This window comes from Microtus oregoni, unplaced genomic scaffold, assembly GCF_018167655.1.
Source record: "Microtus oregoni isolate MIOR12 unplaced genomic scaffold, Mior012 000051F_ref0000332, whole genome shotgun sequence".
Taxonomy (NCBI): Eukaryota; Metazoa; Chordata; class Mammalia; order Rodentia; family Cricetidae; genus Microtus; species Microtus oregoni.
Window position 1 is genome coordinate 11,594,022 of NW_024543811.1, and position 65,760 is coordinate 11,659,781.

Below are 65,760 nucleotides of genomic sequence, written 5' to 3' on the forward strand. Positions count from 1 at the left end.
TGCTCAGTGCTCAGGGTGCTGGGTGTTCAGTACTCAGGGTGCTGGGTGCTCATTACACAGGTTGCTGGGTGCTCAGTGCTCAGGGTGCTGGGTGCTCAGTACTCTGGGTGTTGGGTGCTCAGTACTCAGGGTGCAGGGTGCTCAGTGCTCAGGGTGCTGGGTGCTCAGTGCTCAGGGTGCTGGGTGCTCAGTGCTCAGGGTGCTGGGTGCTCAGTACTCAGGGTGCTGGGTGCTTAGTGCTCGAGGTGCTGGGTGCTCAGTGCTCAGGGTGCTGGGTGCTCAGTCCTCGGGGTGCTCCATGCTCAGGGTGCTGGGTGCTCAGTGCTCAGGGTGCTGGGTGCTCAGTGCTCAGTGCTCAGGGTGCTGGGTGTTCAGTACTCAGGGTGCTGGGTGCTCAGTACTCAGGGTGCTGGGTGCTCAGTGCTCAGGGTGCTGGGTGCTGAGTGCTCAGTGTGCTGGGTGCTCAGTACTCAGGGTGCTGGGTGCTCAGTACTCAGCGTGCTGGGTGCTCAGTGCTCAGGGTGCTGGCTGCTCAGTACTCAGGGTGCTGGGTGCTCAGTGCTCGGGGTGCTGGGTGCTCAGTGCTCAGGGTGATCAGTGCTCAGTACTCAGGGTGCTGGGTGCTCAGTGCTCAGGGTGCTTGGTACTCAGTCCTCAGGGTGCTGGGTGCTCAGTGCTCAGTACTCAGGGTGCTCAGTACTCAGGGTGCCGGGTGCTCAGTGCTCGGGCTGCTGGGTGCTCAGTACTCAGGGTGCTGGGTGCTCAGTGCTCGGGGTGCTGGGTGCTCAGTGCTCAGGGTGATCGGTGCTCACTGCTCAGGGTGCTCAGTGCTCAGGGTGCTGGGTGCTCAGGGTGCTGGGTGCTCAGTGCTCGGGGTGCTGGTTGCTCAGTGCTCAGGGTGCTGGGTGCTCAGTGCTCAGTGCTCAGGGTGCTGGGTGCTCAGTGCTCAGTGCTCAGGGTGCTGGGTGTTCAGTACTCAGGGTGCTGGGTGCTCAGTACTCAGGGTGCTGGGTGCTCAGTGCTCAGGGTGCTGGGTGCTCAGTGCTCAGGGTGCTGTGTGCTCAGTACTCAGGGTGCTGGGTGCTCAGTACTCAGGGTGCTCGGTGCTCAGTACTCAGGGTGCTGGGTGCTCAGTGCCCAGGGTGCTGGGTGCTCAGTGCTCAGGGTGCTGGGTGCTCAGTACTCAGGGTGCTGGGTGCTCAGTGCTCAGGGTGCTGGCTGCTCAGTTCTCAGGGTGCTGGGTGCTCAGTTCTCGGGGTGCTGGGTGCTCAGTGCTCAGGGTGATCAGTGCTCAGTACTCAGGGTGCTGGGTGCTCAGTGCTCAGGGTGCTGGGTACTCAGTCCTCAGGGTGCTGGGTGCTCAGTGCTCAGTACTCAGGGTGCTCAGTACTCAGTGTGCCGGGTGCTCAGTGCTCGGTGTGCTGGGTGCTCAGTACTCAGGGTGCTGTGTGCTCAGTACTCGGGGTGCTGGGTGCTCAGTACTCAGGGTGCTGGGTGCACAGTGCTCGGGGTGCTGGGTGCTCATTGCTCAGGGTGATCGGTGTTCAGTGCTCAGGGTGCTGGGTGCTCAGTCCTCAGGGTGCTCAGTGCTCAGGGTGCTGGGTGCTCAGTGCTCGGGGTGCTCGGTGCTCAGTACTCAGGGTGCTGAGTGCTCAGTTCTCACGGTGCTGGGTGCTCAATACTCAGGGTGCTGGGTGCTCAGTGCTCAGGGTGCTGGGTGCTCAGTGCTCAGGGTGCTGGGTGCTCAGTGCTCGGGGTGCTGGGTGCTCAGTGCTCGGGGTGCTGGGTGCTCAGTGCTCAGTGCTCAGGGTGCTGGGTGCTCAGTGCTCAGGGTGCTGGTTGCTCAGTACTCAGGGTGCTGGGTGCTCAGTACTCAGGGTGCTGGGTGCTCAGTGATCAGGGTGCTGGGTGCTCAGTACTCAGGGTGCTGGGTGCTCAGTACTCAGGGTGCTGGGTGCTCAGTACTCAGGGTGCTGGGTGCTCAGTGCTCGGGGTGCTGCGTGCTCAGTGCTCAGGGTGCTGGGTGCTCAATACTCAGGGTGCTGGGTGCTCAGTGCTCGGGGTGCTCGGTGCTCAGTACTCAAGGTGCTGGGTGCTCAGTGCTCAGGGTGCTGGGTGCTCTGTACCTCGGGGTGCTCCGTGCTCAGTGATCAGGGTGCTGGGTGCTCAGTACTCAGGGTGCTCGGTGCTCAGTACTCAGGGTGCTGGGTGCTCAGTCCTTGGGGTGCTGGGTTCTCAGTGCTGAGTACTCAGGGTGCTGGGTGCTCAGTGCTCAGGGTGCTGGGTGCTCAGTATTCAGGGTGCTCAGTGCTCAGTACTCGGGCTGCTTGGTGCTCAGTACTCAAGGTGCTCAGTGCTAAGTACTCGGGGTGCTGGGTGCTCAGTGCTCAGGGTGCTCAGTGCTCAGTGCTCGGGGTGCTGGGTGCTCAGTGCTCGGGGCGCTGGGTGCTCAGTGCTCGGGGTGCTGGGTGCTCAGTACTCGGGGTGCTGGGTGCTCAGTGCTCAGGGTGCTTAGTGCTCAGTACTCAGTGCTCAGGGTGCTCAGTGCTCAGTGCTCAGGGTGCTGGGTGTTCAGTACTCAGGGTGCTGGGTGCTCAGTACTCAGGTTGCTGGGTGCTCAGTGCTCAGGGTGCTGGGTGCTCAGTACTCTGGGTGTTGGGTGCTCAGTACTCAGGGTGCTGGGTGCTCAGTGCTTGGGGTACTGAGTGCTCAGTGCTCAGGGTGCTGGGTGCTCAGTGCTCAGGGTGCTGGGTGCTCAGTACTCAGGATGCTGGGTGCTTAGTGCTCGAGTTGCTCGGTGCTCAGTACTCAAGGTGCTGGGTGCTCAGTCCTCGGGGTGCTCCGTGCTCACGGTGCTGGTTGCTCAGTGCTCGGGGTGCTGGGTGATCAGTACTCAGCGTGCTGGGTGCTCAGTACTCAGGGTGCTGGGTGCTCAGTGCTCAGGGTGCTGGGTGCTCAGTGCTCAGGGTGCAGGGTGCTCAGTGATCAGGGTGCTGGGTGCTCAGTACTCAGGGTGCTCAGTGCTCGAGGTGCACGGTGCTCAGTACTCAAGGTGCTGGGTGCTCAGTGCTCAGGGTGCTGGGTGCTCAGTCCTCGGGGTGCTCGGTGCTCAGTACTCAGGGTGCTTGGTGCTCAGTGCCCAGGGTGCTGGGTGCTCAGTACTCAGGGTGCTGGGTGCTCAGTACTCAGGGTGCTGGGTGCTCAGTGCTCAGGGTGCTGGATGCTCAGTACTCAGGGTGCTGGGTGCTCAGTGCTCGGGGTGCTGGGTGCTCAGTGCTCAGGGTGATCAGTGCTCAGTACTCAGGGTGCTGGGTGCTCAGTGCTCAGGGTGCTGGGTACTCTGTCCTCAGGGTGCTGGGTGCTCAGGGTGCTGGGTGCTCAGTGCTCGGGGTGCTCGGTGCTCAGTACTCAGGGTGCTGAGTGCTCAGTGCTCACGGTGCTGGGTGCTCAGTACTCAGGGTGCTGGGTGCTCAGTACTCAGGGTGCTGGGTGCACAGTGCTCAGGGTGCTGGGTGCTCAGTGCTCAGGGTGCTGGGTGCTCAGTGCTCGGGGTGCTGGGTGCTCAGTGCTCGGGGTGCTGGGTGCTCAGTGCTCAGTGCTCAGGGTGCTGGGTGCTCAGTGCTCAGGGTGCTGGTTGCTCAGTACTCAGGGTGCTGGGTGCTCAGTACTCAGGGTGCTAGGTGCTCAGTGCTCAGGGTGCTGGGTGCTCAGTACTCAGGGTGCTGGGTGCTCAGTACTCAGGGTGCTGGGTGCTCATTACTCTGGGTGCTGGGTGCTCAGTGCTCAGGGTGCTGCGTGCTCAGTGCTCAGGGTGCTAGGTGCTCAGTGATCAGGGTGCTGGGTGTTCAGTGTTCGGGGTGCTCGGTGCTCTGTACTCAAGGTGCTGGGTGCTCAGTGCTCAGGGTGCTGGGTGCTCAGTCCGCGGGGTGCTCCGTGCTCAGTGATCAGGGTGCTTGGTGCTCAGTACTCAGGGTGCTGGGTGCTAAGTGCTCGGGGTGCTGGGTTCTCAGTGCTCAGGGTGCTCAGTGTTCAGTGCTCGGGGTGCTGGGTGCTCAGTGCTCAGGGTGCTCAGTGCTCAGTACTCAGTGCTCAGGGTGCTCAGTGCTCAGTGCTCAGGGTGCTGGGTGTTCAGTACTCAGGGTGCTGGGTGCTCATTACACAGGTTGCTGGGTGCTCAGTGCTCAGGGTGCTGGGTGCTCAGTACTCTGGGTGTTGGGTGCTCAGTACTCAGGGTGCAGGGTGCTCAGTGCTCAGGGTGCTGGGTGCTCAGTGCTCAGGGTGCTGGGTGCTCAGTGCTCAGGGTGCTGGGTGCTCAGTACTCAGGGTGCTGGGTGCTTAGTGCTCGAGGTGCTGGGTGCTCAGTGCTCAGGGTGCTGGGTGCTCAGTCCTCGGGGTGCTCCATGCTCAGGGTGCTGGGTGCTCAGTGCTCAGGGTGCTGGGTGCTCAGTGCTCAGTGCTCAGGGTGCTGGGTGTTCAGTACTCAGGGTGCTGGGTGCTCAGTACTCAGGGTGCTGGGTGCTCAGTGCTCAGGGTGCTGGGTGCTGAGTGCTCAGTGTGCTGGGTGCTCAGTACTCAGGGTGCTGGGTGCTCAGTACTCAGCGTGCTGGGTGCTCAGTGCTCAGGGTGCTGGCTGCTCAGTACTCAGGGTGCTGGGTGCTCAGTGCTCGGGGTGCTGGGTGCTCAGTGCTCAGGGTGATCAGTGCTCAGTACTCAGGGTGCTGGGTGCTCAGTGCTCAGGGTGCTTGGTACTCAGTCCTCAGGGTGCTGGGTGCTCAGTGCTCAGTACTCAGGGTGCTCAGTACTCAGGGTGCCGGGTGCTCAGTGCTCGGGCTGCTGGGTGCTCAGTACTCAGGGTGCTGGGTGCTCAGTGCTCGGGGTGCTGGGTGCTCAGTGCTCAGGGTGATCGGTGCTCACTGCTCAGGGTGCTCAGTGCTCAGGGTGCTGGGTGCTCAGGGTGCTGGGTGCTCAGTGCTCGGGGTGCTGGTTGCTCAGTGCTCAGGGTGCTGGGTGCTCAGTGCTCAGTGCTCAGGGTGCTGGGTGCTCAGTGCTCAGTGCTCAGGGTGCTGGGTGTTCAGTACTCAGGGTGCTGGGTGCTCAGTACTCAGGGTGCTGGGTGCTCAGTGCTCAGGGTGCTGGGTGCTCAGTGCTCAGGGTGCTGTGTGCTCAGTACTCAGGGTGCTGGGTGCTCAGTACTCAGGGTGCTCGGTGCTCAGTACTCAGGGTGCTGGGTGCTCAGTGCCCAGGGTGCTGGGTGCTCAGTGCTCAGGGTGCTGGGTGCTCAGTACTCAGGGTGCTGGGTGCTCAGTGCTCAGGGTGCTGGCTGCTCAGTTCTCAGGGTGCTGGGTGCTCAGTTCTCGGGGTGCTGGGTGCTCAGTGCTCAGGGTGATCAGTGCTCAGTACTCAGGGTGCTGGGTGCTCAGTGCTCAGGGTGCTGGGTACTCAGTCCTCAGGGTGCTGGGTGCTCAGTGCTCAGTACTCAGGGTGCTCAGTACTCAGTGTGCCGGGTGCTCAGTGCTCGGTGTGCTGGGTGCTCAGTACTCAGGGTGCTGTGTGCTCAGTACTCGGGGTGCTGGGTGCTCAGTACTCAGGGTGCTGGGTGCACAGTGCTCGGGGTGCTGGGTGCTCATTGCTCAGGGTGATCGGTGTTCAGTGCTCAGGGTGCTGGGTGCTCAGTCCTCAGGGTGCTCAGTGCTCAGGGTGCTGGGTGCTCAGTGCTCGGGGTGCTCGGTGCTCAGTACTCAGGGTGCTGAGTGCTCAGTTCTCACGGTGCTGGGTGCTCAATACTCAGGGTGCTGGGTGCTCAGTGCTCAGGGTGCTGGGTGCTCAGTGCTCAGGGTGCTGGGTGCTCAGTGCTCGGGGTGCTGGGTGCTCAGTGCTCGGGGTGCTGGGTGCTCAGTGCTCAGTGCTCAGGGTGCTGGGTGCTCAGTGCTCAGGGTGCTGGTTGCTCAGTACTCAGGGTGCTGGGTGCTCAGTACTCAGGGTGCTGGGTGCTCAGTGATCAGGGTGCTGGGTGCTCAGTACTCAGGGTGCTGGGTGCTCAGTACTCAGGGTGCTGGGTGCTCAGTACTCAGGGTGCTGGGTGCTCAGTGCTCGGGGTGCTGCGTGCTCAGTGCTCAGGGTGCTGGGTGCTCAATACTCAGGGTGCTGGGTGCTCAGTGCTCGGGGTGCTCGGTGCTCAGTACTCAAGGTGCTGGGTGCTCAGTGCTCAGGGTGCTGGGTGCTCAGTACCTCGGGGTGCTCCGTGCTCAGTGATCAGGGTGCTGGGTGCTCAGTACTCAGGGTGCTCGGTGCTCAGTACTCAGGGTGCTGGGTGCTCAGTCCTTGGGGTGCTGGGTTCTCAGTGCTGAGTACTCAGGGTGCTGGGTGCTCAGTGCTCAGGGTGCTGGGTGCTCAGTATTCAGGGTGCTCAGTGCTCAGTACTCGGGCTGCTTGGTGCTCAGTACTCAAGGTGCTCAGTGCTAAGTACTCGGGGTGCTGGGTGCTCAGTGCTCAGGGTGCTCAGTGCTCAGTGCTCGGGGTGCTGGGTGCTCAGTGCTCGGGGCGCTGGGTGCTCAGTGCTCGGGGTGCTGGGTGCTCAGTACTCGGGGTGCTGGGTGCTCAGTGCTCAGGGTGCTTAGTGCTCAGTACTCAGTGCTCAGGGTGCTCAGTGCTCAGTGCTCAGGGTGCTGGGTGTTCAGTACTCAGGGTGCTGGGTGCTCAGTACTCAGGTTGCTGGGTGCTCAGTGCTCAGGGTGCTGGGTGCTCAGTACTCTGGGTGTTGGGTGCTCAGTACTCAGGGTGCTGGGTGCTCAGTGCTTGGGGTACTGAGTGCTCAGTGCTCAGGGTGCTGGGTGCTCAGTGCTCAGGGTGCTGGGTGCTCAGTACTCAGGATGCTGGGTGCTTAGTGCTCGAGTTGCTCGGTGCTCAGTACTCAAGGTGCTGGGTGCTCAGTCCTCGGGGTGCTCCGTGCTCACGGTGCTGGTTGCTCAGTGCTCGGGGTGCTGGGTGATCAGTACTCAGCGTGCTGGGTGCTCAGTACTCAGGGTGCTGGGTGCTCAGTGCTCAGGGTGCTGGGTGCTCAGTGCTCAGGGTGCAGGGTGCTCAGTGATCAGGGTGCTGGGTGCTCAGTACTCAGGGTGCTCAGTGCTCGAGGTGCACGGTGCTCAGTACTCAAGGTGCTGGGTGCTCAGTGCTCAGGGTGCTGGGTGCTCAGTCCTCGGGGTGCTCGGTGCTCAGTACTCAGGGTGCTTGGTGCTCAGTGCCCAGGGTGCTGGGTGCTCAGTACTCAGGGTGCTGGGTGCTCAGTACTCAGGGTGCTGGGTGCTCAGTGCTCAGGGTGCTGGATGCTCAGTACTCAGGGTGCTGGGTGCTCAGTGCTCGGGGTGCTGGGTGCTCAGTGCTCAGGGTGATCAGTGCTCAGTACTCAGGGTGCTGGGTGCTCAGTGCTCAGGGTGCTGGGTACTCTGTCCTCAGGGTGCTGGGTGCTCAGTGCTCAGTACTCATGGTGCTCAGTACTCAGGGTGCCGGGTGCTCAGTGCTCGGGGTGCTGGGTGCTCAGTACTCAGGGTGCGGGGTGCTCAGTACTCGGGGTGCTGGGTGCTCAGTACTCAGGGTGCTGGGTGCTCAGTGCTCGGGGTGCTGGGTGCTCAGTGCTCAGGGTGATCGGTGCTCAGTGCTCAGGGTGCTGGGTGCTCAGTCCTCAGGGTGCTCAGTGCTCAGGGTGCTGGCTGCTCAGTGCTCGGGGTGCTCGGTGCTCAGTACTCAGGGTGCTGAGTGCTCAGTTCTCACGGTGCTGGGTGCTCAGTACTCAGGGTGCTGGGTGCTCAGTACTCAGGGTGCTGGATGCTCAGTGCACAGGGTGCTGGGTGCTCAGTGCTCGGAGTGCTGGGTGTTCAGTGCTCAGTACTCAGGGTGCTGGGTGCTCAGTGCTCGGGGTGCTGGGTGCTCAGTACTCAGCGTGCTGGGTGCTCAGTACTCAGGGTGCTGGGTGCTCAGTGCTCAGGGTGCTGGGTGCTCAGTGCTCAGTGTGCTGGGTGCTCAGTGCTCGGGGAGCTCGGTGCTCAGTACTCAGGGTGCTGGGTGCTCTGTACTCAGTGCTTGGGGTCCTGGGTGCTCCGTGCTCGGGGTGCTGGTTGCTCAGTGCTCAGTACTCAGGGTGCTGGGTGCTCAGTGCTCGGGGTGCTGGGTGCTCAGTACTCAGCGTGCTGGGTGCTCAGTACTCAGGGTGCTGGGTGCTCAGTACTCAGGGGGCTGGGTGCTCAGTACTCAGGGTGCTGGGTGCTCAGTGCACAGGGGGCTGGGGGCTCAGTGCTCAGGGTGCTGGGTGCTCAGTGCTCGGGGTGCTGGGTGCTCAGTGCTCGGGGTGCTGGGTGCTCAGCGCTCAGTGCTCAGGGTGCTGGGTGCTCAGTGCTCAGGGTGCTGGTTGCTCAGTACTCAGGGTGCTGGGTGCTCAGTATTCAGGGTGCTGGGTGCTCAGTGCTCAGGGTGCTGGGTGCTCAGTACTCAGGGTGCTGGGTGCTCAGTACTCAGGGTGCTGGGTGCTCAGTACTCAGGGTGCTGGGTGCTCAGTGCTCGGGGTGCTGGGTGCTCAGTGATCGGGGTGCTGGTTGCTCAGTACTCAGGGTGCTGGGTGCTCAGTACTCAGGGTGCTGGGTGCTCAGTGCTCGGGGTGCTGGGTGCTCAGTGCTCGGGGCGCTGGGTACTCAGTGCTCGGGGTGCTGGGTGCTCAGTACTCAGGGTGCTGGGTGCTCAGTACTCAGGGTGCTGGGTGCTCAATACTCAGGGTGCTGGGTGTTCAGTGCTCGGGGTGCTCGGTGCTCTGTACTCAAGGTGCTGGGTGCTCAGTGCTCAGGGTGCTGGGTGCTCAGTGCTCAGGGTGCTGGGTGCTCAGTACTCAGGGTGCTGGGTGCTCAGTACTCAGGGTGCTCGGTGCTCAGTGCTCAGGGTGCTGGGTGCTCAGTGCTCAGGGTGCTGGGTGCTCAGTACTCAGGATGCTGGGTGCTCAGTGCTCAGTACTCATGGTGCTCAGTACTCAGGGTGCCGGGTGCTCAGTGCTCGGGGTGCTGGGTGCTCAGTACTCAGGGTGCTGGGTGCTCAGTACTCGGGGTGCTGGGTGCTCAGTGCTCAGGGTGCTGGGTGCTCAGTGCTCAGGGTGCTGGGTGCTCAGTGCTCAGTGCTCAGGGTGCTGGGTGCTCAGTACTCAGGGTGTTGGGTGCTCAGTGCTCAGGGTGCTGGGCGCTCAGTGCTCAGGGTGCCGCGTGCTCAGTACTCAGGGTGCTGGGTGCTCAGTGCTCGGGGTGCTGGGTGCTCAGTGCTCAGGGTGATCGGTGCTCAGTGCTCAGGGTGCTGGGTGCTCAGTCCTCAGGGTGCTCAGTGCTCAGGGTGCTGGGTGCTCAGTGCTCGGGGTGCTCGGTGCTCAGTGCTCGGGGTGCTCGGTGCTCAGTACTCAGGGTGCTGAGTGCTCAGTTCTCACGGTGCTGGGTGCTCAGTACTCAGGGTGCTGGGTGCTCAGTACTCAGGGTGCTGGATGCTCAGTGCACAGGGTGCTGGGTGCTCAGTGCTCGGGGTGCTCCGCGCTCAGTGCTCAGGGTGCTGGGTGCTCAGTACCCAGGGTGCTGGGTGCTCAGTACTCAGGGTGCTCGGTGCTCAGTACTCAGGGTGCTGGGTGCTCAGCGCCCAGGGTGCTGGGTGCTCAGTGCTCAGGGTGCTGGGTGCTCAGTACTCAGGGTGCTGGGTGCTCAGTACTCAGGGTGCTGGGTGCTCAGTGCTCGGGGTGCTCCGTGCTCAGTGCTCAAGGTGCTGGGTGCTCAATACTCAGGGTGCTGGGTGCTCAGTGCTCGGGGTGCTCGGTGCTCAGTACTCAAGGTGCTGGGTGCTCAGTGCTCAGGGTGCTGGGTGCTCAGTACCTCGGGGTGCTCCGTGCTCAGTGATCAGGGTGCTGGGTGCTCAGTACTCAGGGTGCTCGGTGCTCAGTACTCAGGGTGCTGGGTGCTCAGTCCTCGGGGTGCTGGGTTCTCAGTGCTGAGTACTCAGGGTGCTGGGTGCTCAGTGCTCAGGGTGCTGGGTGCTCAGTATTCAGGGTGCTCAGTGCTCAGTACTCGGGGTGCTTGGTGCTCAGTACTCAAGGTGCTCAGTGCTCAGTACTCGGGGTGCTGGGTGCTCAGTGCTCAGGGTGCTCAGTGCTCAGTGCTCGGGGTGCTGGGTGCTCAGTGCTCGGGGCGCTGGGTGCTCAGTGCTCAGGGTGCTCAGTGCTCAGTACTCAGTGCTCAGGGTGCTCAGTGCTCAGTGCTCAGGGTGCTGGGTGCTCAGTACTCAGGGTGCTGGGTGCTTTGTGCTCGAGGTGCTCGGTGCTCAGTACTCAAGGTGCTGGGTGCTCAGTCCTCGGGGTGCTCCGTGCTCACGGTGCTGGTTGCTCAGTGCTCGGGGTGCTGGGTGCTCAGTACTCAGCGTGCTGGGTGCTCAGTACTCAGGGTGCTGGGTGCTCAGTGCTCAGGGTGCTGGGTGCTCAGTGCTCAGGGTGCAGGGTGCTCAGTGATCGGGGTGCTGGGTGCTCAGTACTCAGGGTGCTCAGTGCTCGAGGTGCACGGTGCTCAGTACTCAAGGTGCTGGGTGCTCAGTGCTCAGGGTGCTGGGTGCTCAGTCCTCGGGGTGCTCCGTGCTCAGGGTGCTGGGTGCTCAGTGCTCAGGGTGCTGGGTGCTCAGTGCTCAGTGCTCAAGGTGCTGGGTGTTCAGTACTCAGGGTGCTGGGTGCTCAGTACTCAGGGTGCTGGGTGCTCAGTGCTCAGGGTGCTGGGTGCTCAGTGCTCAGGGTGCTGGGTGCTCAGTACTCAGGGTGCTGGGTGCTCAGTACTCAGGGTGCTCGGTGCTCAGTACTCAGGGTGCTGGGTGCTCAGTTCCCAGGGTGCTGGGTGCTCAGTACTCAGGGTGCTGGGTGCTCAGTGCTCGGGGTGCTGGGTGCTCAGTGCTCAGGGTGATCAGTGCTCAGTACTCAGGGTGCTGGGTGCTCAGTGCTCAGGGTGCTGGGTACTCTGTCCTCAGGGTGCTGGGTGCTCAGTGCTCAGTACTCATGGTGCTCAGTACTCAGGGTGCCGGGTGCTCAGTGCTCGGGGTGCTGGGTGCTCAGTACTCAGGGTGCTGGGTGCTCAGTACTCGGGGTGCTGGGTGCTCAGTACTCAGGGTGCTGGGTGCTCAGTGCTCGGGGTGCTGGGTGCTCAGTGCTCAGGGTGATCGGTGCTCAGTGCTCAGGGTGCTGGGTGCTCAGTCCTCAGGGTGCTCAGTGCTCAGGGTGCTGGGTGCTCAGTGCTCGGGGTGCTCGGTGCTCAGTACTCAGGGTGCTGAGTGCTCAGTTTTCACGGTGCTGGGTGCTCAGTACTCAGGGTGCTGGGTGCTCAGTACTCAGGGTGCTGGATGCTCAGTGCACAGGGTGCTGGGTGCTCAGTGCTCGGGGTGCTGGGTGCTCAGTGCTCAGGGTGCTGGGTGCTCAGTACCCAGGGTGCTGGGTGCTCAGTACTCAGGGTGCTCGGTGCTCAGTACTCAGGGTGCTGGGTGCTCAGTGCCCAGGGTGCTGGGTGCTCAGTACTCAGGGTGCTGGGTGCTCAGTACTCAGGGTGCTGGGTGCTCAGTGCTCAGGGTTCTAGCTGCTCAGTACTCAGGGTGCTGGGTGCTCAGTGCTCAGGGTGATCAGAACTCAGTGCTCAGGGTGCTGGGTACTCTGTCCTCAGGGTGCTGGGTGCTCAGTGCTCAGTACACATGGTGCTCAGTACTCAGGGTGCCGGGTGCTCAGTGCTCGGGGTGCTGGGTGCTCAGTACTCAGGGTGCTGGGTGCTCAGTACTCGGGGTGCTGGGTGCTCAGTACTCAGGGTGCTGGGTGCTCAGTGCTCGGGGTGCTGGGTGCTCAGTGCTCAGGGTGATCGGTGCTCAGTGCTCAGGGTGCTGGGTGCTCAGTCCTCATGGTGCTCAGTGCTCAGGGTGCTGGGTGCTCAGTGCTCGGGGTGCTCGGTGCTCAGTACTCAGGGTGCTGAGTGCTCAGTTCTCACGGTGCTGGGTGCTCAGTACTCAGGGTGCTGGGTGCTCAGTACTCAGGGTGCTGGGTGCTCAGTGCACAGGGTGCTGGGTGCTCAGTGCTCGGGGTGCTGGGTGCTCAGTGCTCAGTACTCAGGGTGCTGGGTGCTCAGTGCTCGGGGTGCTGGGTGCTCAGTACTCAGGGTGCTGTGTGCTCAGTACTCTGGGTGCTGGGTGCTCAGTGCTCAGGGTGCTGGGTGCTCAGTGCTCAGTGTGCTGGGTGCTCAGTGCTCGGGGAGCTGGGTTCTCAGTGCTGAGTACTCAGGGTGCTGGGTGCTCAGTGCTCAGGGTGCTGGGTGCTCAGTATTCAGGGTGCTCAGTGCTCAGTACTCGGGCTGCTTGGTGCTCAGTACTCAAGGTGCTCAGTGCTAAGTACTCGGGGTGCTGGGTGCTCAGTGCTCAGGGTGCTCAGTGCTCAGTGCTCGGGGTGCTGGGTGCTCAGTGCTCGGGGCGCTGGGTGCTCAGTGCTCGGGGTGCTGGGTGCTCAGTACTCGGGGTGCTGGGTGCTCAGTGCTCAGGGTGCTTAGTGCTCAGTACTCAGTGCTCAGGGTGCTCAGTGCTCAGTGCTCAGGGTGCTGGGTGTTCAGTACTCAGGGTGCTGGGTGCTCAGTACTCAGGTTGCTGGGTGCTCAGTGCTCAGGGTGCTGGGTGCTCAGTACTCTGGGTGTTGGGTGCTCAGTACTCAGGGTGCTGGGTGCTCAGTGCTTGGGGTACTGAGTGCTCAGTGCTCAGGGTGCTGGGTGCTCAGTGCTCAGGGTGCTGGGTGCTCAGTACTCAGGATGCTGGGTGCTTAGTGCTCGAGTTGCTCGGTGCTCAGTACTCAAGGTGCTGGGTGCTCAGTCCTCGGGGTGCTCCGTGCTCACGGTGCTGGTTGCTCAGTGCTCGGGGTGCTGGGTGATCAGTACTCAGCGTGCTGGGTGCTCAGTACTCAGGGTGCTGGGTGCTCAGTGCTCAGGGTGCTGGGTGCTCAGTGCTCAGGGTGCAGGGTGCTCAGTGATCAGGGTGCTGGGTGCTCAGTACTCAGGGTGCTCAGTGCTCGAGGTGCACGGTGCTCAGTACTCAAGGTGCTGGGTGCTCAGTGCTCAGGGTGCTGGGTGCTCAGTCCTCGGGGTGCTCGGTGCTCAGTACTCAGGGTGCTTGGTGCTCAGTGCCCAGGGTGCTGGGTGCTCAGTACTCAGGGTGCTGGGTGCTCAGTACTCAGGGTGCTGGGTGCTCAGTGCTCAGGGTGCTGGATGCTCAGTACTCAGGGTGCTGGGTGCTCAGTGCTCGGGGTGCTGGGTGCTCAGTGCTCAGGGTGATCAGTGCTCAGTACTCAGGGTGCTGGGTGCTCAGTGCTCAGGGTGCTGGGTACTCTGTCCTCAGGGTGCTGGGTGCTCAGTGCTCAGTACTCATGGTGCTCAGTACTCAGGGTGCCGGGTGCTCAGTGCTCGGGGTGCTGGGTGCTCAGTACTCAGGGTGCGGGGTGCTCAGTACTCGGGGTGCTGGGTGCTCAGTACTCAGGGTGCTGGGTGCTCAGTGCTCGGGGTGCTGGGTGCTCAGTGCTCAGGGTGATCGGTGCTCAGTGCTCAGGGTGCTGGGTGCTCAGTCCTCAGGGTGCTCAGTGCTCAGGGTGCTGGCTGCTCAGTGCTCGGGGTGCTCGGTGCTCAGTACTCAGGGTGCTGAGTGCTCAGTTCTCACGGTGCTGGGTGCTCAGTACTCAGGGTGCTGGGTGCTCAGTACTCAGGGTGCTGGATGCTCAGTGCACAGGGTGCTGGGTGCTCAGTGCTCGGAGTGCTGGGTGCTCAGTGCTCAGTACTCAGGGTGCTGGGTGCTCAGTGCTCGGGGTGCTGGGTGCTCAGTACTCAGCGTGCTGGGTGCTCAGTACTCAGGGTGCTGGGTGCTCAGTGCTCAGGGTGCTGGGTGCTCAGTGCTCAGTGTGCTGGGTGCTCAGTGCTCGGGGAGCTCGGTGCTCAGTACTCAGGGTGCTGGGTGCTCTGTACTCAGTGCTTGGGGTCCTGGGTGCTCCGTGCTCGGGGTGCTGGTTGCTCAGTGCTCAGTACTCAGGGTGCTGGGTGCTCAGTGCTCGGGGTGCTGGGTGCTCAGTACTCAGCGTGCTGGGTGCTCAGTACTCAGGGTGCTGGGTGCTCAGTACTCAGGGGGCTGGGTGCTCAGTACTCAGGGTGCTGGGTGCTCAGTGCACAGGGGGCTGGGGGCTCAGTGCTCAGGGTGCTGGGTGCTCAGTGCTCGGGGTGCTGGGTGCTCAGTGCTCGGGGTGCTGGGTGCTCAGCGCTCAGTGCTCAGGGTGCTGGGTGCTCAGTGCTCAGGGTGCTGGTTGCTCAGTACTCAGGGTGCTGGGTGCTCAGTATTCAGGGTGCTGGGTGCTCAGTGCTCAGGGTGCTGGGTGCTCAGTACTCAGGGTGCTGGGTGCTCAGTACTCAGGGTGCTGGGTGCTCAGTACTCAGGGTGCTGGGTGCTCAGTGCTCGGGGTGCTGGGTGCTCAGTGATCGGGGTGCTGGTTGCTCAGTACTCAGGGTGCTGGGTGCTCAGTACTCAGGGTGCTGGGTGCTCAGTGCTCGGGGTGCTGGGTGCTCAGTGCTCGGGGCGCTGGGTACTCAGTGCTCGGGGTGCTGGGTGCTCAGTACTCAGGGTGCTGGGTGCTCAGTACTCAGGGTGCTGGGTGCTCAATACTCAGGGTGCTGGGTGTTCAGTGCTCGGGGTGCTCGGTGCTCTGTACTCAAGGTGCTGGGTGCTCAGTGCTCAGGGTGCTGGGTGCTCAGTGCTCAGGGTGCTGGGTGCTCAGTACTCAGGGTGCTGGGTGCTCAGTACTCAGGGTGCTCGGTGCTCAGTGCTCAGGGTGCTGGGTGCTCAGTGCTCAGGGTGCTGGGTGCTCAGTACTCAGGATGCTGGGTGCTCAGTGCTCAGTACTCATGGTGCTCAGTACTCAGGGTGCCGGGTGCTCAGTGCTCGGGGTGCTGGGTGCTCAGTACTCAGGGTGCTGGGTGCTCAGTACTCGGGGTGCTGGGTGCTCAGTGCTCAGGGTGCTGGGTGCTCAGTGCTCAGGGTGCTGGGTGCTCAGTGCTCAGTGCTCAGGGTGCTGGGTGCTCAGTACTCAGGGTGTTGGGTGCTCAGTGCTCAGGGTGCTGGGCGCTCAGTGCTCAGGGTGCCGCGTGCTCAGTACTCAGGGTGCTGGGTGCTCAGTGCTCGGGGTGCTGGGTGCTCAGTGCTCAGGGTGATCGGTGCTCAGTGCTCAGGGTGCTGGGTGCTCAGTCCTCAGGGTGCTCAGTGCTCAGGGTGCTGGGTGCTCAGTGCTCGGGGTGCTCGGTGCTCAGTGCTCGGGGTGCTCGGTGCTCAGTACTCAGGGTGCTGAGTGCTCAGTTCTCACGGTGCTGGGTGCTCAGTACTCAGGGTGCTGGGTGCTCAGTACTCAGGGTGCTGGATGCTCAGTGCACAGGGTGCTGGGTGCTCAGTGCTCGGGGTGCTCCGCGCTCAGTGCTCAGGGTGCTGGGTGCTCAGTACCCAGGGTGCTGGGTGCTCAGTACTCAGGGTGCTCGGTGCTCAGTACTCAGGGTGCTGGGTGCTCAGCGCCCAGGGTGCTGGGTGCTCAGTGCTCAGGGTGCTGGGTGCTCAGTACTCAGGGTGCTGGGTGCTCAGTACTCAGGGTGCTGGGTGCTCAGTGCTCGGGGTGCTCCGTGCTCAGTGCTCAAGGTGCTGGGTGCTCAATACTCAGGGTGCTGGGTGCTCAGTGCTCGGGGTGCTCGGTGCTCAGTACTCAAGGTGCTGGGTGCTCAGTGCTCAGGGTGCTGGGTGCTCAGTACCTCGGGGTGCTCCGTGCTCAGTGATCAGGGTGCTGGGTGCTCAGTACTCAGGGTGCTCGGTGCTCAGTACTCAGGGTGCTGGGTGCTCAGTCCTCGGGGTGCTGGGTTCTCAGTGCTGAGTACTCAGGGTGCTGGGTGCTCAGTGCTCAGGGTGCTGGGTGCTCAGTATTCAGGGTGCTCAGTGCTCAGTACTCGGGGTGCTTGGTGCTCAGTACTCAAGGTGCTCAGTGCTCAGTACTCGGGGTGCTGGGTGCTCAGTGCTCAGGGTGCTCAGTGCTCAGTGCTCGGGGTGCTGGGTGCTCAGTGCTCGGGGCGCTGGGTGCTCAGTGCTCAGGGTGCTCAGTGCTCAGTACTCAGTGCTCAGGGTGCTCAGTGCTCAGTGCTCAGGGTGCTGGGTGCTCAGTACTCAGGGTGCTGGGTGCTTTGTGCTCGAGGTGCTCGGTGCTCAGTACTCAAGGTGCTGGGTGCTCAGTCCTCGGGGTGCTCCGTGCTCACGGTGCTGGTTGCTCAGTGCTCGGGGTGCTGGGTGCTCAGTACTCAGCGTGCTGGGTGCTCAGTACTCAGGGTGCTGGGTGCTCAGTGCTCAGGGTGCTGGGTGCTCAGTGCTCAGGGTGCAGGGTGCTCAGTGATCGGGGTGCTGGGTGCTCAGTACTCAGGGTGCTCAGTGCTCGAGGTGCACGGTGCTCAGTACTCAAGGTGCTGGGTGCTCAGTGCTCAGGGTGCTGGGTGCTCAGTCCTCGGGGTGCTCCGTGCTCAGGGTGCTGGGTGCTCAGTGCTCAGGGTGCTGGGTGCTCAGTGCTCAGTGCTCAAGGTGCTGGGTGTTCAGTACTCAGGGTGCTGGGTGCTCAGTACTCAGGGTGCTGGGTGCTCAGTGCTCAGGGTGCTGGGTGCTCAGTGCTCAGGGTGCTGGGTGCTCAGTGCTCAGTACTCATGGTGCTCAGTACTCAGGGTGCCGGGTGCTCAGTGCTCGGGGTGCTGGGTGCTCAGTACTCAGGGTGCTGGGTGCTCAGTACTCGGGGTGCTGGGTGCTCAGTACTCAGGGTGCTGGGTGCTCAGTGCTCGGGGTGCTGGGTGCTCAGTGCTCAGGGTGATCGGTGCTCAGTGCTCAGGGTGCTGGGTGCTCAGTCCTCAGGGTGCTCAGTGCTCAGGGTGCTGGGTGCTCAGTGCTCGGGGTGCTCGGTGCTCAGTACTCAGGGTGCTGAGTGCTCAGTTTTCACGGTGCTGGGTGCTCAGTACTCAGGGTGCTGGGTGCTCAGTACTCAGGGTGCTGGATGCTCAGTGCACAGGGTGCTGGGTGCTCAGTGCTCGGGGTGCTGGGTGCTCAGTGCTCAGGGTGCTGGGTGCTCAGTACCCAGGGTGCTGGGTGCTCAGTACTCAGGGTGCTCGGTGCTCAGTACTCAGGGTGCTGGGTGCTCAGTGCCCAGGGTGCTGGGTGCTCAGTACTCAGGGTGCTGGGTGCTCAGTACTCAGGGTGCTGGGTGCTCAGTGCTCAGGGTTCTAGCTGCTCAGTACTCAGGGTGCTGGGTGCTCAGTGCTCAGGGTGATCAGTGCTCAGTGCTCAGGGTGCTGGGTACTCTGTCCTCAGGGTGCTGGGTGCTCAGTGCTCAGTACACATGGTGCTCAGTACTCAGGGTGCCGGGTGCTCAGTGCTCGGGGTGCTGGGTGCTCAGTACTCAGGGTGCTGGGTGCTCAGTACTCGGGGTGCTGGGTGCTCAGTACTCAGGGTGCTGGGTGCTCAGTGCTCGGGGTGCTGGGTGCTCAGTGCTCAGGGTGATCGGTGCTCAGTGCTCAGGGTGCTGGGTGCTCAGTCCTCATGGTGCTCAGTGCTCAGGGTGCTGGGTGCTCAGTGCTCGGGGTGCTCGGTGCTCAGTACTCAGGGTGCTGAGTGCTCAGTTCTCACGGTGCTGGGTGCTCAGTACTCAGGGTGCTGGGTGCTCAGTACTCAGGGTGCTGGGTGCTCAGTGCACAGGGTGCTGGGTGCTCAGTGCTCGGGGTGCTGGGTGCTCAGTGCTCAGTACTCAGGGTGCTGGGTGCTCAGTGCTCGGGGTGCTGGGTGCTCAGTACTCAGGGTGCTGTGTGCTCAGTACTCTGGGTGCTGGGTGCTCAGTGCTCAGGGTGCTGGGTGCTCAGTGCTCAGTGTGCTGGGTGCTCAGTGCTCGGGGAGCTCGGTGCTCAGTACTCAGGGTGCTGGGTGCTCAGTACTCAGTGCTTGGGGTCCTGGGTGCTCCGTGCTCGGGGTGCTGGTTGCTCAGTGCTCAGTACTCAGGGTGCTGGGTGCTCAGTGCTCGGGGTGCTGGGTGCTCAGTACTCAGCGTGCTGGGTGCTCAGTACTCAGGGTGCTGGGTGCTCAGTACTCAGGGTGCTGGGTGCTCAGTACTCAGGGTGCTGGGTGCTCAGTGCACAGGGTGCTGGGTGCTCAGTGCTCGGGGTGCTGGGTGCTCAGTGCTCGGGGTGCTGGGTGCTCAGTGCTCGGGGTGCTGGGTGCTCAGTGCTTAGTGCTCAGGGTGCTGGGTGCTCAGTGCTCAGGGTGCTGGTTGCTCAGTACTCAGGGTGCTGGGTGCTCAGTACTCAGGGTGCTGGGTCCTCAGTGCTCAGGGTGCTGGGTGCTCAGTATTCAGGGTGCTGGGTGCTCAGTACTCAGGGTGCTGGGTGCTCAGTACTCAGGGTGCTGGGTGCTCAGTGCTCGGGGTGCTGCGTGCTCAGTGCTCAGGGTGCTGGGTGCTCAGTGCTCAGGGTGCTGGGTGCTCAATACTCAGGGTGCTGGGTGCTCAGTGCTCAGGGTGATCGGTGCTCAGATCTCAGGGTGCTCAGTACTCAGGGTGCTGGGTGCTCAGGGCTCGGGGTGCTGGGAGCTCAGTACTCAGGGTGCTGGGTGCTGAGTGCTCAGGGTGCTGGGTGCTCAGTACTCGGGGTGCTCGGTGCTCAGTACTCAGGGTGCTGGGTGCTCAGTACTCAGGGTGCTGGGTGCTCAGTACTCAGGGTGCTCGCTGCTCAGTACTCAGGGTGCTGGGTGCTCAGTGCTCAGGGTGCTGGGTGCTCAGTGCTCTGGGTGCTTGGTGCTCAGTGCTCAGGGTGCTGGGTGCTCAGTGCTCAGGGTGCTGGGTGCTCAGTGATCGGGGTGATGGGTGCTGAGTCCTCAGGGTGCTGGGTGCTCAGTGCTCGGGGTGCTCGGTGCTCAGTGCTCAGGGTCCAGGGTGCTCAGTACTCAGGGTGCTGGGTGCTTATTACTCAGGGTGCTCAGTGCTCAGTACACAGGGTGCTGGGTGCTCAGTGCTCGGGTTGCTGGGTGCTCAGTGCTCAGTACTCAGGGTGCTGGGTGCTCAGTGCTCGGGGTGCTGGGTGCTCAGTGCTCTGGGTGCTGGGTGCTCAGAGCTCGGGGTGCTCGGTGCTCATTCTCGGGGTGCTGGGTGCTCAGTGCTCGGGGTGCTGGGTGCTCTGTACTCAGGGTGCTGGGGGCTCAGTGCTCGGGGTGCTGGGTGCTCTGTACTCAGGGTGCTGGGTGCTCAGTGCTCAGTGTGCTGGGTGCTCAGTGCTCGGGGAGCTCGGTGCTCAGTACTCAGGGTGCTGGGTGCTCAGAACTCAGGGTGCTGGGTGCTCATTCTCGGGGTGCTGGGTGCTCAGTGCTAGGGGTGCTGGGTGCTCTGTACTCAGGGTGCTGGGGGCTCAGTACTCAGGGTGCTTTGTGCTCAGTACTCAGGGTGCTCGGTTCTCAGTACTCAGGGTGCTGGGTGCTCATTCTCGGGGTGCTGGGTGCTCAGTGCTCGGGGTGCTGGGTGCTCAGTAATCAGGGTGCTGGGGGCTCAGTACTCAGGGTGCTGGGTGCTCAGTCCTCTGGGTGCTCCGTGCTCAGGGTGCTGGGTGCTCAGTGCTCAGGGTGCTGGGTGCTCAGTGCTCGGGGTGCTGGGTGCTGAGTGCTCAGGGTGCTGGGTGCTCAGTGCTCGGGGTGCTCGGTGCTCAGTGCTCAGGGTCCTGGGTGCTCAGTGCTCGGGGTGCTCGGTGCTCAGTGCTCAGGGTCCTGGGTGCTCAGTACTCAGGGTGCTGGGTGCTTAGTACTCAGGGTGCTCAGTGCTCAGTACACAGTGTGCTGGGTGCTCAGTACTCGGGGTGCTGGGTGCTAATTACTCAGGGTTCTGGGTGCTCAGTGCTCGGGGTGCTTGCTGCTCAGTATTCTTGGTGCTGGGTGCTCAGTACTCAGTGTGCTGGGTGCTCAGTGCTCGGGGAGCTCGGTGCTCTGTGCTCAGGATGTTCGGTGCTCAGTACTTTTGGTGCTGGGTGCTCAGTACTCAGGGTGCTGGGTGCTCAGTGCTCGGGTTGCTCAGTACTCATGGTGCTGGGTGCTCAGTACTCAGGGTGCTGGGTGCTCAGTGCTCGGGGTGCTGGGTGCTCAGTAATCAGGGTGCTGGGTGCTCAGTGCACAGGATGCTGGGTGCTCAGTACTCAGGGTGATGTGTGCTCTGTACTCAGGGTGCTCAGTGCTCGGGGAGCTCGGTGCTCAGTACTCAGGGTGCTGGGTGCTCAGTACTCAGTGCTCGGAGTCCTGGGTGCTCAGCGCTCTGGGTGCTTAGTGCACAGTACTCAGGGTGCTGGGTGTTCAGTATTCAGATTGATCAGTGCTCGGGGTGCTGGGTGCTCAGTACTCAGGGTGCTGGGTGCTCAGTACTCAGGTTGCTGAGTGCTCATTCTCGGGGTGCTGGGTGCTCAGTTCTCGGGGTGCTGGGTGCTCAGTCCTCGGGGTGCTGGGTGCTCAGTGCTCAGCGTGCTGGGTGCTCAGTACTCAGGGTGCTCGGTTCTCAGTACTCAGGGTGCTGGGTGCCCATTCTCGGGGTGGTGGGTGCTCAGTGCTCGGGGTGCTGGGTGCTCAGTGCTCAGGGTCCTCGGTGCTCAGTAGTCAGGGTGCTCTGTACTCAGCATGTTTTGTGCTCAGTGCTCAGGGTGCTGGGTGCTCAGTACTCAGGGTGGTGGGTGCTCAGTACTCACGGTGCTGGGTGCTCAGTACTCGGGGTACTGGGTGCTCATTACTCAGGGTGCTGGGTGCTCAGTGCTCGGGGTGCTTGCTCCTCAGTACTCTTGGTGCTGGGTGCTCAGTACTCAGGGTGCTGGGTGCTCAGTACTCAGGGTGCTCGGTTCTCAGTACTCAGGGTGCTGGGTGCCCATTCTCGGGGTGTTGGGAGCTCAGTGCTCGGGGTGCTGGGTGCTCAGTGCTCAGGGTCCTCGATGCTCAGTACTCAGGGTGCTCAGTACTCAGCGTGCTTTGTGCTCAGTGCTCAAGTTGCTGGGTGCTCAGTACTCAGGGTGGTGGGTGCTCAGTGCTCGGGGAGCTAGGTGCTCAGTACTCAGGGTGCTGGGTGCTCAGTACTCAGTGCTCGGGGTCCTGGGTGCTCCGTGCTCGGGGTGCTGGTTGCTCAGTGCTCTGGGTGCTTAGTGCTCAGTACTCAGGGTGCTGGGTGCTCAGTACTCAGGGTGCTGTGTGCTCATTCTCGGGGTGCTGGGTGCTCAGTGATCGGGGTGCTGGGTGCTCAGTACTCAGGGTGCTGGTGGCTCAGTACTCAGGGTGCTGGGTGCTCAGTACTCAGGGTGCTCGGTTCTCAGTACTCAGGGTGCTGGGTGCTCATTCTCGGGGTGCTGGGTGCTCCGTGCTCGGGGTGCTGGGTGCTCAGTACTCAGGGTGCTGGGGGCTCAGTACTCAGGGTGCTGGGTGCTCAGTGGTCGGGGTGCTCCGTCCTCAGGGTGCTGGGTGCTCAGTGCTCAGGGTGCTGGGTGCTCAGTGCTCGGGGTGCTGGGTGCTCAGTGCTCAGGGTGATCGGTGCTCAGTGCTCAGGGTGCTGGGTGCTCAGTCCTCAGGGTGCTCAGTGCTCAGGGTGCTGGGTGCTCAGTGCTCGGGGTGCTCGGTGCTCAGTACTCAGGGTGCTGAGTGCTCAGTGCTCACGGTGCTGGGTGCTCAGTACTCAGGGTGCTGGGTGCTCAGTACTCAGGGTGCTGGGTGCACAGTGCTCAGGGTGCTGGGTGCTCAGTGCTCAGGGTGCTGGGTGCTCAGTGCTCGGGGTGCTGGGTGCTCAGTGCTCGGGGTGCTGGGTGCTCAGTGCTCAGTGCTCAGGGTGCTGGGTGCTCAGTGCTCAGGGTGCTGGTTGCTCAGTACTCAGGGTGCTGGGTGCTCAGTACTCAGGGTGCTAGGTGCTCAGTGCTCAGGGTGCTGGGTGCTCAGTACTCAGGGTGCTGGGTGCTCAGTACTCAGGGTGCTGGGTGCTCATTACTCTGGGTGCTGGGTGCTCAGTGCTCAGGGTGCTGCGTGCTCAGTGCTCAGGGTGCTAGGTGCTCAGTGATCAGGGTGCTGGGTGTTCAGTGTTCGGGGTGCTCGGTGCTCTGTACTCAAGGTGCTGGGTGCTCAGTGCTCAGGGTGCTGGGTGCTCAGTCCGCGGGGTGCTCCGTGCTCAGTGATCAGGGTGCTTGGTGCTCAGTACTCAGGGTGCTGGGTGCTAAGTGCTCGGGGTGCTGGGTTCTCAGTGCTCAGGGTGCTCAGTGTTCAGTGCTCGGGGTGCTGGGTGCTCAGTGCTCAGGGTGCTCAGTGCTCAGTACTCAGTGCTCAGGGTGCTCAGTGCTCAGTGCTCAGGGTGCTGGGTGTTCAGTACTCAGGGTGCTGGGTGCTCATTACACAGGTTGCTGGGTGCTCAGTGCTCAGGGTGCTGGGTGCTCAGTACTCTGGGTGTTGGGTGCTCAGTACTCAGGGTGCAGGGTGCTCAGTGCTCAGGGTGCTGGGTGCTCAGTGCTCAGGGTGCTGGGTGCTCAGTGCTCAGGGTGCTGGGTGCTCAGTACTCAGGGTGCTGGGTGCTTAGTGCTCGAGGTGCTGGGTGCTCAGTGCTCAGGGTGCTGGGTGCTCAGTCCTCGGGGTGCTCCATGCTCAGGGTGCTGGGTGCTCAGTGCTCAGGGTGCTGGGTGCTCAGTGCTCAGTGCTCAGGGTGCTGGGTGTTCAGTACTCAGGGTGCTGGGTGCTGAGTGCTCAGTGTGCTGGGTGCTCAGTACTCAGGGTGCTGGGTGCTCAGTACTCAGCGTGCTGGGTGCTCAGTGCTCAGGGTGCTGGCTGCTCAGTACTCAGGGTGCTGGGTGCTCAGTGCTCGGGGTGCTGGGTGCTCAGTGCTCAGGGTGATCAGTGCTCAGTACTCAGGGTGCTGGGTGCTCAGTGCTCAGGGTGCTTGGTACTCAGTCCTCAGGGTGCTGGGTGCTCAGTGCTCAGTACTCAGGGTGCTCAGTACTCAGGGTGCCGGGTGCTCAGTGCTCGGGCTGCTGGGTGCTCAGTACTCAGGGTGCTGGGTGCTCAGTGCTCGGGGTGCTGGGTGCTCAGTGCTCAGGGTGATCGGTGCTCACTGCTCAGGGTGCTCAGTGCTCAGGGTGCTGGGTGCTCAGGGTGCTGGGTGCTCAGTGCTCGGGGTGCTGGTTGCTCAGTGCTCAGGGTGCTGGGTGCTCAGTGCTCAGTGCTCAGGGTGCTGGGTGCTCAGTGCTCAGTGCTCAGGGTGCTGGGTGTTCAGTACTCAGGGTGCTGGGTGCTCAGTACTCAGGGTGCTGGGTGCTCAGTGCTCAGGGTGCTGGCTGCTCAGTTCTCAGGGTGCTGGGTGCTCAGTTCTCGGGGTGCTGGGTGCTCAGTGCTCAGGGTGATCAGTGCTCAGTACTCAGGGTGCTGGGTGCTCAGTGCTCAGGGTGCTGGGTACTCAGTCCTCAGGGTGCTGGGTGCTCAGTGCTCAGTACTCAGGGTGCTCAGTACTCAGTGTGCCGGGTGCTCAGTGCTTGGTGTGCTGGGTGCTCAGTACTCAGGGTGCTGTGTGCTCAGTACTCGGGGTGCTGGGTGCTCAGTACTCAGGGTGCTGGGTGCTCAGTGCTCGGGGTGCTGGGTGCTCATTGCTCAGGGTGATCGGTGTTCAGTGCTCAGGGTGCTGGGTGCTCAGTCCTCAGGGTGCTCAGTGCTCAGGGTGCTGGGTGCTCAGTGCTCGGGGTGCTCGGTGCTCAGTACTCAGGGTGCTGAGTGCTCAGTTCTCACGGTGCTGGGTGCTCAATACTCAGGGTGCTGGGTGCTCAGTGCTCAGGGTGCTGGGTGCTCAGTGCTCAGGGTGCTGGGTGCTCAGTGCTCGGGGTGCTGGGTGCTCAGTGCTCGGGGTGCTGGGTGCTCAGTGCTCAGTGCTCAGGGTGCTGGGTGCTCAGTGCTCAGGGTGCTGGTTGCTCAGTACTCAGGGTGCTGGGTGCTCAGTACTCAGGGTGCTGGGTGCTCAGTGATCAGGGTGCTGGGTGCTCAGTACTCAGGGTGCTGGGTGCTCAGTACTCAGGGTGCTGGGTGCTCAGTACTCAGGGTGCTGGGTGCTCAGTGCTCGGGGTGCTGCGTGCTCAGTGCTCAGGGTGCTGGGTGCTCAATACTCAGGGTGCTGGGTGCTCAGTGCTCGGGGTGCTCGGTGCTCAGTACTCAAGGTGCTGGGTGCTCAGTGCTCAGGGTGCTGGGTGCTCAGTACCTCGGGGTGCTCCGTGCTCAGTGATCAGGGTGCTGGGTGCTCAGTACTCAGGGTGCTCGGTGCTCAGTACTCAGGGTGCTGGGTGCTCAGTCCTTGGGGTGCTGGGTACTCAGTGCTGAGTACTCAGGGTGCTGGGTGCTCAGTGCTCAGGGTGCTGGGTGCTCAGTATTCAGGGTGCTCAGTGCTCAGTACTCGGGCTGCTTGGTGCTCAGTACTCAAGGTGCTCAGTGCTAAGTACTCGGGGTGCTGGGTGCTCAGTGCTCAGGGTGCTCAGTGCTCGGGGTGCTGGGTGCTCAGTGCTCGGGGCGCTGGGTGCTCAGTGCTCGGGGTGCTGGGTGCTCAGTACTCGGGGTGCTGGGTGCTCAGTGCTCAGGGTGCTTAGTGCTCAGTACTCAGTGCTCAGGGTGCTCAGTGCTCAGTGCTCAGGGTGCTGGGTGTTCAGTACTCAGGGTGCTGGGTGCTCAGTACTCAGGTTGCTGGGTGCTCAGTGCTCAGGGTGCTGGGTGCTCAGTACTCTGGGTGTTGGGTGCTCAGTACTCAGGGTGCTGGGTGCTCAGTGCTTGGGGTGCTGAGTGCTCAGTGCTCAGGGTGCTGGGTGCTCAGTGCTCAGGGTGCTGGGTGCTCAGTACTCAGGATGCTGGGTGCTTAGTGCTCGAGTTGCTCGGTGCTCAGTACTCAAGGTGCTGGGTGCTCAGTCCTCGGGGTGCTCCGTGCTCACGGTGCTGGTTGCTCAGTGCTCGGGGTGCTGGGTGATCAGTACTCAGCGTGCTGGGTGCTCAGTACTCAGGGTGCTGGGTGCTCAGTGCTCAGGGTGCTGGGTGCTCAGTGCTCAGGGTGCAGGGTGCTCAGTGATCAGGGTGCTGGGTGCTCAGTACTCAGGGTGCTCAGTGCTCGAGGTGCACGGTGCTCAGTACTCAAGGTGCTGGGTGCTCAGTGCTCAGGGTGCTGGGTGCTCAGTCCTCGGGGTGCTCGGTGCTCAGTACTCAGGGTGCTGGGTGCTCAGTGCCCAGGGTGCTGGGTGCTCAGTACTCAGGGTGCTGGGTGCTCAGTACTCAGGGTGCTGGGTGCTCAGTGCTCAGGGTGCTGGATGCTCAGTACTCAGGGTGCTGGGTGCTCAGTGCTCGGGGTGCTGGGTGCTCAGTGCTCAGGGTGATCAGTGCTCAGTACTCAGGGTGCTGGGTGCTCAGTGCTCAGGGTGCTGGGTACTCTGTCCTAAGGGTGCTGGGTGCTCAGTGCTCAGTACTCATGGTGCTCAGTACTCAGGGTGCCGGGTGCTCAGTGCTCGGGGTGCTGGGTGCTCAGTACTCAGGGTGCGGGGTGCTCAGTACTCGGGGTGCTGGGTGCTCAGTACTCAGGGTGCTGGGTGCTCAGTGCTCGGGGTGCTGGGTGCTCAGTGCTCAGGGTGATCGGTGCTCAGTGCTCAGGGTGCTGGGTGCTCAGTCCTCAGGGTGCTCAGTGCTCAGGGTGCTGGCTGCTCAGTGCTCGGGGTGCTCGGTGCTCAGTACTCAGGGTGCTGAGTGCTCAGTTCTCACGGTGCTGGGTGCTCAGTACTCAGGGTGCTGGGTGCTCAGTACTCAGGGTGCTGGATGCTCAGTGCACAGGGTGCTGGGTGCTCAGTGCTCGGAGTGCTGGGTGCTCAGTGCTCAGTACTCAGGGTGCTGGGTGCTCAGTGCTCGGGGTGCTGGGTGCTCAGTACTCAGCGTGCTGGGTGCTCAGTACTCAGGGTGCTGGGTGCTCAGTGCTCAGGGTGCTGGGTGCTCAGTGCTCAGTGTGCTGGGTGCTCAGTGCTCGGGGAGCTCGGTGCTCAGTACTCAGGGTGCTGGGTGCTCTGTACTCAGTGCTTGGGGTCCTGGGTGCTCCGTGCTCGGGGTGCTGGTTGCTCAGTGCTCAGTACTCAGGGTGCTGGGTGCTCAGTGCTCGGGGTGCTGGGTGCTCAGTACTCAGCGTGCTGGGTGCTCAGTACTCAGGGTGCTGGGTGCTCAGTACTCAGGGGGCTGGGTGCTCAGTACTCAGGGTGCTGGGTGCTCAGTGCACAGGGGGCTGGGGGCTCAGTGCTCAGGGTGCTGGGTGCTCAGTGCTCGGGGTGCTGGGTGCTCAGTGCTCGGGGTGCTGGGTGCTCAGCGCTCAGTGCTCAGGGTGCTGGGTGCTCAGTGCTCAGGGTGCTGGTTGCTCAGTACTCAGGGTGCTGGGTGCTCAGTATTCAGGGTGCTGGGTGCTCAGTGCTCAGGGTGCTGGGTGCTCAGTACTCAGGGTGCTGGGTGCTCAGTACTCAGGGTGCTGGGTGCTCAGTACTCAGGGTGCTGGGTGCTCAGTGCTCGGGGTGCTGGGTGCTCAGTGATCGGGGTGCTGGTTGCTCAGTACTCAGGGTGCTGGGTGCTCAGTACTCAGGGTGCTGGGTGCTCAGTGCTCGGGGTGCTGGGTGCTCAGTGCTCGGGGCGCTGGGTACTCAGTGCTCGGGGTGCTGGGTGCTCAGTACTCAGGGTGCTGGGTGCTCAGTACTCAGGGTGCTGGGTGCTCAATACTCAGGGTGCTGGGTGTTCAGTGCTCGGGGTGCTCGGTGCTCTGTACTCAAGGTGCTGGGTGCTCAGTGCTCAGGGTGCTGGGTGCTCAGTGCTCAGGGTGCTGGGTGCTCAGTACTCAGGGTGCTGGGTGCTCAGTACTCAGGGTGCTCGGTGCTCAGTACTCAGGGTGCTGGGTGCTCAGGGCCCAGGGTGCTGGGTGCTCAGTACTCAGGGTGCTGTGTGCTCAGTACTCAGGGTGCTGGGTGCTCAGTGCTCAGGGTGCTGGCTGCTCAGTTCTCAGGGTGCTGGGTGCTCAGTTCTCGGGGTGCTGGGTGCTCAGTGCTCAGGGTGATCAGTGCTCAGTGCTCGGGGTCCTGGGTGCTCCGTGCTCGGGGTGCTGGTTGCTCAGTGCTCTGGGTGCTTAGTGCTCAGTACTCAGGGTGCTGGGTGCTCAGTACTCAGGGTGCTGTGTGCTCATTCTCGGGGTGCTGGGTGCTCAGTGATCGGGGTGCTGGGTGCTCAGTACTCAGGGTGCTGGTGGCTCAGTACTCAGGGTGCTGGGTGCTCAGTACTCAGGGTGCTCGGTTCTCAGTACTCAGGGTGCTGGGTGCTCATTCTCGGGGTGCTGGGTGCTCCGTGCTCGGGGTGCTGGGTGCTCAGTACTCAGGGTGCTGGGGGCTCAGTACTCAGGGTGCTGGGTGCTCAGTGGTCGGGGTGCTCCGTGCTCAGGGTGCTGGGTGCTCAGTGCTCAGGGTGCTGGGTGCTCAGTGCTCGGGGTGCTGGGTGCTCAGTGCTCAGGGTGATCGGTGCTCAGTGCTCAGGGTGCTGGGTGCTCAGTCCTCAGGGTGCTCAGTGCTCAGGGTGCTGGGTGCTCAGTGCTCGGGGTGCTCGGTGCTCAGTACTCAGGGTGCTGAGTGCTCAGTGCTCACGGTGCTGGGTGCTCAGTACTCAGGGTGCTGGGTGCTCAGTACTCAGGGTGCTGGGTGCACAGTGCTCAGGGTGCTGGGTGCTCAGTGCTCAGGGTGCTGGGTGCTCAGTGCTCGGGGTGCTGGGTGCTCAGTGCTCGGGGTGCTGGGTGCTCAGTGCTCAGTGCTCAGGGTGCTGGGTGCTCAGTGCTCAGGGTGCTGGTTGCTCAGTACTCAGGGTGCTGGGTGCTCAGTACTCAGGGTGCTAGGTGCTCAGTGCTCAGGGTGCTGGGTGCTCAGTACTCAGGGTGCTGGGTGCTCAGTACTCAGGGTGCTGGGTGCTCATTACTCTGGGTGCTGGGTGCTCAGTGCTCAGGGTGCTGCGTGCTCAGTGCTCAGGGTGCTAGGTGCTCAGTGATCAGGGTGCTGGGTGTTCAGTGTTCGGGGTGCTCGGTGCTCTGTACTCAAGGTGCTGGGTGCTCAGTGCTCAGGGTGCTGGGTGCTCAGTCCGCGGGGTGCTCCGTGCTCAGTGATCAGGGTGCTTGGTGCTCAGTACTCAGGGTGCTGGGTGCTAAGTGCTCGGGGTGCTGGGTTCTCAGTGCTCAGGGTGCTCAGTGTTCAGTGCTCGGGGTGCTGGGTGCTCAGTGCTCAGGGTGCTCAGTGCTCAGTACTCAGTGCTCAGGGTGCTCAGTGCTCAGTGCTCAGGGTGCTGGGTGTTCAGTACTCAGGGTGCTGGGTGCTCATTACACAGGTTGCTGGGTGCTCAGTGCTCAGGGTGCTGGGTGCTCAGTACTCTGGGTGTTGGGTGCTCAGTACTCAGGGTGCAGGGTGCTCAGTGCTCAGGGTGCTGGGTGCTCAGTGCTCAGGGTGCTGGGTGCTCAGTGCTCAGGGTGCTGGGTGCTCAGTACTCAAGGTGCTGGGTGCTTAGTGCTCGAGGTGCTGGGTGCTCAGTGCTCAGGGTGCTGGGTGCTCAGTCCTCGGGGTGCTCCATGCTCAGGGTGCTGGGTGCTCAGTGCTCAGGGTGCTGGGTGCTCAGTGCTCAGTGCTCAGGGTGCTGGGTGTTCAGTACTCAGGGTGCTGGGTGCTCAGTACTCAGGGTGCTGGGTGCTCAGTGCTCAGGGTGCTGGGTGCTGAGTGCTCAGTGTGCTGGGTGCTCAGTACTCAGGGTGCTGGGTGCTCAGTACTCAGCGTGCTGGGTGCTCAGTGCTCAGGGTGCTGGCTGCTCAGTACTCAGGGTGCTGGGTGCTCAGTGCTCGGGGTGCTGGGTGCTCAGTGCTCAGGGTGATCAGTGCTCAGTACTCAGGGTGCTGGGTGCTCAGTGCTCAGGGTGCTTGGTACTCAGTCCTCAGGGTGCTGGGTGCTCAGTGCTCAGTACTCAGGGTGCTCAGTACTCAGGGTGCCGGGTGCTCAGTGCTCGGGCTGCTGGGTGCTCAGTACTCAGGGTGCTGGGTGCTCAGTGCTCGGGGTGCTGGGTGCTCAGTGCTCAGGGTGATCGGTGCTCACTGCTCAGGGTGCTCAGTGCTCAGGGTGCTGGGTGCTCAGGGTGCTGGGTGCTCAGTGCTCGGGGTGCTGGTTGCTCAGTGCTCAGGGTGCTGGGTGCTCAGTGCTCAGTGCTCAGGGTGCTGGGTGCTCAGTGCTCAGTGCTCAGGGTGCTGGGTGTTCAGTACTCAGGGTGCTGGGTGCTTAGTACTCAGGGTGCTGGGTGCTCAGTGCTCAGGGTGCTGGGTGCTCAGTGCTCAGGGTGCTGTGTGCTCAGTACTCAGGGTGCTGGGTGCTCAGTACTCAGGGTGCTCGGTGCTCAGTACTCAGGGTGCTGGGTGCTCAGTGCCCAGGGTGCTGGGTGCTCAGTGCTCAGGGTGCTGGGTGCTCAGTACTCAGGGTGCTGGGTGCTCAGTGCTCAGGGTGCTGGCTGCTCAGTTCTCAGGGTGCTGGGTGCTCAGTTCTCGGGGTGCTGGGTGCTCAGTGCTCAGGGTGATCAGTGCTCAGTACTCAGGGTGCTGGGTGCTCAGTGCTCAGGGTGCTGGGTACTCAGTCCTCAGTGTGCTGGGTGCTCAGTGCTCAGTACTCAGGGTGCTCAGTACTCAGTGTGCCGGGTGCTCAGTGCTCGGTGTGCTGGGTGCTCAGTACTCAGGGTGCTGTGTGCTCAGTACTCGGGGTGCTGGGTGCTCAGTACTCAGGGTGCTGGGTGCTCAGTGCTCGGGGTGCTGGGTGCTCATTGCTCAGGGTGATCGGTGTTCAGTGCTCAGGGTGCTGGGTGCTCAGTCCTCAGGGTGCTCAGTGCTCAGGGTGCTGGGTGCTCAGTGCTCGGGGTGCTCGGTGCTCAGTACTCAGGGTGCTGAGTGCTCAGTTCTCACGGTGCTGGGTGCTCAATACTCAGGGTGCTGGGTGCTCAGTGCTCAGGGTGCTGGGTGCTCAGTGCTCAGGGTGCTGGGTGCTCAGTGCTCGGGGTGCTGGGTGCTCAGTGCTCGGGGTGCTGGGTGCTCAGTGCTCAGTGCTCAGGGTGCTGGGTGCTCAGTGCTCAGGGTGCTGGTTGCTCAGTACTCAGGGTGCTGGGTGCTCAGTACTCAGGGTGCTGGGTGCTCAGTGATCAGGGTGCTGGGTGCTCAGTACTCAGGGTGCTGGGTGCTCAGTACTCAGGGTGCTGGGTGCTCAGTACTCAGGGTGCTGGGTGCTCAGTGCTCGGGGTGCTGCGTGCTCAGTGCTCAGGGTGCTGGGTGCTCAATACTCAGGGTGCTGGGTGCTCAGTGCTCGGGGTGCTCGGTGCTCAGTACTCAAGGTGCTGGGTGCTCAGTGCTCAGGGTGCTGGGTGCTCAGTACCTCGGGGTGCTCCGTGCTCAGTGATCAGGGTGCTGGGTGCTCAGTACTCAGGGTGCTCGGTGCTCAGTACTCAGGGTGCTGGGTGCTCAGTCCTTGGGGTGCTGGGTTCTCAGTGCTGAGTACTCAGGGTGCTGGGTGCTCAGTGCTCAGGGTGCTGGGTGCTCAGTATTCAGGGTGCTCAGTGCTCAGTACTCGGGCTGCTTGGTGCTCAGTACTCAAGGTGCTCAGTGCTAAGTACTCGGGGTGCTGGGTGCTCAGTGCTCAGGGTGCTCAGTGCTCAGTGCTCGGGGTGCTGGGTGCTCAGTGCTCGGGGCGCTGGGTGCACAGTGCTCGGGGTGCTGGGTGCTCAGTACTCGGGGTGCTGGGTGCTCAGTGCTCAGGGTGCTTAGTGCTCAGTACTCAGTGCTCAGGGTGCTCAGTGCTCAGTGCTCAGGGTGCTGGGTGTTCAGTACTCAGGGTGCTGGGTGCTCAGTACTCAGGTTGCTGGGTGCTCAGTGCTCAGGGTGCTGGGTGCTCAGTACTCTGGGTGTTGGGTGCTCAGTACTCAGGGTGCTGGGTGCTCAGTGCTTGGGGTGCTGAGTGCTCAGTGCTCAGGGTGCTGGGTGCTCAGTGCTCAGGGTGCTGGGTGCTCAGTACTCAGGATGCTGGGTGCTTAGTGCTCGAGTTGCTCGGTGCTCAGTACTCAAGGTGCTGGGTGCTCAGTCCTCGGGGTGCTCCGTGCTCACGGTGCTGGTTGCTCAGTGCTCGGGGTGCTGGGTGATCAGTACTCAGCGTGCTGGGTGCTCAGTACTCAGGGTGCTGGGTGCTCAGTGCTCAGGGTGCTGGGTGCTCAGTGCTCAGGGTGCAGGGTGCTCAGTGATCAGGGTGCTGGGTGCTCAGTACTCAGGGTGCTCAGTGCTCGAGGTGCACGGTGCTCAGTACTCAAGGTGCTGGGTGCTCAGTGCTCAGGGTGCTGGGTGCTCAGTCCTCGGGGTGCTCGGTGCTCAGTACTCAGGGTGCTGGGTGCTCAGTGCCCAGGGTGCTGGGTGCTCAGTACTCAGGGTGCTGGGTGCTCAGTACTCAGGGTGCTGGGTGCTCAGTGCTCAGGGTGCTGGATGCTCAGTACTCAGGGTGCTGGGTGCTCAGTGCTCGGGGTGCTGGGTGCTCAGTGCTCAGGGTGATCAGTGCTCAGTACTCAGGGTGCTGGGTGCTCAGTGCTCAGGGTGCTGGGTACTCTGTCCTCAGGGTGCTGGGTGCTCAGTGCTCAGTACTCATGGTGCTCAGTACTCAGGGTGCCGGGTGCTCAGTGCTCGGGGTGCTGGGTGCTCAGTACTCAGGGTGCGGGGTGCTCAGTACTCGGGGTGCTGGGTGCTCAGTACTCAGGGTGCTGGGTGCTCAGTGCTCGGGGTGCTGGGTGCTCAGTGCTCAGGGTGATCGGTGCTCAGTGCTCAGGGTGCTGGGTGCTCAGTCCTCAGGGTGCTCAGTGCTCAGGGTGCTGGCTGCTCAGTGCTCGGGGTGCTCGGTGCTCAGTACTCAGGGTGCTGAGTGCTCAGTTCTCACGGTGCTGGGTGCTCAGTACTCAGGGTGCTGGGTGCTCAGTACTCAGGGTGCTGGATGCTCAGTGCACAGGGTGCTGGGTGCTCAGTGCTCGGAGTGCTGGGTGCTCAGTGCTCAGTACTCAGGGTGCTGGGTGCTCAGTGCTCGGGGTGCTGGGTGCTCAGTACTCAGCGTGCTGGGTGCTCAGTACTCAGGGTGCTGGGTGCTCAGTGCTCAGGGTGCTGGGTGCTCAGTGCTCAGTGTGCTGGGTGCTCAGTGCTCGGGGAGCTCGGTGCTCAGTACTCAGGGTGCTGGGTGCTCTGTACTCAGTGCTTGGGGTCCTGGGTGCTCCGTGCTCGGGGTGCTGGTTGCTCAGTGCTCAGTACTCAGGGTGCTGGGTGCTCAGTGCTCGGGGTGCTGGGTGCTCAGTACTCAGCGTGCTGGGTGCTCAGTACTCAGGGGGCTGGGTGCTCAGTACTCAGGGTGCTGGGTGCTCAGTGCACAGGGGGCTGGGGGCTCAGTGCTCAGGGTGCTGGGTGCTCAGTGCTCGGGGTGCTGGGTGCTCAGTGCTCGGGGTGCTGGGTGCTCAGCGCTCAGTGCTCAGGGTGCTGGGTGCTCAGTGCTCAGGGTGCTGGTTGCTCAGTACTCAGGGTGCTGGGTGCTCAGTATTCAGGGTGCTGGGTGCTCAGTGCTCAGGGTGCTGGGTGCTCAGTACTCAGGGTGCTGGGTGCTCAGTACTCAGGGTGCTGGGTGCTCAGTACTCAGGGTGCTGGGTGCTCAGTGCTCGGGGTGCTGGGTGCTCAGTGATCGGGGTGCTGGTTGCTCAGTACTCAGGGTGCTGGGTGCTCAGTACTCAGGGTGCTGGGTGCTCAGTGCTCGGGGTGCTGGGTGCTCAGTGCTCGGGGCGCTGGGTACTCAGTGCTCGGGGTGCTGGGTGCTCAGTACTCAGGGTGCTGGGTGCTCAGTACTCAGGGTGCTGGGTGCTCAATACTCAGGGTGCTGGGTGTTCAGTGCTCGGGGTGCTCGGTGCTCTGTACTCAAGGTGCTGGGTGCTCAGTGCTCAGGGTGCTGGGTGCTCAGTGCTCAGGGTGCTGGGTGCTCAGTACTCAGGGTGCTGGGTGCTCAGTACTCAGGGTGCTCGGTGCTCAGTACTCAGGGTGCTGGGTGCTCAGTGCCCAGGGTGCTGGGTGCTCAGTACTCAGGGTGCTGTGTGCTCAGTACTCAGGGTGCTGGGTGCTCAGTGCTCAGGGTGCTGGCTGCTCAGTTCTCAGGGTGCTGGGTGCTCAGTTCTCGGGGTGCTGGGTGCTCAGTGCTCAGGGTGATCAGTGCTCAGTACTCAGGGTGCTGGGTGCTCAGTGCTCAGGGTGCTGGGTACTCAGTCCTCAGGGTGCTGGGTGCTCAGTGCTCAGTACTCAGGTTGCTCAGTACTCAGTGTGCGGGTGCTCAGTGCTCGGTGTGCTGGGTGCTCAGTACTCAGGGTGCTGTGTGCTCAGTACTCGGGGTGCTGGGTGCTCAGTACTCAAGGTGCTGGGTGCTCAGTGCTCGGGGTGCTGGGTGCTCAGTGCTCAGGGTGATCGGTGTTCAGTGCTCAGGGTGCTGGGTGCTCAGTCCTCAGGGTGCTCAGTGCTCAGGGTGCTGGGTGCTCAGTGCTCGGGGTGCTCGGTGCTCAGTACTCAGGGTGCTGAGTGCTCAGTTCTCACGGTGCTGGGTGCTCAATACTCAGGGTGCTGGGTGCTTAGTGCTCAGGGTGCTGGGTGCTCAGTGCTCAGGGTGCTGGGTGCTCAGTGCTCGGGGTGCTGGGTGCTCAGTGCTCGGGGTGCTGGGTGCTCAGTGCTCAGTGCTCAGGGTGCTGGGTGCTCAGTGCTCAGGGTGCTGGTTGCTCAGTACTCAGGGTGCTGGGTGCTCAGTACTCAGGGTGCTGGGTGCTCAGTGCTCAGGGTGCTGGGTGCTCAGTACTCAGGGTGCTGGGTGCTCAGTACTCAGGGTGCTGGGTGCTCAGTACTCAGGGTGCTGGGTGCTCAGTGCTCGGGGTGCTGCGTGCTCAGTGCTCAGGGTGCTGGGTGCTCAATACTCAGGGTGCTGGGTGCTCAGTGCTCGGGGTGCTCGGTGCTCAGTACTCAAGGTGCTGGGTGCTCAGTGCTTAGGGTGCTGGGTGCTCAGTACCTCGGGGTGCTCCGTGCTCAGTGATCAGGGTGCTGGGTGCTCAGTACTCAGGGTGCTCGGTGCTCAGTACTCAGGGTGCTGGGTGCTCAGTCCTCGGGGTGCTGGGTTCTCAGTGCTGAGTACTCAGGGTGCTGGGTGCTCAGTGCTCAGGGTCCTGGGTGCTCAGTATTCAGGGTGCTCAGTGCTCAGTACTCGGGGTGCTTGGTGCTCAGTACTCAAGGTGCTCAGTGCTCAGTACTCGGGGTGCTGGGTGCTCAGTGCTCAGGGTGCTCAGTGCTCAGTGCTCGGGGTGCTGGGTGCTCAGTGCTCGGGGCGCTGGGTGCTCAGTGCTCGGGGTGCTGGGTGCTCAGTACTCGGGGTGCTGGGTGCTCAGTGCTCAGGGTGCTCAGTGCTCAGTACTCAGTGCTCAGGGTGCTCAGTGCTCAGTGCTCAGGGTGCTGGGTGTTCAGTACTCAGGGTGCTGGGTGCTCAGTACTCAGGTTGCTGGGTGCTCAGTGCTCAGGGTGCTGGGTGCTCAGTACTCTGGGTGTTGGGTGCTCAGTACTCAGGGTGCTGGGTGCTCAGTGCTTGGGGTGCTGAGTGCTCAGTGCTCAGGGTGCTGGGTGCTCAGTGCTCAGGGTGCTGGGTGCTCAGTACTCAGGATGCTGGGTGCTTAGTGCTCGAGGTGCTTGGTGCTCAGTACTCAAGGTGCTGGGTGCTCAGTCCTCGGGGTGCTCCGTGCTCACGGTGCTGGTTGCTCAGTGCTCGGGGTGCTGGGTGCTCAGTACTCAGCGTGCTGGGTGCTCAGTACTCAGGGTGCTGGGTGCTCAGTGCTCAGGGTGCTGGGTGCTCAGTGCTCAGGGTGCAGGGTGCTCATTGATCGGGGTGCTGGGTGCTCAGTAGTCAGGGTGCTCAGTGCTCGAGGTGCAAGGTGCTCAGTACTCAAGGTGCTGGGTGCTCAGTGCTCAGGGTGCTGGGTGCTCAGTCCTCGGGGTGCTCCGTGCTCAGGGTGCTGGGTGCTCAGTGCTCAGGGTGCTGGGTGCTCAGTGCTCAGTGCTCAGGGTGCTGGGTGTTCAGTACTCAGGGTGCTGGGTGCTCAGTACTCAGGGTGCTGGGTGCTCAGTGCTCAGGGTGCTGGGTGCTCAGTGCTCAGGGTGGTGGGTGCTCAGTACTCAGGGTGCTGGGTGCTCAGTACTCAGGGTGCTCGGTGCTCAGTACTCAGGGTGCTGGGTGCTCAGTGCCCAGGGTGCTGGGTGCTCAGTACTCAGGGTGCTGGGTGCTCAGTATTCAGGGTGCTGGGTGCTCAGTGCTCAGGGTGCTGGATGCTCAGTACTCAGGGTGCTGGGTGCTCAGTGCTCGGGGTGCTGGGTGCTCAGTGCTCAGGGTGATCAGTGCTCAGTACTCAGGGTGCTGGGTGCTCAGTGCTCAGGGTGCTGGGTACTCTGTCCTCAGGGTGCTGGGTGCTCAGTGCTCAGTACTCATGGTGCTCGTTACTCAGGGTGCCGGGTGCTCAGTGCTCGGGGTGCTGGGTGCTCAGTACTCAGGGTGCTTTGTGCTCAGTACTCGGGGTGCTGGGTGCTCAGTACTCAGGGTGCTGGGTGCTCAGTGCTCGGGGTGCTGGGTGCTCAGTGCTCAGGGTGATCGGTGCTCAGTGCTCAGGGTGCTGGGTGCTCAGTCTTCAGGGTGCTCAGTGCTCAGGGTGCTGGGTGCTCAGTGCTCGGGGTGCTCGGTGCTCAGTACTCAGGGTGCTGAGTGCTCAGTTCTCACGGTGCTGGGTGCTCAGTACTCAGGGTGCTGGGTGCTCAGTACTCAGGGTGCTGGATGCTCAGTGCACAGGGTGCTGGGTGCTCAGTGCTCGGGGTGCTGGGTGCTCAGTGCTCAGTACTCAGGGTGCTGGGTGCTCAGTGCTCGGGGTGCTGGGTGCTCAGTACTCAGCGTGCTGGGTGCTCAGTACTCAGGGTGCTGGGTGCTCAGTGCTCAGGGTGCTGGGTGCTCAGTGCTCAGTGTGCTGGGTGCTCAGTGCTCGGGGAGCTTGGTGCTAAGTACTCAGGGTGCTGGGTGCTCTGTACTCAGTGCTTGGGGTCCTGGGTGCTCCGTGCTCGGGGTGCTGGTTGCTCAGTGCTCAGTACTCAGGGTGCTGGGTGCTCAGTGCTCGGGGTGCTGGGTGCTCAGTACTCAGCGTGCTGGGTGCTCAGTACTCAGGGTGCTGGGTGCTCAGTACTCAGGGAGCTGGGTGCTCAGTACTCAGGGTGCTGGGTGCTCAGTGCACAGGGTGCTGGGTGCTCAGTGCTCAGGGTGCTGGGTGCTCAGTGCTCGGGGTGCTGGGTGCTCAGTGCTCGGGGTGCTGGGTGCTCAGCGCTCAGTGCTCAGGGTGCTGGGTGCTCAGTGCTCAGGGTGCTGGTTGCTCAGTACTCAGGGTGCTGGGTGCTCAGTACTCAGGGTGCTGGGTGCTCAGTGCTCAGGGTGCTGGGTGCTCAGTACTCTGGGTGCTGGGTGCTCAGTACTCAGGGTGCTGGGTGCTCAGTGCTCGGGGTGCTGGGTGCTCAGTGATCGGGGTGCTGGTTGCTCAGTACTCAGGGTGCTGGGTGCTCAGTACTCAGGGTGCTGGGTGCTCAGTGCTCGGGGTGCTGGGTGCTCAGTGCTCGGGGCGCTGGGTACTCAGTGCTCGGGGTGCTGGGTGCTCAGTACTCAGGGTGCTGGGTGCTCAGTACTCACGGTGCTGGGTGCTCAATACTCAGGGTGCTGGGTGTTCAGTGCTCGGGGTGCTCGGTGCTCTGTACTCAAGGTGCTTGGTGCTCAGTACTCAGGGTGCTGGGTGCTAAGTGCTCGGGGTGCTGGGTTCTCAGTGCTCAGTACTCAGGGTGATGGGTGCTCAGTGCTCAGGGTGCTGGGTGCTCAGTATTCAGGGTGCTCAGTGCTCAGTACTCGGGGTGCTTGGTGCTCAGTACTCAGGGTGCTCAGTGCTCAGTACTCGGGGTGCTGGGTGCTCAGTGCTCAGGGTGCTCAGTGTTCAGTGCTCGGGGTGTTGGGTGCTCAGTGCTCGGGGCGCTGTGTGCTCAGTGCTCGGGGTGCTGGGTGCTCAGTACTCGGGGTGTTGGGTGCTCAGTGCTCAGGGTGCTCAGTGCTCAGAACTCAGTGCTCAGGGTGCTCAGTGCTCAGTGCTCAGGGTGCTGGGTGTTCAGTACTCAGGGTGCTGGGTGCTCAGTACACAGGTTCCTGGGTGCTCAGTGCTCAGGGTGCTTGGTGCTCAGTCCTCTGGGTGTTGGGTGCTCAGTACTCAGGGTGCTGGGTGCTCAGTGCTCGGGGTGCTGGCTGCTCAGTGCTCAGGGTGCTGGGTGCTCAGTGCTCAGGGTGCTGGGTGCTCAGTACTCAGGGTGCTGGGTGCTTAGTGCTCGAGGTGCTCGGTGCTCAGTACTCAAGGTGCTGGGTGCTCAGTCCTCGGGGTGCTCCGTGCTCAGGGTGCTGGTTGCTCAGTGCTCGAGGTGCTGGGTGCTCAGTACTCAGCGTGCTGTGTGCTCAGTACTCAGGGTGCTGGGTTCTCAGTGCTCAGGGTGCTGGGTGCTCAGTGCTCAGGGTGCAGGGTGCTGAGTGATAGTGGTGCTGGGTGCTCAGTACTCAGGGTGCTCAGTGCTCGAGGTGCTCGGTGCTCAGTACTCAAGGTGCTGGGTGCTCAGTGCTCAGGGTGCTGGGTGCTCAGTCCTCGGGGTGCTCCATGCTCAGGGTGCTGGGTGCTCAGTGCTCAGTGCTCAGGGTGCTGGGTGTTCAGTACTCAGGGTGCTGGGTGCTCAGTACTCAGGGTGCTGGGTGCTCAGTGCTCAGGGTGCTGGGTGCTGAGTGCTCAGTGTGCTGGGTGCTCAGTACTCAGGGTGCTGGGTGCTCAGTACTCAGGGTGCTCGGTGCTCAGTACTCAGGGTGCTGGGTGCTCAGTGCCCAGGGTGCTGGGTGCTCAGTACTCAGCGTGCTGGGTGCTCACTGCTCAGGGTGCTGGCTGCTCAGTACTCAGGGTGCTGGGTGCTCAGTGCTCGGGGTGCTGGGTGCTCAGTGCTCAGGGTGATCAGTGCTCAGTACTCAGGGTGCTGGGTGCTCAGTGCTCAGGGTGCTTGGTACTCAGTCCTCAGGGTGCTGGGTGCTCAGTGCTCAGTACTCAGGGTGCTCAGTACTCAGGGTGCCGGGTGCTCAGTGCTCGGGCTGCTGGGTGCTCAGTACTCAGGGTGCTGGGTGCTCAGTGATCGGGGTGCTGGGTGCTCAGTGCTCAGGGTGATCGGTGCTCAGTGCTCAGGGTGCTCAGTGCTCAGGGTGCTGGGTGCTCAGGGTGCTGGGTGCTCAGTGCTCGGGGTGCTGGGTGCTCAGTGCTCAGGGTGCTGGGTGCTCAGTGCTCAGTGCTCAGGGTGCTGGGTGCTCAGTGCTCAGTGCTCAGGGTGCTGGGTGTTCAGTACTCAGGGTGCTGGGTGCTCAGTACTCAGGGTGCTGGGTGCTCAGTGCTCAGGGTGCTTGGTGCTCAGTGCTCAGGGTGCTGGGTGCTCAGTACTCAGGGTGCTGGGTGCTCAGTACTCAGGGTGCTCGGTGCTCAGTACTCAGGGTGCTGGGTGCTCAGTGCCCAGGGTGCTGGGTGCTCAGTACACAGGGTGCTGTGTGCTCAGTACTCAGGGTGCTGGGTGCTCAGTGCTCAGGGTGCTGGCTGCTCAGTTCTCAGGGTGCTGGGTGCTCAGTTCTCGGGGTGCTGGGTGCTCAGTGCTCAGGGTGATCAGTGCTCAGTACTCAGGGTGCTGGGTGCTCAGTGCTCAGTGTGCTGGGTACTCAGTCCTCAGGGTGCTGGGTGCTCAGTGCTCAGTACTCAGGGTGCTCAGTACTCAGGGTGCCGGGTGCTCAGTGCTCGGTGTGCTGGGTGCTCAGTACTCAGGGTGCTGGGTGCTCAGTACTCGGGGTGCTGGGTGCTCAGTACTCAGGGTGCTGGGTGCTCAGTGCTCGGGGTGCTGGGTGCTCAGTGCTCAGGGTGATCGGTGCTCAGTGCTCAGGGTGCTGGGTGCTCAGTCCTCAGGGTGCTCAGTGCTCAGGGTGCTGTGTGCTCAGTGCTCGGGGTGCTCGGTGCTCAGTACTCAGGGTGCTGAGTGCTCAGTTCTCACGGTGCTGGGTGCTCAGTACTCAGGGTGCTGGGTGCTCAGTACTCAGGGTGCTGGGTGCACAGTGCTCAGGGTGCTGGGTGCTCAGTGCTCAGGGTGCTGGGTGCTCAGTGCTCGGTGTGCTGGGTGCTCAGTGTTCGGGGTGCTGGGTGCTCAGTGCTCAGTGCTCAGGGTGCTGGGTGCTCAGTGCTCAGGGTGCTGGTTGCTCAGTACTCAGGGTGCTGGGTGCTCAGTACTCAGGTTGCTGGGTGCTCAGTGCTCAGGGTGCTGGGTGCTCAGTACTCAGGGTGCTGGGTGCTCAGTACTCAGGGTGCTGGGTGCTCAGTACTCAGGGTGCTGGGTGCTCAGTGCTCGGGGTGCTGCGTGCTCAGTGCTCAGGGTGCTGGGTGCTCAATACTCAGGGTGCTGGGTGCTCAGTGCTCGGGGTGCTCGGTGCTCAGTACTCAAGTTGCTGGGTGCTCAGTGCTCAGGGTGCTGGGTGCTCAGTACCTCGGGGTGCTCCGTGCTCAGTGATCAGGGTGCTGGGTGCTCAGTACTCAGGGTGCTCGGTGCTCAGTACTCAGGGTGCTGGGTGCTCAGTCCTCGGGGTGCTGGGTTCTCAGTGCTGAGTACTCAGGGTGCTGGGTGCTCAGTGCTCAGGGTGCTGGGTGCTCAGTATTCAGGGTGCTCAGTGCTCAGTACTCGGGGTGCTTGGTGCTCAGTACTCAAGGTGCTCAGTGCTCAGTACTCGGGGTGCTGGGTGCTCAGTGCTCAGGGTGCTCAGTGCTCAGTGCTCGGGGTGCTGGGTGCTCAGTGCTCGGGGCGCTGGGTGCTCAGTGCTCGGGGTGCTGGGTGCTCAGTACTCGGGGTGCTGCGTGCTCAGTGCTCAGGGTGCTCAGTGCTCAGTACTCAGTGCTCAGGGTGCTCAGTGCTCAGTGCTCAGGGTGCTGGGTGTTCAGTACTCAGGGTGCTGGGTGCTCAGTACTCAGGTTGCTGGGTGCTCAGTGCTCAGGGTGCTGGGTGCTCAGTACTCTGGGTGTTGGGTGCTCAGTACTCAGGGTGCTGGGTGCTCAGTGCTCGGGGTGCTGAGTGCTCAGTGCTCAGGGTGCTGGGTGCTCAGTGCTCAGGGTGCTGGGTGCTCAGTACTCAGGGTGCTGGGTGCTTAGTGCTCGAGGTGCTCGGTGCTCAGTACTCAAGGTGCTGGGTGCTCAGTGCTCAGGGTGCTGGGTGCTCAGTCCTCGGGGTGCTCCGTGCTCAGGGTGCTGGGTGCTCAGTGCTCAGGGTGCTGGGTGCTCAGTGCTCAGTGCTCAGGGTGCTGGGTGTTCAGTACTCAGGGTGCTGGGTGCTCAGTACTCTGGGTGCTGGGTGCTCAGTGCTCAGGGTGCTGGGTGCTCAGTGCTCAGGGTGCTGGGTGCTCAGTACTCAGGGTGCTGGGTGCTCAGTACTCAGGGTGCTCGGTGCTCAGTACTCAGGGTGCTGGGTGCTCAGTGCCCAGGGTGCTGGGTGCTCAGTACTCAGGGTGCTGGCTGCTCAGTACTCAGGGTGCTGGGTGCTCAGTGCTCAGGGTGCTGGGTGCTCAGTGCTCAGGGTGATCAGTGCTCAGTACTCAGGGTGCTGGGTGCTCAGTGCTCAGGGTGCTTGGTACTCAGTCCTCAGGGTGCTGGGTGCTCAGTGCTCAGTACTCAGGGTGCTCAGTACTCAGGGTGCCGGGTGCTCAGTGCTCGGGGTGCTGGGTGCTCAGTGCTCAGGGTGATCGGTGCTCAGTGCTCAGGGTGCTCAGTGCTCAGGGTGCTGGGTGCTCAGGGTGCTGGGTGCTCAGTGCTCGGGGTGCTGGGTGCTCAGTGCTCAGGGTGCTGGGTGCTCAGTGCTCAGTGCTCAGGGTGCTGGGTGCTCAGTGCTCAGTGCTCAGGGTGCTGGGTGTTCAGTACTCAGGGTGCTGGGTGCTCAGTACTCAGGGTGCTGGGTGCTCAGTGCTCAGGGTGCTGGGTGCTCAGTGCTCAGGGTGGTGGGTGCTCAGTACTCAGGGTGCTGGGTGCTCAGTACTCAGGGTGCTCGGTGCTCAGTACTCAGGGTGCTGGGTGCTCAGTGCCCAGGGTGCTGGCTGCTCAGTACTCAGGGTGCTGTGTGCTCAGGACTCAGGGTGCTGGGTGCTCAGTGCTCAGGGTGCTGGCTGCTCAGTTCTCAGGGTGCTGGGTGCTCAGTTCTCGGGGTGCTGGGTGCTCAGTGCTCAGGGTGATCAGTGCTCAGTACTCAGGGTGCTGGGTGCTCAGTGCTCAGGGTGCTGGGTACTCAGTCCTCAGGGTGCTGGGTGCTCAGTGCTCAGTACTCAGGGTGCTCAGTACTCAGGGTGCCGGGTGCTCAGTGCTCGGTGTGCTGGCTGCTCAGTACTCAGTGTGCTGGGTGCTCAGTACTCGGGGTGCTGGGTGCTCAGTACTCAGGGTGCTGGGTGCTCAGTGCTCGGGGTGCTGGGTGCTCAGTGCTCAGGTTGATCGGTGCTCAGTGCTCAGGGTGCTGGGTGCTCAGTCCTCAGGGTGCTCAGTGCTCAGGGTGCTGGGTGCTCAGTGCTCGGGGTGCTCGGTGCTCAGTACTCAGGGTGCTGAGTGCTCAGTTCTCACGGTGCTGGGTGCTCAGTACTCAGGGTGCTGGGTGCTCAGTACTCAGGGTGCTGGGTGCTCAGTGCTCAGGGTGCTGGGTGCTCAGTGCTCAGGGTGCTGGGTGCTCAGTGCTCGGGGTGCTGGGTGCTCAGTGCTCGGGGTGCTGGGTGCTCAGTGCTCAGTGCTCAGGGTGCTGGGTGCTCAGTGCTCAGGGTGCTGGTTGCTCAGTACTCAGGGTGCTGGGTGCTCAGTACTCAGGTTGCTGGGTGCTCAGTGCTCAGGGTGCTGGGTGCTCAGTACTCAGGGTGCTGGGTGCTCAGTACTCAGGGTGCTGGGTGCTCAATACTCAGGGTGCTGGGTGCTCAGTGCTCGGGGTGCTGCGTGCTCAGTGCTCAGGGTGCTGGGTGCTCAATACTCAGGGTGCTTGGTGCTCAGTGCTCGGGGTGCTCGGTGCTCAGTACTCAAGGTGCTGGGTGCTCAGTGCTCAGGGTGCTGGGTGCTCAGTACCTCGGGGTGCTCCGTGCTCAGTGATCAGGGTGCTGGGTGCTCAGTACTCAGGGTGCTCGGTGCTCAGTACTCAGGGTGCTGGGTGCTCAGTCCTCGGGGTGCTGGGTTCTCAGTGCTGAGTACTCAGGGTGCTGGGTGCTCAGTGCTCAGGGTGCTGGGTGCTCAGTATTCAGGGTGCTCAGTGCTCAGTACTCGGGGTGCTTGGTGCTCAGTACTCAAGGTGCTCAGTGCTCAGTACTCGGGGTGCTGGGTGCTCAGTGCTCAGGGTGCTCAGTGCTCAGTGCTCGGGGTGCTGGGTGCTCAGTGCTCGGGGCGCTGGGTGCTCAGTGCTCGGGGTGCTGGGTGCTCAGTATTCGGGGTGCTGGGTGCTCAGTGCTCAGGGTGCTCAGTGCTCAGTACTCAGTGCTCAGGGTGCTCAGTGCTCAGTGCTCAGGGTGCTGGGTGTTCAGTACTCAGGGTGCTGGGTGCTCAGTACTCAGGTTGCTGGGTGCTCAGTGCTCAGGGTGCTGGGTGCTCAGTACTCTGGGTGTTGGGTGCTCAGTACTCAGGGTGCTGGGTGCTCAGTGCTCGGGGTGCTGAGTGCTCAGTGCTCAGGGTGCTGGGTGCTCAGTGCTCAGGGTGCTGGGTGCTCAGTACTCAGGGTGCTGGGTGCTTAGTGCTCGAGGTGCTCGGTGCTCAGTACTCAAGGTGCTGGGTGCTCAGTCCTCGGGGTGCTCCGTGCTCACGGTGCTGGTTGCTCAGTGCTCGGGGTGCTGGGTGCTCAGTACTCAGCGTGCTGGGTGCTCAGTACTCAGGGTGCTGGGTGCTCAGTGCTCAGGGTGCTGGGTGCTCAGTGCTCAGGGTGCAGGGTGCTCAGTGATCAGGGTGCTGGGTGCTCAGGACTCAGGGTGCTCAGTGCTCGAGGTGCACGGTGCTCAGTACTCAAGGTGCTGGGTGCTCAGTGCTCAGGGTGCTGGGTGCTCAGTCCTCGGGGTGCTCCGTGCTCAGGGTGCTGGGTGCTCAGTGCTCAGGGTGCTGGGTGCTCAGTGCTCAGTGCTCAGGGTGCTGGGTGTTCAGTACTCAGGGTGCTGGTTGCTCAGTACTCAGGGTGCTGGGTGCTCAGTGCTCAGGGTGCTGGGTGCTCAGTGCTCAGGGTGCTGGGTGCTCAGTACTCAGGGTGCTGGGTGCTCAGTACTCAGGGTGCTCGGTGCTCAGTACTCAGGGTGCTGGGTGCTCAGTGCCCAGGGTGCTGGGTGCTCAGTACTCAGGGTGCTGGGTGCTCAGTACTCAGGGTGCTGGGTGCTCAGTGCTCAGGGTGCTGGATGCTCAGTACTCAGGGTGCTGGGTGCTCAGTGCTCGGGGTGCTGGGTACTCTGTTCTCAGGGTGCTGGGTGCTCAGTGCTCAGTACTCATGGTGCTCAGTACTCAGGGTGCCGGGTGCTCAGTGCTCGGGGTGCTGGGTGCTCAGTACTCAGGGTGCTGGGTACTCAGTACTCGGGGTGCTGGGTGCTCAGTACTCAGGGTGCTGGGTGCTCAGTGCTCGGGGTGCTGGGTGCTCAGTGCTCATTGTGATCGGTGCTCAGTGCTCAGGGTGCTGGGTGCTCAGTCCTCAGGGTGCTCAGTGCTCAGGGTGCTGGGTGCTCAGTGCTCTGGGTGCTCGGTGCTCAGTACTCAGGGTGCTGAGTGCTCAGTTCTCACGGTGCTGGGTGCTCAGTACTCAGGGTGCTGGGTGCTCAGTACTCAGGGTGCTGGATGCTCAGTGCACAGGGTGCTGGGTGCTCAGTGCTCGGGGTGCTGGGTGCTCAGTGCTCAGTACTCAGGGTGCTGGGTGCTCAGTGCTCGGGGTGCTGGGTGCTCAGTACACAGCGTGCTGGGTGCTCAGTACTCAGGGTGCTGGGTGCTCAGTGCTCAGGGTGCTGGGTGCTCAGTGCTCAGTGTGCTGGGTGCTCAGTGCTCGGGGAGCTCGGTGCTCAGTACTCAGGGTGCTGGGTGCTCTGTACTCAGTGCTTGGGGTCCTGGGTGCTCCGTGCTCGGGGTGCTGGTTGCTCAGTGCTCAGTACTCAGGGTGCTGGGTGCTCAGTGCTCGGGGTGCTGGGTGCTCAGTACTCAGCGTGCTGGGTGCTCAGTACTCAGGGTGCTGGGTGCTCAGTACTCAGGGTGCTGGGTGCTCAGTACTCAGGGTGCTGGGTGCTCAGTGCACAGGGTGCTGGGTGCTCAGTGCTCAGGGTGCTGGGTGCTCAGTGCTCGGGGTGCTGGGTGCTCAGTGCTCGGGGTGCTGGGTGCTCAGCGCTCAGTGCTCAGGGTGCTGGGTGCTCAGTGCTCAGGGTGCTGGTTGCTCAGTACTCAGGGTGCTGGGTGCTCAGTACTCAGGGTGCTGGGTGCTCAGTGCTCAGGGTGCTGGGTGCTCAGTACTCAGGGTGCTGGGTGCTCAGTACTCAGGGTGCTGGGTGCTCAGTACTCAGGGTGCTGGGTGCTCAGTGCTCGGGGTGCTGGGTGCTCAGTGATCGGGGTGCTGGTTGCTCAGTACTCAGGGTGCTGGGTGCTCAGTACTCAGGGTGCTGGGTGCTCAGTACTCAGGGTGCTGGGTGCTCAGTGCTCAGGGTGCTGGGTGCTCAGTGCTCGGGGTGCTGGGTGCTCAGTGCTCGGGGTGCTGGGTGCTCAGTGCTCGGGCAGCTGGGTGCTCAGTGCTCAGTGCTCAGGGTGCTGGGTGCTCAGTGCTCAGGGTGCTGGTTGCTCAGTACTCAGGGTGCTGGGTGCTCAGTACTCAGGGTGCTGGGTGCTCAGTGCTCAGGGTGCTGGGTGCTCAGTACTCAGGGTGCTGGGTGCTCAGTACTCAGGGTGCTGGGTGCTCAGTGCTCGGGGTGCTGCGTGCTCAGTGCTCAGGGTGCTGGGTGCTCAGTGCTCAGGGTGCTGGGTGCTCAATACTCAGGGTGCTGGGTGCTCAGTGCTCGGGGTGCTCGGTGCTCAGTACTCAAGGTGCTGGGTGCTCAGTGCTCAGGGTGCTGGGTGCTCAGTCCTCGGGGTGCTCCGTGCTCAGTGATCAGGGTGCTGGGTGCTCAGTACTCAAGGTGCTCGGTGCTCAGTACTCGGGGTGCTTGGTGCTCAGTACTCTGGGTGCTCAGTGCTCAGTACTCGGGGTGCTGGGTGCTCAGTGCTCAGGGTGCTCAGTGCTCAGTGCTCGGGGTGCTGGGTGCTCAGTGCTCGGGGCGCTGGGTGCTCAGTGCTCGGGGTGCTGGGTGCTCAGTACTCGGGGTGCTGGGTGCTCAGTGCTCAGGGTGCTCAGTGCTCAGTACTCAGTGCTCAGTGTGCTCAGTGCTCAGTGCTCAGGGTGCTGGGTGTTCAGTACTCAGGGTGCTGGGTGCTCAGTACTCAGGTTGCTGGGTGCTCAGTGCTCAGGGTGCTGGGTGCTCAGTACTCTGGGTGTTGGGTGCTCAGTACTCAGGGTGCTGGGTGCTCAGTGCTCGGGGTGCTGGGTGCTCAGTGCTCAGGGTGCTGGGTGCTCAGTGCTCATGGTGCTGGGTGCTCAGTACTCAGGGTGCTGGGTGCTTAGTGCTCGAGGTGCTCGGTGCTCAGTACTCAAGGTGCTGGGTGCTCAGTCCTCGGGGTGCTCCGTGCTCACGGTGCTGGTTGCTCAGTGCTCGTGGTGCTGGGTGCTCAGTACTCAGCGTGCTGGGTGCTCAGTACTCAGGGTGCTGGGTGCTCAGGGTGCTGGGTGCTCAGTGCACAGGGTGCAGGGTGCTCAGTGATCGGGGTGCTGGGTGCTCAGTACTCATGGTGCTCAGTGCTCGAGGTGCTCGGTGCTCAGTACTCAAGGTGCTGGGTGCTCAGTGCTCAGGGTGCTGGGTGCTCAGTCCTCGGGGTGCTCCGTGCTCAGGGTGCTGGGTGCTCAGTGCTCAGGGTGCTGGGTGCTCAGTGCTCAGTGCTCAGGGTGCTGGGTGTTCAGTACTCAGGGTGCTGGGTGCTCAGTACTCAGGGTGCTGGGTGCTCAGTGCTCAGGGTGCTGGGTGCTCAGTGCTCAGGGTGCTGGGTGCTCAGTACCCAGGGTGCTGGGTGCTCAGTACTCAGGGTGCTCGGTGCTCAGTACTCAGGGTGTTGGGTGCTCAGTGCCCAGGGTGCTGGGTGCTCAGTACTCAGGGTGCTGGGTGCTCAGTACTCAGGGTGCTGGGTGCTCAGTGCTCAGGGTGCTGGCTGCTCAGTACTCAGGGTGATGGGTGCTCAGTGCTCGGGGTGCTGTGTGCTCAGTGCTCAGGGTGATCAGTGCTCAGTACTCAGGGTGCTGGGTGCTCAGTGCTCAGGGTGCTGGGTACTCTGTCCTCAGGGTGCTGGGTGCTCAGTGCTCAGGGTGATCAGTGCTCAGTACTCAGGGTGCTGGGTGCTCAGTGCTCAGGGTGCTGGGTACTCTGTCCTCAGGGTGCTCAGTGCTCAGGGTGCTGGGTGCTCAGTGCTCGGGGTGCTCGGTGCTCAGTACTCAGGGAGCTGAGTGCTCAGTTCTCACGGTGCTGGGTGCTCACTACTCAGGGTGCTGGGTGCTCAGTACTCAGGGTGCTGGGTGCTCAGTGCACAGGGTGCTGGGTGCTTAGTGCTCGGGGTGCTGGGTGCTCAGTGCTCAGTACTCAGGGTGCTGGGTGCTCAGTGCTCGGGGTGCTGGGTGCTCAGTACTCACCGTGCTGGGTGCTCAGTGCTCGGGGAGCTCGGTGCTCAGTACTCAGGGTGCTGGGTGCTCAGTACTCAGTGCTTGGGGTCCTGGGTGCTCCATGCTCGGGGTGCTTGTTGCTCAGTGCTCAGTACTCAGGGTGCTGCGTGCTCAGTACTCAGGGTGCTGGGTGCTCAGTGCTCGGGGTGCTGCGTGCTCAGTGCTCAGGGTGCTGGGTGCTCAGTGCTCAGGGTGCTGGGTGCTCAATACTCAGGGTGCTGGGTGCTCAGTGCTCAGGGTGATCGGTGCTCAGAACTCAGGGTGCTCAGTACTCAGGTTGCTGGGTGCTCAGGGCTCGGGGTGCTGGGAGCTCTGTACTCAGGGTGCTGGGTGCTGAGTGCTCAGGGTGCTGGGTGCTCAGTATTCGGGGTGCTCGGTGCTCAGTACTCAGGGTGCTGGGTGTTCAGTACTCAGGGTGCTGAGTGCTCAGTACTCAGGGTGCTCGCTGCTCAGTACCCAGGGTGCTGGGTGCTCGGTGCTCAGGGTGCTGGGTGCTCAGTGCTCTGGGTGCTTGGTGCTCAGTGCTCAGGGTGCTGGGTGCTCAGTGCTCAGGGTGCTGGGTGCTCAGTGATCGGGGTGATGGGTGCTCAGTGCTCAGGGTCCAGGGTGCTCAGTACTCAGGGTGCTGGGTGCTTAGTACTCAGGGTGCTCAGTGCTCAGTACACAGGGTGCTGGGTGCTCAGTGCTCGGGTTGCTGGGTGCTCAGTGCTCAGTACTCAGGGTGCTGGGTGCTCAGTGCTCGGGGTGCTGGGTGCTCAGTACTCATCGTGCTGGGTGCTCAGTACTCAGGGTGCTGGGTGCTCAGTGCTCAGGGTGCTGGGTGCTCAGTGCTCAGTGTGCTGGGTGCTCAGTGCTCGGGGAGCTCGGTGCTCAGTACTCAGGGTGCTGGGTGCTCAGTACTCAGTGCTTGGGGTCCTGGGTGCTCCGTGCTCGGGGTGCTGGTTGCTCAGTGCTCTGGGTGCTTAGTGCTCAGTACTCAGGGTGCTGGGTGCTCAGTACTCAGGGTGCTGGGTGCTCATTCTCGGGGTGCTGGGTGCTCAGTGCTCAGAGTGCTGGGTGCTCAGTACTCAGGGTGCTGGGGGCTCAGTACTCAGGGTGCTTTGTGCTCAGTACTCAGGGTGCTCGGTTCTCAGTACTCAGGGTGCTGGGTGCTCATTCTCGGGGTGCTGGGTGCTCTGTACTCAGGGTGCTGGGGGCTCAGTACTCAGTGTGCTGGGTGCTCAGTGCTCGGGGTGCTCGGTGCTCTGTGCTCAGGATGTTCGGTGCTCAGTACTTTTGGTGCTGGGTGCTAAGTACTCAGGGTGCTGGGTGCTCAGTGCTCGGGTTGCTCAGTACTCATGGTGCTGGGTGCTCAGTACTCAGGGTGCTGGGTGCTCAGTGCTCGGGGTGCTGGGTGCTCAGTACTCAGGGTGCTGCGTGCTCAGTGCACAGGATGCTGGGTGCTCAGTACTCAGGGTGATGTGTGCTCTGTACTCAGGGTGCTCAGTGCTCGGGGAGCTCGGTGCTCAGTACTCAGGGTGCTGGGTGCTCAGTACTCAGTGCTCGGTGTCCTGGGTGCTCAGCGCTCTGGGTGCTTAGTGCACAGTACTCAGGGTGCTGGGTGCTCAGTATTCAGGGTGCTCAGTGCTCGGGTTGCTGGGTGCTCAGTACTCAGGGTGCTGGGCGCTCAGTACTCAGGTTGCTGAGTGCTCATTCTCGGGGTGCTGGGTGCTCAGTTCTCGGGGTGCTGGGTGCTCAGTACTCTTGGTGCTGGGTGCTCAGTACTCAGGGTGCTGGGTGCTCAGTACTCAGGGTGCTCGGTTCTCAGTACTCAGGGTGCTGGGTGCCCATTATCGGGGTGCTGGGTGCTCAGTGCTCGGGGTGCTGGGTGCTCAGTGCTCAGGGTCCTCGGTGCTCAGTACTCAGGGTGCTCAGTACTCAGCGTGCTTTGTGCTCAGTGCTCAGGTTGCTGGGTACTCAGTACTCAGGGTGGTGGGTGCTCAGTGCTCGGGGAGCTCGGTGCTCAGTACTCAGGGTGCTGGGTGCTCAGTACTCAGTGCTCGGGGTCCTGGGTGCTCCGTGCTCGGGGTGCTGGTTGCTCAGTGCTCTGGGTGCTTAGTGCTCAGTACTCAGGGTGCTGGGTGCTCAGTACTCAGGGTGCTGTGTGCTCATTCTCGGGGTGCTGGGTGCTCAGTGATCGGGGTGCTGGGTGCTCAGTATTCAGGGTGCTGGGGGCTCAGTACTCAGGGTGCTGGGTGCTCAGTGGTCGGGGTGCTCCGTGCTCAGGGTGCTGGGTGCTCAGTGCTCAGGGTGATCGGTGCTCAGTGCTCAGGGTGCTGGGTGCTCAGTGCTCGGGGTGCTGGGTGCTCAGTGCTCAGGGTGATCGGTGCTCAGTGCTCGGGGTGCTGGGTGCTCAGTGCTCAGGGTGATCGGTGCTCAGTGCTCAGAGTGCTGGGTGCTCAGTCCTCAGGGTGCTCAGTGCTCAGGGTGCTGGTTGCTCAGTGCTCGGGGTGCTCGGTGCTCAGTACTCAGGGTGCTGAGTGCTCAGTTCTCACGGTGCTGGGTGCTCAGTACTCAGGGTGCTGGGTGCTCAGTACTCAGGGTGCTGGGTGCTCAGTGCTCAGAGTGCTGGGTGCTCAGTGCTCAGGGTGCTGGGTGCTCAGTGCTCGGGGTGCTGTGTGCTCAGTGCTCGGGGAGCTGGGTGCTCAGTGCTCAGTGCTCAGGGTGCTGGGTGCTCAGTGCTCAGGGTGCTGGTTGCTCAGTACTCAGGGTGCTGGGTGCTCAGTACTCAGGGTGCTGGGTGCTCAGTGCTCAGGGTGCTGGGTGCTCAGTACTCAGGGTGCTGGGTGCTCAGTACTCAGGGTGCTGGGTGCTCATTTCTCAGGGTGCTGGGTGCTCAGTGCTCGGGGTGCTGCGTGCTCAGTGCTCAGGGTGCTTTGTGCTCAGTGCTCAGGGTGCTGGGTGCTCAATACTCAGGGTGCTGGGTGTTCAGTGCTCGGGGTGCTCGGTGCTCAGTACTCAAGGTGCTGGGTGCTCAGTGCTCAGGGTGCTGGGTGCTCAGTCCGCAGGGTGCTCCGTGCTCAGTGATCAGGGTGCTTGGTGCTCAGTACTCAGGGTGCTGGGTGCTCAGTGCTCGGGGTGCTGGGTTCTCAGTGCTCAGTACTCAGGGTGCTCAGTGCTCAGTACTCAGTGCTCAGGGTGCTCAGTGCTCAGTGCTCAGGGTGCTGGGTGTTCAGTACTCAGGGTGCTGGGTGCTCAGTACACAGGTTGCTGGGTGCTCAGTGCTCAGGGTGGTGGGTGCTCAGTACTCTGGGTGTTGGGTGCTCAGTACTCAGGGTGCTGGGTGCTCAGTGCTCGGGGTGCTGGGTGCTCAGTGCTCAGGGTGCTGGGTGCTCAGTGATCAGTGTGCTGGGTGCTCAGTACTCAGGGCGCTGGGTGCTTAGTGCTCGAGGTGCTCGGTGCTCAGTACTCAAGGTGCTGGGTGCTCAGTCCTCGGGGTGCACCGTGCTCAGGGTGCTGGTTGCTCAGTGCTCGAGGTGCTGGGTGCTCAGTGCTCAGGGTGCTGGGTGCTCAGTGATCGGGGTGATGGGTGCTCAGTGCTCAGGGTCCAGGGTGCTCAGTACTCAGGGTGCTGGGTGCTTAGTACTCAGGGTGCTCAGTGCTCAGTACACAGGGTGCTGGGTGCTCAGTGCTCGGGTTGCTGGGTGCTCAGTGCTCAGTACTCAGGGTGCTGGGTGCTCAGTGCTCGGGGTGCTGGGTGCTCAGTACTCATCGTGCTGGGTGCTCAGTACTCAGGGTGCTGGGTGCTCAGTGCTCAGGGTGCTGGGTGCTCAGTGCTCAGTGTGCTGGGTGCTCAGTGCTCGGGGAGCTCGGTGCTCAGTACTCAGGGTGCTGGGTGCTCAGTACTCAGTGCTTGGGGTCCTGGGTGCTCCGTGCTCGGGGTGCTGGTTGCTCAGTGCTCTGGGTGCTTAGTGCTCAGTACTCAGGGTGCTGGGTGCTCAGTACTCAGGGTGCTGGGTGCTCATTCTCGGGGTGCTGGGTGCTCAGTGCTCAGAGTGCTGGGTGCTCAGTACTCAGGGTGCTGGGGGCTCAGTACTCAGGGTGCTTTGTGCTCAGTACTCAGGGTGCTCGGTTCTCAGTACTCAGGGTGCTGGGTGCTCATTCTCGGGGTGCTGGGTGCTCTGTACTCAGGGTGCTGGGGGCTCAGTACTCAGTGTGATGGGTGCTCAGTGCTCGGGGTGCTCGGTGCTCTGTGCTCAGGATGTTCGGTGCTCAGTACTTTTGGTGCTGGGTGCTAAGTACTCAGGGTGCTGGGTGCTCAGTGCTCGGGTTGCTCAGTACTCATGGTGCTGGGTGCTCAGTACTCAGGGTGCTGGGTGCTCAGTGCTCGGGGTGCTGGGTGCTCAGTACTCAGGGTGCTGCGTGCTCAGTGCACAGGATGCTGGGTGCTCAGTACTCAGGGTGATGTGTGCTCTGTACTCAGGGTGCTCAGTGCTCGGGGAGCTCGGTGCTCAGTACTCAGGGTGCTGGGTGCTCAGTACTCAGTGATCGGTGTCCTGGGTGCTCAGCGCTCTGGGTGCTTAGTGCACAGTACTCAGGGTGCTGGGTGCTCAGTATTCAGGGTGCTCAGTGCTCGGGTTGCTGGGTGCTCAGTACTCAGGGTGCTGGGCGCTCAGTACTCAGGTTGCTGAGTGCTCATTCTCGGGGTGCTGGGTGCTCAGTTCTCGGGGTGCTGGGTGCTCAGTACTCTGGGTGCTGGGTGCTCATTACTCAGGGTGCTGGGTGCTCAGTACTCAGGGTGCTCGGTTCTCAGTACTCAGGGTGCTGGGTGCCCATTCTCGGGGTGCTGGGTGCTCAGTGCTCGGGGTGCTGGGTGCTCAGTGCTCAGGGTCCTCGGTGCTCAGTACTCAGGGTGCTCAGTACTCAGCGTGCTTTGTGCTCAGTGCTCAGGTTGCTGGGTACTCAGTACTCAGGGTGGTGGGTGCTCAGTGCTCGGGGAGCTCGGTGCTCAGTACTCAGGGTGCTGGGTGCTCAGTACTCAGTGCTCGGGGTCCTGGGTGCTCCGTGCTCGGGGTGCTGGTTGCTCAGTGCTCTGAGTGCTTAGTGCTCAGTACTCAGGGTGCTGGGTGCTCAGTACTCAGGGTGCTGTGTGCTCATTCTCGGGGTGCTGGGTGCTCAGTGATCGGGGTGCTGGGTGCTCAGTATTCAGGGTGCTGGGGGCTCAGTACTCAGGGTGCTGGGTGCTCAGTGGTCGGGGTGCTCCGTGCTCAGGGTGCTGGGTGCTCAGTGCTCAGGGTGATCGGTGCTCAGTGCTCAGGGTGCTGGGTGCTCAGTGCTCGGGGTGCTGGGTGCTCAGTGCTCAGGGTGATCGGTGCTCAGTGCTCGGGGTGCTGGGTGCTCAGTGCTCAGGGTGATCGGTGCTCAGTGCTCAGAGTGCTGGGTGCTCAGTCCTCAGGGTGCTCAGTGCTCAGGGTGCTGGTTGCTCAGTGCTCGGGGTGCTCGGTGCTCAGTACTCAGGGTGCTGAGTGCTCAGTTCTCACGGTGCTGGGTGCTCAGTACTCAGGGTGCTGGGTGCTCAGTACTCAGGGTGCTGGGTGCTCAGTGCTCAGAGTGCTGGGTGCTCAGTGCTCAGGGTGCTGGGTGCTCAGTGCTCGGGGTGCTGTGTGCTCAGTGCTCGGGGAGCTGGGTGCTCAGTGCTCAGTGCTCAGGGTGCTGGGTGCTCAGTGCTCAGGGTGCTGGTTGCTCAGTACTCAGGGTGCTGGGTGCTCAGTACTCAGGGTGCTGGGTGCTCAGTGCTCAGGGTGCTGGGTGCTCAGTACTCAGGGTGCTGGGTGCTCAGTACTCAGGGTGCTGGGTGCTCATTTCTCAGGGTGCTGGGTGCTCAGTGCTCGGGGTGCTGCGTGCTCAGTGCTCAGGGTGCTTTGTGCTCAGTGCTCAGGGTGCTGGGTGCTCAATACTCAGGGTGCTGGGTGTTCAGTGCTCGGGGTGCTCGGTGCTCAGTACTCAAGGTGCTGGCTGCTCAGTGCTCAGGGTGCTGGGTGCTCAGTCCGCAGGGTGCTCCGTGCTCAGTGATCAGGGTGCTTGGTGCTCAGTACTCAGGGTGCTGGGTGCTCAGTGCTCGGGGTGCTGGGTTCTCAGTGCTCAGTACTCAGGGTGCTCAGTGCTCAGTACTCAGTGCTCAGGGTGCTCAGTGCTCAGTGCTCAGGGTGCTGGGTGTTCAGTACTCAGGGTGCTGGGTGCTCAGTACACAGGTTGCTGGGTGCTCAGTGCTCAGGGTGCTGGGTGCTCAGTACTCTGGGTGTTGGGTGCTCAGTACTCAGGGTGCTGGGTGCTCAGTGCTCGGGGTGCTGGGTGCTCAGTGCTCAGGGTGCTGGGTGCTCAGTGCTCAGTGTGCTGGGTGCTCAGTACTCAGGGCGCTGGGTGCTTAGTGCTCGAGGTGCTCGGTGCTCAGTACTCAAGGTGCTGGGTGCTCAGTCCTCGGGGTGCACCGTGCTCAGGGTGCTGGTTGCTCAGTGCTCGAGGTGCTGGGTGCTCAGTACTCAGCGTGCTGGGTGCTCAGTACTCAGGGTGCTGGGTGCTCAGTGCTCAGCGTGCTGGGTGCTCAGTGCTCAGGGTGCAGGGTGCTCAGTGATAGGGGTGCTGGGTGCTCAGTACTCAGGGTGCTCAGTGCTCGAGGTGCTCGGTGCTCAGTACTCAAGGTGATGGGTGCTCAGTGCTCAGGGTGCTGGGTGCTCAGTCCTCGGGGTGCTCCATGCTCAGGGTGCTGGTTGCTCAGTGCTCAGGGTGCTTAGTGCTCAGTACTCAGGGTGCTGGGTGCTCAGTACTCAGGGTGCTGTGTGCTCATTCTCGGGGTGCTGGGTGCTCAGTGATCGGGGTGCTGGGTGCTCAGTATTCAGGGTGCTGGGGGCTCAGTACTCAGGGTGCTGGGTCCTCAGTGGTCGGGGTGCTGGGTGCTCAGTATTCAGGGTGCTGGGGGCTCAGTACTCAGGGTGCTGTGTGCTCAGTGGTCGGGGTGCTCCGTGCTCAGGGTGCTGGGTGCTCAGTGCTCAGGGTGATCGGTGCTCAGTGCTCAGGGTGCTGGGTGCTCAGTGCTCGGGGTGCTGGGTGCTCAGTGCTCAGGGTGATCGGTGCTCAGTGCTCGGGGTGCTGGGTGCTCAGTGCTCAGGGTGATCGGTGCTCAGTGCTCAGGGTGCTGGGTGCTCAGTCCTCAGGGTGCTCAGTGCTCAGGGTGCTGGGTGCTCAGTGCTCGGGGTGCTCGGTGCTCAGTACTCAGGGTGCTGAGTGCTCAGTTCTCACGGTGCTGGGTGCTCAGTACTCAGGGTGCTGGGTGCTCAGTCCTCAGGGTGCTGGGTGCTCAGTGCTCAGGGTGCTGGGTGCTCAGTGCTCAGGGTGCTGGGTGCTCAGTGCTCGGGGTGCTGTGTGCTCAGTGCTCGGGGAGCTGGGTGCTCAGTGCTCAGTGCTCAGGGTGCTGGGTGCTCAGTGCTCAGGGTGCTGGTTGCTCAGTACTCAGGGTGCTGGGTGCTCAGTACTCAGGGTGCTGGGTGCTCAGTGCTCAGGGTGCTGGGTGCTCAGTACTCAGGGTGCTGGGTGCTCAGTACTCAGGGTGCTGGGTGCTCCTTACTCAGGGTGCTGGGTGCTCAGTGCTCGGGGAGCTGCGTGCTCAGTGCTCAGGGTGCTTTGTGCTCAGTGCTCAGGGTGCTGGGTGCTCAATACTCAGGGTGCTGGGTGTTCAGTGCTCGGGGTGCTCGGTGCTCAGTACTCAAGGTGCTGGGTGCTCAGTGCTCAGGGTGCTGGGTGCTCAGTCCGCAGGGTGCTCCGTGCTCAGTGATCAGGGTGCTTGGTGCTCAGTACTCAGGGTGCTGGGTGCTCAGTGCTCGGGGTGCTGGGTTCTCAGTGCTCAGTACTCAGGGTGCTCAGTGCTCAGTACTCAGTGCTCAGGGTGCTCAGTGCTCAGTGCTCAGGGTGCTGGGTGTTCAGTACTCAGGGTGCTGGGTGCTCAGTACTCAGGGTTCTGGGTGCTTAGTGCTCGAGGTGCTCGGTGCTCAGTACTCAAGTTGCTGGGTGCTCAGTCCTCGGGGTACAGCGTGCTCAGGGTGCTGGTTGCTCAGTGCTCGAGGTGCTGGGTGCTCAGTACTCAGCGTGCTGGGTGCTCAGTACTCAGGGTGCTGGGTGCTCAGTGCTCAGGGTGCTGGGTGCTCAGTGCTCAGGGTGCTGGGTGCTCAGTGATAGGGGTGCTGGGTGCTCAGTACTCAGGGTGCTCAGTGCTCGAGGTGCTCGGTGCTCAGTACTCAAGGTGCTGGGTGCTCAGTGCTCAGGGTGCTGGGTGCTCAGTCCTCGGGGTGCTCCATGCTCAGGGTGCTGGTTGCTCAGTGCTCAGGGTGCTGGGTGCTCAGTGCTCAGTGCTCAGGGTGCTGGGTGTTCAGTACTCAGCGTGCTGGGTGCTCAGTACTCAGGGTGCTGGGTGCTCAGTGCTCAGGGTGCTGGGTGCTCAGTGCTCAGGGTGCTGGGTGCTCAGTACTCAAGGTGCTGGGTGCTCAGTATTCAGGGTGCTCGGTTCTCAGTACTCAGGGTGCTGGGTGCCCATTCTCGGGGTGCTGGGTGCTCAGTGCTCGGGGTGCTGGGTGCTCAGTGCTCAGGGCCCTCGGTGCTCAGTACTCAGGGTGCTCAGTACTCAGCGTGCTTTGTGCTCAGTGCTCAGGTTGCTGGGTACTCAGTACTCAGGGTGGTGGGTGCTCAGTGCTCGGGGAGCTCGGTGCTCAGTACTCAGGGTGCTGGGTGCTCAGTACTCAGTGCTCGGGGTCCTGGGTGCTCCGTGCTCGGGGTGCTGGTTGCTCAGTGCTCTGGGTGCTTAGTGCTCAGTACTCAGGGTGCTGGGTGCTCAGTACTCAGGGTGCTGTGTGCTCATTCTCGGGGTGCTGGGTGCTCAGTGATCGGGGTGCTGGGTGCTCAGTATTCAGGGTGCTGGGGGCTCAGTACTCAGGGTGCTGGGTGCTCAGTGGTCGGGGTGCTCCGTGCTCAGGGTGCTGGGTGCTCAGTGCTCGGGGTGCTGGGTGCTCAGTGCTCAGGGTGATCGGTGCTCAGTGCTCAGGGTGCTGGGTGCTCAGTCCTCAGGGTGCTCAGTGCTCAGGGTGCTGGGTGCTCAGTGCTCAGGGTGCTCGGTGCTCAGTACTCAGGGTGCTGAGTGCTCAGTTCTCACGGTGCTGGGTGCTCAGTACTCAGGGTGCTGGGTGCTCAGTACTCAGGGTGCTGGGTGCACAGTGCTCAGGGTGCTGGGTGCTCAGTGCTCAGGGTGCTGGGTGCTCAGTGCTCGGGGTGCTGGGTGCTCAGTGCTCGGGGTGCTGGGTGCTCAGTGCTCAGTGCTCAGGGTGCTGGGTGCTCAGTGCTCAGGGTGCTGGTTGCTCAGTACTAAGGGTGCTCGGTGCTCAGTACTCAGTGTGCTGGGTGCTCAGTGCTCAGGGTGCTGGGTGCTCAGTACTCAGGGTGCTGGGTGCACAGTACTCAGGGTGCTGGGTGCTCAGTACTCAGGGTGCTGGGTGCTCAGTGCTCGATTTGCTGCGTGCTCAGTGCTCAGGGTGCTGGGTGCTCAGTGCTCAGGGTGCTGGGTGCTCAATACTCAGGGTGCTGGGTGCTCAGTGCTCAGGGTGATCGGTGCTCAGTACTCAGGGTGCTCAGTACTCAAGGTGCTGGGTGCTCAGTGCTCGGGGTACTGGGAGCTCAGTACTCAGGGTGCTGGGTGCTCAGTGCTCGGGGTGCTGAGTGCTGAGTTCTCAGGGTGCTGGGTGCTCAGTACTCGGGGTGCTCGGTGCTCAGTACTCAGGGTGCTGGGTGCTCAGTACTCAGGGTGCTGGGTGCTCAGTACTCAGGGTGCTGGGTGCTCAGTACTCAGGGTGCTGGGTGCTCAGTGCGCAGGGTGCTGAGTGCTCAGTGCTCTGGGTGCTGGGTGCTCAGTGCTCAGGGTGCTGGGTGCTCAGTGCTCAGGGTGCTGGGTGCTCAGTGCTCGGGGTGCTTGCTGCTCAGTACTCTTGGTGCTGGGTGCTCAGTACTCAGGGTGCTGGGTGCTCAGTACACAGGGTGCTCGGTTCTCAGTACTCAGGGTGCTGGGTGCCCATTCTCGGGGTGCTGGGTGCTCAGTGCTCGGGGTGCTGGGTGCTCAGTGCTCAGGGTCCTCGGTGCTCAGTACTCAGGGTGCTCAGTACTCAGCGTGCTTTGAGCTCAGTGCTCAGGTTGCTGGGTGCTCAGTACTCAGGGTGGTGGGTGCTCAGTGCTCGGGGAGCTCGGTGCTCAGTACTCAGGGTGCTGGGTGCTCAGTACTCAGTGCTCGGGGTCCTGGGTGCTCCGTGCTCGGGGTGCTGGTTGCTCAGTGCTCTGGGTGCTTAGTGCTCAGTACAAAGGGTGCTGGCTGCTCAGTACTCAGGGTGCTGTGTGCTCATTCTCGGGGTGCTGGGTGCTCAGTGATCGGGGTGCTGGGTGCTCAGTACTCAGGGTGCTGGGGGCTCAGTACTCAGGGTGCTGGGTGCTCAGTACTCAGGGTGCTCGGTTCTCAGTACTCAGGGTGCTGGGTGCTCATTCTCGGGGTGCTGGGTGCTCAGTGCTCGGGGTGCTGGGTGCTCAGTACTCAGGGTGCAGGGGGCTCAGTACTCAGGGTGCTGGGTGCTCAGTGGTCGGGGTGCTCCGTGCTCAGGGTGCTGGGTGCTCAGTGCTCAGGGTGCTGGGTGCTCAGTGCTCGGGGTGCTGGGTCCTCAGTGCTCAGGGTGATCGGTGCTCAGTGCTCAGGGTGCTGGGTGCTCAGTCCTCAGGGTGCTCAGTGCTCAGGGTGCTGGGTGCTCAGTGCTCGGGGTGCTCGGTGCTCAGTACTCAGGGTGCTGAGTGCTCAGTTCTCACGGTGCTGGGTGCTCAGTACTCAGGGTGCTGGGTGCTCAGTACTCAGGGTGCTGGGTGCTCAGTGCTCAGGGTGCTGGGTGCTCAGTGCTCAGGGTGCTGGGTGCTCAGTGCTCGGGGTGCTGGGTGCTCAGTGCTCGGGGTGCTGGGTGCTCAGTGCTCAGTGCTCAGGGTGCTGGGTTCTCAGTGCTCAGGGTGCTGGTTGCTCAGTACTCAGGGTGCTGGGTGCTCAGTACTCAGGGTGCTGGGTGCTCAGTACTCAGGGTGCTGGGTGCTGAGTACTCAGGGTGCTGGGTGCTCAGTGATCAGGGTGCTTGGTGCTCAGTACTCAGGGTGCTCGGTGCTCAGTACTCAGGGTGCTGGGTGCTCAGTGCTCGGGGTGCTGGGTTCTCAGTGCTCAGTACTCAGGGTGCTGGGTGCTCAGTGCTCAGGATGCTGGGTGCTCAGTATTCAGGGTGCTCAGTGCTCAGTACTCTGGGTGCTTGGTGCTCAGTACTCAGGGTGCTGGGTGCTCAGTACTCGGGGTGCTGGGTTCTCAGTGCTCAGGGTGCTCAGTGCTCAGTGCTCGGGGTGCTGGGTGCTCAGTGCTCGGGGCGCTGGGTGCTCAGTGCTCGGGGTGCTGGGTGCTCAGTACTCGGGGTGCTGGGTGCTCAGTGCTCAGGGTGCTCAGTGCTCAGTACTCAGTGCTCAGGGTGCTCAGTGCTCAGTGCTCAGGGTGCTGGGTGTTCAGTACTCAGGGTGCTGGGTGCTCAGTACTCAGGTTGCTGGGTGCTCAGTGCTCAGGGTGCTGGGTGCTCAGTACTCTGGGTGTTGGGTGCTCAGTACTCAGGGTGCTGGGTGCTCAGTGCTCGGGGTGCTGGGTGCTCAGTGCTCAGGGTGCTGGGTGCTCAGTGCTCAGGGTGCTGGGTGCTCAGTACTCAGGGTGCTGGGTGCTTAGTGCTGGAGGTGCTCGGTGCTCAGTACTCAAGGTGCTGGGTGCTCAGTCCTCGGGGTGCTCCGTGCTCAGGGTGCTGGTTGCTCAGTGCTCGAGGTGCTGGGTGCTCAGTACTCAGCGTGCTGGGTGCTCAGTGCTCAGGGTGCTGGGTGCTCAGTGCTCAGGGTGCAGGGTGCTCAGTGATAGGGGTGCTGGGTGCTCAGTACTCAGGGTGCTCAGTGCTCGAGGTGCTCGGTGCTCCTTACTCAAGGTGCTGGGTGCTCAGTGCTCAGGGTGCTGGGTGCTCAGTCCTCGGGGTGCTCCGTGCTCAGGGTGCTGGGTGCTCAGTGCTCAGGGTGCTGGGTGCTCAGTGCTCAGTGCTCAGGGTGCTGGGTGTTCAGTACTCAGGTTGCTGGGTGCTCAGTACTCAGGGTGCTGGGTGCTAAGTGCTCAGGGTGCAGGGTGCTCAGTGCTCAGGGTGCTGGTTGCTCAGTACTCAGGGTGCTGGGTGCTCAGTACTCAGGGGGCTCGGTGCTCAGTACTCAGGGTGCTGGGTGCTCAGTGCCCAGGGTGCTGGGTGCTCAGTACTCAGGGTGCTGGGTGCTCAGTACTCAGGGTGCTAGGTGCTCAGTGCTCAGGGTGCTGGCTGCTCAGTACTCAGGGTACTGGGTGCTCAGTGCTCGGGGTGCTGGGTGCTCAGTGCTCAGGGTGATCAGTGCTCAGTACTCAGGGTGCTGGGTGCTCAGTGCTCAGGGTGCTGGGTACTCAGTCCTCAGGGTGCTGGGTGCTCAGTTCTCAGTACTCAGGGTGCTCAGTACTCAGGGTGCCGGGTGCTCAGTGCTCGGGGTGCTGGGTGCTCAGTACTCAGGGTGCTGGGTGCTCAGTGCTCGGGGTGCTGGGTGCTCAGTGCTCAGGGTGATCGGTGCTCAGTGCTCAGTGTGCTGGGTGCTCAGTCCTCAGGGTGCTCAGTGCTCAGGGTGCTGGGTGCTCAGTGCTCAGGGTGCTCGGTGCTCAGTACTCAGGGTGCTGAGTGCTCAGTTCTCACGGTGCTGGGTGCTCAGTACTCAGGGTGCTGGGTGCTCAGTACTCAGGGTGCTGGGTGCTCAGTGCTCAGGGTGCTGGGTGCTCAGTACTCAGGGTGCAGGGGGCTCAGTACTCAGGGTGCTGGGTGCTCAGTGGTCGGGGTGCTCCGTGCTCAGGGTGCTGGGTGCTCAGTGCTCAGGGTGCTGGGTGCTCAGTGCTCGGGGTGCTGGGTGCTCAGTACTCAGGGTGCAGGGGGCTCAGTACTCAGGGTGCTGGGTGCTCAGTGGTCGGGGTGCTCCGTGCTCAGGGTGCTGGGTGCTCAGTGCTCAGGGTGCTGGGTGCTCAGTGCTCGGGGTGCTGGGTGCTCAGTGCTCAGGGTGATCGGTGCTCAGTGCTCAGGGTGCTGGGTGCTCAGTCCTCAGGGTGCTCAGTGCTCAGGGTGCTGGGTGCTCAGTGCTCGGGGTGCTCGGTGCTCAGTACTCAGGGTGCTGAGTGCTCAGTTCTCACGGTGCTGGGTGCTCAGTCCTCAGGGTGCTGGGTGCTCAGTACTCAGGGTGCTGGGTTCTCAGTGCTCAGGGTGCTGGGTGCTCAGTGCTCAGGGTGCTGGGTGCTCAGTGCTCGGGGTGCTGGGTGCTCAGTGCTCGGGGTGCTGGGTGCTCAGTGCTCAGTGCTCAGGGTGCTGGGTTCTCAGTGCTCAGGGTGCTGGTTGCTCAGTACTCAGGGTGCTGGGTGCTCAGTACTCAGGGTGCTGGGTGCTCAGTGCTCAGGGTGCTGGGTGCTGAGTACTCAGGGTGCTGGGTGCTCAGTGATCAGGGTGCTTGGTGCTCAGTACTCAGGGTGCTCGGTGCTCAGTACTCAGGGTGCTGGGTGCTCAGTGCTCGGGGTGCTGGGTTCTCAGTGCTCAGTACTCAGGGTGCTGGGTGCTCAGTGCACAGGATGCTGGGTGCTCAGTATTCAGGGTGCTCAGTGCTCAGTACTCGGGGTGCTTGGTGCTCAGTACTCAGGGTGCTCAGTGCTCAGTACTCGGGGTGCTGGGTGCTCAGTGCTCAGGGTGCTGAGTGCTCAGTGCTCGGGGTGCTGGGTGCTCAGTGCTCGGGGCGCTGGGTGCTCAGTGCTCGGGGTGCTGGGTGCTCAGTACTCGGGGTGCTGGGTGCTCAGTGCTCAGGGTGCTCAGTGCTCAATACTCAGTGCTCAGGGTGCTCAGTGCTCAGTGCTCAGGGTGCTGGGTGTTCAGTACTCAGGGTGCTGGGTGCTCAGTACTCAGGTTGCTGGGTGCTCAGTGCTCAGGGTGCTGGGTGGTCAGTACTCTGGGTGTTGGGTGCTCAGTACTCAGGGTGCTGGGTGCTCAGTGCTCGGGGTGCTGGGTGCTCAGTGCTCAGGGTGCTGGGTGCTCAGTGCTCAGGGTGCTGGGTGCTCAGTACTCAGGGTGCTGGGTGCTTAGTGCTCGAGGTGCTCGGTGCTCAGTACTCAAGGTGCTGGGTGCTCAGTCCTCGGGGTGCTCCGTGCTCAGGGTGCTGGTTGCTCAGTGCTCGAGGTGCTGGGTGCTCAGTACTCAGCGTGCTGGGTGCTCAGTACTCAGGGTGCTGGGTGCTCAGTGCTCAGGGTGCTGGGTGCTCAGTGCTCAGGGTGCAGGGTGCTCAGTGATAGGGGTGCTGGGTGCTCAGTAATCAGGGTGCTCAGTGCTCGAGGTGCTCGGTGCTCCTTACTCAAGGTGCTGGGTGCTCAGTGCTCAGGGTGCTGGGTGCTCAGTCCTCGGGGTGCTCCGTGCTCAGGGTGCTGGGTGCTCAGTGCTCAGGGTGCTGGGTGCTCAGTGCTCAGTGCTCAGGGTGCTGGGTGTTCAGTACTCAGGTTGCTGGGTGCTCAGTACTCAGGGTGCTGGGTGCTAAGTGCTCAGGGTGCAGGGTGCTCAGTGCTCAGGGTGCTGGGTGCTCAGTACTCAGGGTGCTGGGTGCTCAGTACTCAGGGTGCTCGGTGCTCAGTACTCAGGGTGCTGGGTGCTCAGTGCCCAGGGTGCTGGGTGCTCAGTACTCAGGGTGCTGGGTGCTCAGTACTCAGGGTGCTGGGTGCTCAGTGCTCAGGGTCCTGGCTGCTCAGTACTCAGGGTACTGGGTGCTCAGTGCTCGGGGTGCTGGGTGCTCAGTGCTCAGGGTGATCAGTGCTCAGTACTCAGGGTGCTGGGTGCTCAGTGCTCAGGGTGCTGGGTACTCAGTCCTCAGGGTGCTGGGTGCTCAGTTCTCAGTACTCAGGGTGCTCAGTACTCAGGGTGCCGGGTGCTCAGTGCTCGGGGTGCTGGGTGCTCAGTACTCAGGGTGCTGGGTGCTCAGTGCTCGGGGTGCTGGGTGCTCAGTGCTCAGGGTAATCGGTGCTCAGTGCTCAGTGTGCTTTGAGCTCAGTGCTCAGGTTGCTGGGTGCTCAGTACTCAGGGTGCTGGGTGCTCAGTACACAGGGTGCTCGGTTCTCAGTACTCAGGGTGCTGGGTGCCCATTCTCGGGGTGCTGGGTGCTCAGTGCTCGGGGTGCTGGGTGCTCAGTGCTCAGGGTCCTCGGTGCTCAGTACTCAGGGTGCTCAGTACTCAGCGTGCTTTGAGCTCAGTGCTCAGGTTGCTGGGTGCTCAGTACTCAGGGTGGTGGGTGCTCAGTGCTCGGGGAGCTCGGTGCTCAGTACTCAGGGTGCTGGGTGCTCAGTACTCAGTGCTCGGGGTCCTGGGTGCTCCGTGCTCGGGGTGCTGGTTGCTCAGTGCTCTGGGTGCTTAGTGCTCAGTACAAAGGGTGCTGGCTGCTCAGTACTCAGGGTGCTGTGTGCTCATTCTCGGGGTGCTGGGTGCTCAGTGATCGGGGTGCTGGGTGCTCAGTACTCAGGGTGCTGGGGGCTCAGTACTCAGGGTGCTGGGTGCTCAGTACTCAGGGTGCTCGGTTCTCAGTACTCAGGGTGCTGGGTGCTCATTCTCGGGGTGCTGGGTGCTCAGTGCTCGGGGTGCTGGGTGCTCAGTACTCAGGGTGCAGGGGGCTCAGTACTCAGGGTGCTGGGTGCTCAGTGGTCGGGGTGCTCCGTGCTCAGGGTGCTGGGTGCTCAGTGCTCAGGGTGCTGGGTGCTCAGTGCTCGGGGTGCTGGGTCCTCAGTGCTCAGGGTGATCGGTGCTCAGTGCTCAGGGTGCTGGGTGCTCAGTCCTCAGGGTGCTCAGTGCTCAGGGTGCTGGGTGCTCAGTGCTCGGGGTGCTCGGTGCTCAGTACTCAGGGTGCTGAGTGCTCAGTTCTCACGGTGCTGGGTGCTCAGTACTCAGGGTGCTGGGTGCTCAGTACTCAGGGTGCTGGGTGCTCAGTGCTCAGGGTGCTGGGTGCTCAGTGCTCAGGGTGCTGGGTGCTCAGTGCTCGGGGTGCTGGGTGCTCAGTGCTCGGGGTGCTGGGTGCTCAGTGCTCAGTGCTCAGGGTGCTGGCTTCTCAGTGCTCAGGGTGCTGGTTGCTCAGTACTCAGGGTGCTGGGTGCTCAGTACTCAGGGTGCTGGGTGCTCAGTACTCAGGGTGCTGGGTGCTGAGTACTCAGGGTGCTGGGTGCTCAGTGATCAGGGTGCTTGGTGCTCAGTACTCAGGGTGCTCGGTGCTCAGTACTCAGGGTGCTGGGTGCTCAGTGCTCGGGGTGCTGGGTTCTCAGTGCTCAGTACTCAGGGTGCTGGGTGCTCAGTGCTCAGGATGCTGGGTGCTCAGTATTCAGGGTGCTCAGTGCTCAGTACTCTGGGTGCTTGGTGCTCAGTACTCAGGGTGCTGGGTGCTCAGTACTCGGGGTGCTGGGTTCTCAGTGCTCAGGGTGCTCAGTGCTCAGTGCTCGGGGTGCTGGGTGCTCAGTGCTCGGGGCGCTGGGTGCTCAGTGCTCGGGGTGCTGGGTGCTCAGTACTCGGGGTGCTGGGTGCTCAGTGCTCAGGGTGCTCAGTGCTCAGTACTCAGTGCTCAGGGTGCTCAGTGCTCAGTGCTCAGGGTGCTGGGTGTTCAGTACTCAGGGTGCTGGGTGCTCAGTACTCAGGTTGCTGGGTGCTCAGTGCTCAGGGTGCTGGGTGCTCAGTACTCTGGGTGTTGGGTGCTCAGTACTCAGGGTGCTGGGTGCTCAGTGCTCGGGGTGCTGGGTGCTCAGTGCTCAGGGTGCTGGGTGCTCAGTGCTCAGGGTGCTGGGTGCTCAGTACTCAGGGTGCTGGGTGCTTAGTGCTGGAGGTGCTCGGTGCTCAGTACTCAAGGTGCTGGGTTCTCAGTCCTCGGGGTGCTCCGTGCTCAGGGTGCTGGTTGCTCAGTGCTCGAGGTGCTGGGTGCTCAGTACTCAGCGTGCTGGGTGCTCAGTGCTCAGGGTGCTGGGTGCTCAGTGCTCAGGGTGCAGGGTGCTCAGTGATAGGGGTGCTGGGTGCTCAGTACTCAGGGTGCTCAGTGCTCGAGGTGCTCGGTGCTCCTTACTCAAGGTGCTGGGTGCTCAGTGCTCAGGGTGCTGGGTGCTCAGTCCTCGGGGTGCTCCGTGCTCAGGGTGCTGGGTGCTCAGTGCTCAGGGTGCTGGGTGCTCAGTGCTCAGTGCTCAGGGTGCTGGGTGTTCAGTACTCAGGTTGCTGGGTGCTCAGTACTCAGGGTGCTGGGTGCTAAGTGCTCAGGGTGCAGGGTGCTCAGTGCTCAGGGTGCTGGGTGCTCAGTACTCAGGGTGCTGGGTGCTCAGTACTCAGGGGGCTCGGTGCTCAGTACTCAGGGTGCTGGGTGCTCAGTGCCCAGGGTGCTGGGTGCTCAGTACTCAGGGTGCTGGGTGCTCAGTACTCAGGGTGCTAGGTGCTCAGTGCTCAGGGTGCTGGCTGCTCAGTACTCAGGGTACTGGGTGCTCAGTGCTCGGGGTGCTGGGTGCTCAGTGCTCAGGGTGATCAGTGCTCAGTACTCAGGGTGCTGGGTGCTCAGTGCTCAGGGTGCTGGGTACTCAGTCCTCAGGGTGCTGGGTGCTCAGTTCTCAGTACTCAGGGTGCTCAGTACTCAGGGTGCCGGGTGCTCAGTGCTCGGGGTGCTGGGTGCTCAGTACTCAGGGTGCTGGGTGCTCAGTGCTCGGGGTGCTGGGTGCTCAGTGCTCAGGGTGATCGGTGCTCAGTGCTCAGTGTGCTGGGTGCTCAGTCCTCAGGGTGCTCAGTGCTCAGGGTGCTGGGTGCTCAGTGCTCAGGGTGCTCGGTGCTCAGTACTCAGGGTGCTGAGTGCTCAGTTCTCACGGTGCTGGGTGCTCAGTACTCAGGGTGCTGGGTGCTCAGTACTCAGGGTGCTGGGTGCTCAGTGCTCAGGGTGCTGGGTGCTCAGTACTCAGGGTGCAGGGGGCTCAGTACTCAGGGTGCTGGGTGCTCAGTGGTCGGGGTGCTCCGTGCTCAGGGTGCTGGGTGCTCAGTGCTCAGGGTGCTGGGTGCTCAGTGCTCGGGGTGCTGGGTGCTCAGTACTCAGGGTGCAGGGGGCTCAGTACTCAGGGTGCTGGGTGCTCAGTGGTCGGGGTGCTCCGTGCTCAGGGTGCTGGGTGCTCAGTGCTCAGGGTGCTGGGTGCTCAGTGCTCGGGGTGCTGGGTGCTCAGTGCTCAGGGTGATCGGTGCTCAGTGCTCAGGGTGCTGGGTGCTCAGTCCTCAGGGTGCTCAGTGCTCAGGGTGCTGGGTGCTCAGTGCTCGGGGTGCTCGGTGCTCAGTACTCAGGGTGCTGAGTGCTCAGTTCTCACGGTGCTGGGTGCTCAGTCCTCAGGGTGCTGGGTGCTCAGTACTCAGGGTGCTGGGTTCTCAGTGCTCAGGGTGCTGGGTGCTCAGTGCTCAGGGTGCTGGGTGCTCAGTGCTCGGGGTGCTGGGTGCTCAGTGCTCGGGCTGCTGGGTGCTCAGTGCTCAGTGCTCAGGGTGCTGGGTTCTCAGTGCTCAGGGTGC